Source organism: Tasmannia lanceolata, unplaced genomic scaffold (assembly GCF_043159265.1).
Source record: "Tasmannia lanceolata isolate RefF3 unplaced genomic scaffold, GAP_Taslan_0.1 ptg000008l, whole genome shotgun sequence".
NCBI classification, from domain to species: domain Eukaryota; kingdom Viridiplantae; phylum Streptophyta; class Magnoliopsida; order Canellales; family Winteraceae; genus Tasmannia; species Tasmannia lanceolata.
This window is the reverse complement of record NW_027518685.1, coordinates 61,712,986-61,785,074: the sequence shown is the minus strand read 5'-3', so window position 1 is coordinate 61,785,074 and position 72,089 is coordinate 61,712,986. Positions and strand designations below refer to the sequence as shown.

Below are 72,089 nucleotides of genomic sequence, written 5' to 3'. Positions count from 1 at the left end.
ATTTGAACCTTCACTTAGTGAGAACATATCAAAGTTGACAAGAACAACATAATAAACGTGTATTTGAACTAGCGATTCTATATAGCCAACCAGATACGTTTCACACATAAGAAATTCATTTCTTCAGATGATTCTAATCAGCCAACATATGAACTGGCCTTGTGTCTGTATCTCAGTTTCATGAGTGCTCTAGAGGCTACCCAGGTCTCATAGAAGGTTGCACCACCTTCACACTCACATAGGTAGGCTTAAGAGTGCCCCAATAACTATATCATCATAACATTTCTGTTACAAGCCTATTAAGATCCCAGTGCTCAATCTCCTCTGTTACACATTATAGGTAGCGAGCACTTTATCTTGCGATGATATTTATATAGTGCTTGCAACCACTCCATATGATGTACTTGGGCTCATTGAACTCAAGACTTGATATCTCTTCAAGCGTTGAGTCGAGTTTCCATCATTGGTGGTCATATGTTACTAGCTTTAGACCCATCCCTATTGATGTTTGAAACATCATATCTCGTACAAGACCTTTTGTTAATGGATCAACCAAATTTTGACTTGACTTCACAAAATCTATAGTTAATACTCCATCAGTAAGTAACAGCCTGACAACACTGTGCCTAAGTCCAATATGCCTAGACTTACCATTATAAACATGATTATATGCCCTTGATAGTGTGGCATGACTATCACAATGCACATAAAACGATGTCATAGGTTTTTGTATGCCCAAGGGTCTACTCTCCAATCTTGTTTTGATGATTCTAAACATAATTGATTGTGTTTTTGAATACTAATCAATTTGCTTTGAAGTGTTGTGTTTAAGATAGGATTGAACATTGAAGAAACCAACACACAACATGGTCATGCTTGAAGATGTACCAACACAAGAGTCAAAGGAGCTAAGTGGAGCTCACATTATCTCTCAAGCAAGCATACACAAGATGGAAGATCAATTGAAGACCTAGACTAAAGAGAAGTTGAAAGCTACATAGGTATCATTGTACATCCTGTCTCTTTAGATTTCCAAGTCAAGGCAAAGTGTTTTCAAATTGTTTTTCAAAGAACACTTAAGAACCTAAAATGGATTAGTGAATGGTTATGTGGTGGACCAACATGTTGGGACCCTCATAAGCATTCCAAAATAATCATAGGACTTGAGTTCCAAAAGCCAAAAATCAAACAAGAAATAAAATATCAAAATATACAGATTTTTAGGCTTCTCGGAACTCCGAGAGTTCCCTCGGAACTTCGAGAAAAGGTCCAGTAGCGTCTGGACATTTTCTCGGAACTCCGAGAAATGGTCCAGTAGAAATTTGATTTCTTCAGGCCATTGTCTCGGAACTCCGAGAACATTTCTCGGAACTCCGAGAACCTCGCAACGGACCAAAAACTAGCCGTTGGGATTTAAATTAACTTGTGATTTTTGATATCAACACCCCCAAACGGTCATATTCTTTGGTGAGGCTATATATACAACATCTAGAGGATTCATTTCCTCTGTTTTGATGATTTGAAAACCTCCTTAAGCATTGAAGAAAACTTGCAACCCATTTTGTGCTTAAGATTTGATTTTTCCCAAACTTGCCTTGCACTTGCAAATTTATTGAGTTGGGATTCTTAGAGCTTTCACTTGCAACTACCATCATTGAAGAGCAATAAAGGATCTACAAAGAGCATCAAGCTTTCAAGAAGAAGCCAACCTATTCAATCTTCACTTCTTGTATAGGTGGCTAGGGCATTCCTTATTTTAATTCCCTAGAGAGCAACCGCTTAGAACTCGGCGGAGAAGGAGAGTCTTTGTAAAGGTGTAAGGGCATCCTCATTTAATATCCCTTGGAAGTGTAACCGCCTCGGAGCCGGGCATCGTGGAGGTCTCCAATAGTGGAAATCCTTAAGGACGATCTTAAGAAGAGTGGAGTAGGGCTTTGCCCGAACCACTATACATCGGTGTGTTCTTTCTTGTCTTGCATTTCCATTATTAATTTTTGGTTTGGCATTTCATTTTGTTTCTAATTATTTGCACTAACCAAATATTTAATTAAGTGAAGAAAATTCCAATTAGGTTCACAAGTAATTTTCAAAAGGGATAATTTAGTGTTAAAATTCAATTCACCCCCCTCTTGTTTATTTCAATTGGTATCAAAGCCTCGTCTCTAATTTTTAGAAAACCCTAACCGGTCTAGAGTAAAGATTCTAAAATGGCAAACTACCCTCAACACCATGAAGGTTATTCAAACACTAGGCCACCCTATTTTGATGGAACAAACTATGGTTTTTGGAAAACTAAAATGAAAATCTTTTTAACCCAAGATTATCAAATGTGGAGAGCCATTAATAATGAATACATATTACCCACAAGAAACCTAAATGATTGGACCGAAGCCGAACAACAAGCTTCGAATTATAATGCCAAAGCCATGAATTCCCTTATTTGTGCTCTATCTCCCGGTGAATTCAATAGAGTATCAAATTTGAATTCGGCTAAGGAAATTTGGGACACTTTGGAAGTCACCCATGAGGGAACCAATCAAGTCAAAGAATCTAAAATGAACCATCTCTTTCGGCAATATGAACTCTTTCAAATGACACCCGATGAAATAATTGCCGACATGTACACTAGGTTCACCAATCTTGTAAATGGACTAAGGGGACTTGGAAAACAATTTTCAAATAGAGACTTAGTGACAAAGATTCTTAGGTGGACCTTTGTCATGGGAATCCAAAACCTCCGCAATCACCGAAGCCAAGGACATGAACACATTGAACCTAGATGAACTAATAGGGTCCTTGATCACTCATGAGATGATTTTCAAAACAAAAGCACCCGAAATTAAAACTAAAAGTGAAAAAGGAAAAGGTGTTGCTTTTGCTTGCAATGTAGGTGAAAATGAAGATACAAAGGAAGACATGGAAGATGAGATTGCCCTCCTAACAAGAAGGATCAAATTCTTACAAAGGAACATGGGAGGCATGAGAAATAGAAGGACAAATCCCTCATTCAAGAAATAAGAAGAACTTGGTGATGGATCTTCTCAACCCCGATGCTACGGTTGCAAGAAGCTTGGACACATTCGCCCGGATTGTCCACTCAACAATGAACCTACTTCAAACAACCGCTTCAAGAGAAGAGAAGGCAAGAAATGAATGACCGCCACGTGGGATGAGGAAATTGAAAGCGAAGGCGAACAAAATGATGGCGAAGATTGCTTGATGGCAAGGAATGTGTGCTTCATGGCCTTAACAAACGACAATAACGAGGTAAACACTTTAAATGATGTCATTGTTTTAAAAGAAGTTCTTGATTCCTTACAAAATGCAAATGATGAACTTGAAATTCAATTTGATAAAATTGCATCACTTAAAAATTCTCTTGCTAACATGACAAAAGAATTTGGTTGGTTAAAGAAAAATCATGAATTTTTAGATGATAAAAATGAAAAATACAAAGTAGAAATTCATGAGTTAAATGCTTCTATTAAAATCTTAAATGGAAACCGACAAGAACTTTGTAATGAAAACAACAAGCTAAAGCATGAAAATGGTAGACTATCATTTGAATATGATGAACTAAAGAAACTTTTTGAAAAATTTGAAAATAGTTCATTGAAATTGGATAAGCTTGTTAATCTTCAAAGAATGTCAAGTGACAAAAGTGGACTTGGACATAAATGGAATACCACAATATCTAACTATAAAAACAAACTTGAAAAGGTTTCTTCTAGCGGTACCAAAATTTATTTTTATTGTGGTCTAGAAGGTCATTATAAGGTAGCTTGCTTGCATGCTAAACAAGATAAGATCAAGTTGAACTCTAAAGTGAAAATAAATGAACATAGCAAGATTATGAAGATTTGGGTACCTAAGGGATCTCACTTACTTATTCATATGTAGGTATGCCTTAAAAGCCACAACAAGAGGAACACATGGTACCTTGATAGTGGATGCTCTAGACACATGACTGGAGACCTTACTCAATTCGCATCGCTATCACTCAAGGATGGTGGAGAAGTTACCTTTGGAGATGATAAGAAAGGAAAAGTCAAAGGTGAAGGCACCATAGGTAACTCTACCTCTCCCATACATGATGTACTCTTTGTTGATGGCTTGTCCCATAATCTTATTAGCATTAGTCAATTATGTGATAATGGTTTTGAAGTTGTCTTCAATCCCGATAAATGCTTTGTTAAAAATAAGATAGATGGAGAAGTAAAATTCATAGGTTCTAGAGACAATAACATTTACACAATTGGACTAGATGATCTTAGACTCCAAAATGTGACTTGTCTTAATGCCATTAGTGAGGATTCTTGGCTATGGCATAGGCGGTTGGGTCATGCCGGAATGGATCTCATTTCAACCCTCTCCTCAAAAGAAATTGTTAGAGGATTGCCTAAGTTCAAATACACCAAAGATCACATTTATAGAACTTGTCAATTAGGAAAATAATTGAAAAGCTCATTTGCACCTAAAAATATGATTTCAACTTCCTACCCCTTGGAGCTACTTCATATGGATCTTTTTGGACCAATGAAGACAAGTAGCCTAGGTGGAAAGAGGTACGTGTTCGTAGTTGTGGATGACTACTCACGATTCACTTGGGTCATATTTCTAGCACACAAAGATGAAACTTATGAAAACTTCCTTATATTGTGCAATCAAATACAAAATGAAAGAGGTATTGCTATCTCTTACATTAGAAGTGATCATGGAACGGAATTTGAAAATGTACATTTTGACACTTATTGTAATGAACATGGCATAAAACATAATTTTTCTGCACCTAGAACACCTCAACAAAATGGAGTAGTAGAAAGAAAGAATCAAACTCTCCAAGAAATTGCTAGAACAATGTTGCATGAAAATGATCTCCCTAGATATTTTTGGGCGGAAGCGGTTAGCACCGCTTGCTATATCATAAACAGGGTATATTTAAGGCAATTTCTAAGAAAACACCTTATGAGCTTTGGAAAAACTTGAAACCAAATATAAGCTATTTTAGAGTGTTTGGATGTAAATGCTTCATTTTGAACATTAAAGAAAATTTACACAAATTTGATAAGAAGTCGGATGATGGAGTATTCTTAGGGTATTCCTCACATAGCAAGGCATATAGAGTATTTAATCGAAGAACCCTAGTTGTAGAAGAATCCATGCATGTGACATTTGATGAAAGAGAGCCAACACCTCAAGAAATGCCACATGATGAGGATGAACCCATTGAACATCTTTTTCCAAAATTGAGTGCTCCTCCTCATGCATCTACAAGTCATACATTACCTAGTGAGGAAGTAGAAAATGAAAATGATGACTCATTGCCTAGGGATAGGAGAACATTGGTAGATCATCCTGAATCCCAAATTTTAGGTGATGCCACATCGCCAGTGAGAACTAGATCATACTATCGTAGTGTGAGTAACAATTTGGCGTTCCTATCCGAATTAGAACCTAAATCCATCAAAGAAGCTGAAAATGATGAATATTGGTTGATGGCTATGCAAGAAGAGTGAAGTCAATTCGAAAGGAACAAGGTGTGGAGGCTAGTGCCTAGACCTAGTGATCATCCAGTCATTGGCACGAGATGGGTGTATAGAAATAAATTGGATGAAAATGGAATTATCACTAGAAATAAAGCTAGGCTGGTAGCCCAAGGGTACAATCAGGAGGAGGGAATAGACTATGATGAGACATTTGCTCTTGTTGCCCGTATGGAGGCTATTAGGATACTCTTGGCATATGCATCCCATAAAGGATTTAAATTATATCAAATGGATGTCAAAAGTGCCTTCCTAAATGGCTATATCCAAGAGGAAGTGTATGTTGAGCAACCTCCAGGTTTTGAAGACTTCAAACATCCAAATCATGTCTTCAGGGTTGATAAAGCTTTATATGGATTAAAGCAAGCTCCTAGAGCTTGGTATGAGAAGCTTTGCACTTTCTTGGTTGAAAAAGGATTTGAGATGGGAAAGGTGGATAAAACATTGTTTATCAAAAGAGAAAATCAAGATATCCTCCTTGTTCAGATCTATGTGGATGATACCATCTGTGGCTCAACTAATCAAAAATTGTGTGATGAATTTGCAACCTTAATGAAAAATGAATTTGAAATGAGCATGATGGGTGAGTTAACCTATTTCTTAGGACTCCAAATTAAACAATACAAAAATGGAATATTTTTTAATCAAGAAAAATATACAAAGGAGTTATTAAAGAAGTATGGCATGGATAGCAGTAAGATATCAAGAATTCCCATGAGTACTACTGCTAAGCTTGAAAAGGATGAATTTGGAAAATCTGTGGATCAGAAATTGTATAGGGATATGATAGGTAGTTTGCTCTATTTGACAGCCAGCAGACCAGACATTATGTTTACTGTCTGTCTCTGTGCTCGATTTTAATCGGATCCTAAAGAGTCTCACCTATCAGCAGTTAAGAAGATCTTCAAGTACTTAAGAGGAACCCAAAGTCTAGGACTGTGGTATGAAAGATCATCTTCCTTCACTCTCATCGGATATTCAGATGCAGACTTTGCTGGATGTAGAGTAGATAGGAAAAGCACTAGTGGGACTTGCCAATTCTTGGGTAAATCACTTGTTTCATGGTTTAGCAAGAAGCAAAATTCAGTAGCTCTGTCCACAACAGAAGCAGAATATGTGGCAGCTGGAGCTTGCTGTGCTCAAGTCCTATGGATGAAAAGCACATTGATGGACTATGCAATCAAAATGGAAAATATTCTCATCCAATGTGACAATACTAGTGCTATAAGCTTAACAAAGAACCCCATACAACACTTAAGAACGAAACACATTGAGATTAGGCACCACTTCATCAGAGATCACTCACAAAAAGGGGATATTTGCTTAAAATATATCAACACTGAAGATCAATTAGTGGATATCTTTACAAAACCCCTTAGTGATGATAGAATTTGTTATATCCGAAGTGCCTTAAACATTTGGAGTGCGGATCAAGTCAAAGAAATTGCCAAATAAATACTTTGTGCCTTTCACCAGCTTATCTATATAGTATTTATACATATCATCTTTGTTTGGTAGTATCTGCATGAATGAGATGTCAAATATTAATCTTAAAAATCACTCAATTGATACTCTTAGCCTTCTTAGTTTTCTAAGTTGGAGAGGTATCTTCACTTTAATTAAAAATACCTAACAAATTTGACATTTGTCAACATCTTGATCATGAACAGGTATATGTGCATTACTTGGCTATATATTTCTATACCATAAGCATTGATTTAGGGGGAGTTATCTACTCCTAAAATTTTTTTTACACCCTTTCTGTCGATGACAAAAGGGGGAGAAGGTTTGAAATTGATTATCTATTCAATTGACTATATGCACCACATGCTTATAACTTGTATCATTTATCTGTGTGCATATATTGAGGGGGAGTTCCAGTATTCACTTGCCTACTATGTCACTCCACACACACCTCATAATCAATTTTGTTTGTTATCATCAAAAAGGGGGAGATTGTAAGCCCAATGGTCTACTCTCCAATCTTGTTTTGATGATTCTAAACATAATTGATTGTGTTTTTGAATACTAATCAATTTGTTTTGAAGTATTGTGTTTAAGATAGGATTGAACATTGAAGAAACCAACACACAACATGGTCATGCTTGAAGATGTACCAACACAAGAGTCAAATGAGCTAAGTGGAGCTCACATTATCTCTCAAGCAAGCATACACAAGATGGAAGATCAATTGAAGACCTAGACTAAAGAGAAATTGAAAGCTACATAGGTATCATTGTACATCCTGTCTCTTTAGATTTCCAAGTCAAGGCAAAGTGTTTTCAAATTATTTTTCAAAGAACACTTAAGAACCTAAAATGGATTAGTGAATGGTTATGTGGTGGACCAACATGTTGGGACCCTCATAAGCATTCCAAAATAATCATAGGGCTTGAGTTCCAAAAGCCAAAAATCAAACAAGAAATAAAATCTCAAAATATACAGATTTTTAGGCTTCTCGGAACTCCGAGAGTTCCCTCGGAACTTCGAGAAAAGGTCCAGTAGCGTCTGGACATTTTCTCGGAACTCCGAGAAATGGTCCAGTAGAAATTTGATTTCTTCAGGCCATTGTCTCGGAACTCCGAGAACATTTCTCGGAACTCCGAGAACCTCGCAACGGACCAAAAACTAGCCGTTGGGATTTAAATTAACTTGTGATTTTTGATATCAACACCCCCAAACGGTCATATTCTTTGGTGAGGCTATATATACAACATCTAGAGGATTCATTTCCTCTGTCTTGATGATTTGAAAACCTCCTTAAGCATTGAAGAAAACTTGCAACCCATTTTGTGCTTAAGATTTGATTTTTCCCAAACTTGCCTTGCACTTGCAAATTTATTGAGTTGGGATTCTTAGAGCTTTCACTTGCAACTACCATCATTGAAGAGCAATCAAGGATCTACAAAGAGCATCAAGCTTTCAAGAAGAAGCCAAGCTATTCAATCTTCACTTCTTGTATAGGTGGCTAGGGCATTCCTTATTTTAATTCCCTAGAGAGCAACTGCTTAGAACTCGGCGGAGAAGGAGAGTCTTTGTAAAGGTGTAAGGGCATCCTCATTTAATATCCCTTGGAAGTGTAACCGCCTCGGAGCCGGGCATCGTGGAGGTCTCCAATAGTGGAAATCCTTAAGGACGATCTTAAGAAGAGTGGAGTAGGGCTTTGCCCGAACCACAATACATCGGTGTGTTCTTTCTTGTCTTGCATTTCCATTATTAATTTTTGGTTTGGCATTTCATTTTGTTTCTAATTATTTGCACTAACCAAATATTTAATTAAGTGAAGAAAATTCCAATTAGGTTCACAACTAATTTTCAAAAGGGATAATTTAGTGTTAAAATTCAATTCACCCCCCTCTTGTTTATTTCAATTTTGGCCAAATATGAATTTCTAATAGCAAATTCATTAACTATTCCACCTCTTTACAACATGAAGCCAATGCAATAAACTCCGCTTCCATGGTGAAAGTAGTTATGCAAGTCTGTTTCCTAGAGGCCCAGAAGATAGCTCCCCCACCAAGAGTGAATATCCAACCACTAGTTGATGAATAATCAACATGCTCAGTTAACCAACTAGCATATGTGTATCCTTCTAATACCAAAGGATACAAACTATAGTTCAACCCATAGTCTAAAGTTCCTTTTAGATACTTTAGTATCTTATTTATAGCATTCCAGTGTATGTAACCAGGATTACTAGTAAATCTACTTAGTTTTCCAACTGAGAATGCAAAATCAGGTCTAGTACCTATTATAGCATACATCAAACTGCCTATGACACTAGCATACTTTAACTGAGAAATAGACCTACCAGTGTTAGGACATTTTTACATTTGAATCAAAAGGTGACGAAACTGGTGTACAATCAAAGTGATTAAACTTTCTAAAGACTTTCTCTATATAGTGTGATTGTGTAAGAATAAGGTTACTACCTTGTCTTACTATTCTAATACCCAAAATCACATCAGCTACACCCATATCCTTAATGTCAAAGTTAGATGACAAAAACCCTTTAGTAGTCTTACAATTTTAATACCCAAAATCACATTTGCTACACCTCCTTCATGTCAAAGTTGGATGACAAAAATCCTTTAGTAGTCTTACAATTCTAATACGCAAAATTACATCTGCTACACCCATATCCTTCATGTCAAAGGTAGATGACAAAAACCCTTTAGTACTGGTGATACTATCCATATCAGTACCAAAGATTACATGTCATCTACATATAGACAAATAATGACACATTTACCATTCTTATAGTTACTATATACACACTCATCCGATTCGTGTATTTTGAATCCATTTGGCACTAAGACCTTGTCAAATCTCTCATGCCATTGTTCAGGGGCTTGTTTAAGCCCATACAAAGACTTAATTAATTTACAAACTTTATGCTCTTGATGTGGAATGATAAAGACTTCAGGTTGTTCCATATATACTTCTTCATCAAGTTCACCATTCAAGAATGCTGCTTTAACATCCATTTGGTGAATGTGAAACATGTATATGGATGGAAGAGCAATTAGGACTCTAATGGTGGAGATCCTAGCAACTGGGCATAAGTATAAAAGTAGTCTATTCCGGCTTTTTGTGTAAAGCCTTTAGCAACTAATCTTGCCTCAAACTTTTTTATGGTTCCATCTACTTTCATCTTATTCTTGAAGATCCACTTATAGCCTATGGGTTTGGATCCAAGTGGTAAATCACCTAGTTTTCAAGTTTTATAACCCGTGATTGAATCCATTTCATCATTTATAGCAAAAGGCTGCATCTTGGGATTTAATTGCTTCTTCATATGTTTTAGGATCTGCCTCTATGTTTAGACTTAACATGTTTGATTCAAATATCTTGTCTTTTGATCCTTCAACTAAGTATATCACAAAGTAAGGACCAAAGTTTTTATCTTTTTCTTTCTCTTTTGCTTCTTCTTATTTCAATAGGTTCCTCATTACTTTCCTTTTGAGGTTCTAATGAAGATTCTAAAGGTGGGTTAGAATCCATTAGTTTAGGAATAGAAGAGAACCTATTCTAAAAAAAGGTTGCATTCCTAGACTCGATAATGATATTTATATTTACTAGGTCATTCGGTTATATTACAAGGAACCTATAAGCTTTACTATGATTTGCATATCTTAAGAATATGCACTCAATACCTATTTTTCCTAACTTCATTTTCTTAGGTTTGGGTACTTGAACAATGGCCTTACAACTCCAAACTTTAAGATATCATAAGTTAGTGTAGACACCTAATTTTGTCAAGGTGGTACTAATTATAGGTTGTCGCGAGGATGAGTCCTAAGACGAGCCCAAGGCCCCTGTTATATTTCTCTCGATCTCTCTTTGGCTTGTGAAACAGAGAATTTTTTTCAAAAACGAATTTGTCCCAAAATTAAAACTAAAAGCCTTTTTTTTACACGGCACCCGTCTTCTACGGCACAACCAAAAGCCTGTTTTTACACGGCATTTATCCAAAGGTTAACTTTGAGTAAAAAACGTATATTATTCCACAAAAATTATCCACACCAATTCAAATCACGAAATTAGGTTCATTGGATTCTCCTTTGCTGCAAGGAGTCCAACGGATCCAACCAACGTTATTTGGAGTCCAAACGAAGGAGTTAAGATCTGTCAAACTCCTGAAAACCCCTCTCGACCTGACATATGCCAAGGGGAAATCGTAAATTGTGATTTCTTAACATAATTCGTGATTTAAAATCGCAAATTGCGATTTTCCCCTGAAATTTCTATAAATAGAGTGGGTAGAAGTAAAAACCAGTTCAATTCGGATCAGAATCAGTAAAAAACCAGATTGGAATCAGATCAAAATAGACCAAAAACCCTTTGGACTTTCCTAGTTTTCGATTTTTCATAGAATACTTGAACGGCCTGCTATCTCTGGGTATCGGCATTTTGCCGAATTTCTAAGGACTCGGAGCAACACCACTTTTCAAGCGCCGCTGTTCTGCCGAATTTCAGAGAATTCAGAGCGACACCACTTTTCAAGCGCCATTGTTCCGCCGAATTTTCGAAAAATACAACATCCATCTTCTAGGTATATTTACATTAATTTTTCAGCTTTCTGTATTTCAATTATAAAACCCGGTAGTGGGTAGTTATAGGGTTTGGTGATCTTTTTGCCCTGAATCCTATAGCTTAAATCCCTACCTCCTTTTTGTAAATAGGGTTACGTTCCCTCTTCTTATCCCACCACTCTGTTTCTGGCCCTCTCATATACAAAAAAGATAGAGATGAGAGCTTAGTACTCCTACGGAGTTGGACAAACGGAGGGAACTATAAATCCACAATTTCTTTGTTTCAATTATTGTATTATCAAGATTGAGGTGGTCGCTACATTATTCGGGAGTAATTCCTTATGCTCTGTTTGGTTGGCAGGTTTTTTTTTTTGTTCCTGGGAGTTTTGTGGGAGAGTAAGTTAAATTTTGGTCCCATCCCATGTTTGATTGCCTTTTAGCACTAGGTTTATTTTAATCCCACTCTTGTAATGATTACTTGTGGGGTGAATTCTTTAATCCCACTTTTGTAATGATTGTCTTTTCATCCCATCCCAAGATAACCCCAGGAACAAAAATAAACTCAGGAACCAAAAATAAGCTTGAGAAGAATTTTTTTCTACCCAACAGTTCAAGCAACCAAACAAAGGTTTTTTTTTTCCCACCATATCTCCCAGGGTATTTTTTTCTCCCACATAACCAAACATGGGATTTTTATTTTACCAGGATACTTCTAGGACTTTTTTTTTCCCACCTATCTCCCAGGGTATTTTTTTCTCCCACATAACTCCCGGGAACAAAAAAACCCTGGCAACCATACAGAGCATTAAGGACCCAAATCATGCAGTAAAAACCCCTATTCCGAATAATATTGACCGATTTCTTGTATTAATTCATTTTTTCTTTTTAAACTCAAAAATAGGGACAAAATTTCTTTAAAATTGCAAGTCATGTCAAGATGCTGGGTTTACCCGGGGTGCCTAACACTTTCCTTGAATGTAATCATATATCTTACTAAGATCTTTGTAAAGACCATGCTTTAAAAAACAGAGTAAAATTATAGGATCTAGGCCCTAACCTAGATGGCGACTCTGAGATTCTCTTTTATGTGAAATTCTGATTCCGGTCCCAAGTTCAATGAAAACCGAGACAATCACAAACACCCCCTTTTGACACAACCCGGCCAACGCGCACTTCAGCGGTGCAGGGATGTGGCAGGCCTTGAACGGGCTCCCATGAAACTTTTTCATGAATTTTCTTCATAGCACGTAAGCCAACCTGGCATGACCCACCTTTTCTTTAAGAATTTTGTTTGATAAGTGATTAAATTGACTCCTTGAATATTTGAAGCACACACTCCAACATGTGGAAATGAATATCCGGGAAAATTTTCCCTTGTAGATTTAAAGAAAAAAAATTATGAAATTTTTTTCATGGTTGCCAAAATGTGCCCTCAATAATTATTTTTTCTTGCAAGAAAGAGAGATTGAGCTAAAAAGGGTGGGTCTGTCCATCTCTCATGGCTGCTTCTCTTCGGTTCTTAACCTCGGCCTCCACACTCGTACCCGCTGCAATCGCAATCGCTTCCCTCTCTTCCTCTTCTAACTCCCCAAAACCCTTCTTTTCCTCTCTACCTTTACCCCTTTCTTCCTTATCACCAAACCCTAAAGCCAATCGCTCGTGCGTTATAAGAAAATTCAGCCCTATTACACAATCCACTCTTCACATGGATTCCTTAACATCTGAACTCAAACCCTCCGATCAGGTTAACAACTTACACCAATACTAAATACCCATCTCCTCTTTTTTGATGATTTTTTTCTTAGCTCTACTTTTATGCTAATAAATTAATGTTTTGTCTTTTTTTCTTCTTCTTATTGTTAATCTGCAGAGAGATGGAGTTCTACCGGAGCTTCTGGTATGATCAATATTTTATTTACTTTCAGGCCCTGTTTAGATTGCTAGAGAAACATTTCTGGTGGAAATTCCTTTCTCAGGATATTTTTTACTTTCCACATTTTAGAGGTAATTAATATGATTATGGTTAGTTTAGAGGGATATCATCATAAATTAAAGGTCGTCCGCATGAAGATTGATTAGAATTGGTTTAACTTAACTTTTTTCGTGCTTAAATAAAGTAGAAAATTTTAGAAATATTTTTCTTTTCCAAACATTTCCAAACAATTTCTGCAATCCAAACAAGGTCTAAGGAGGTCCTGTTTGGATTGCTAGAATTTGTTAAGGACCCATTTGGATTGCTAGAATTTGTTACGAACCCAATTTGGTTCGCAACGGATTTGATCCTCTAAGATCTTCTTAGAGGGAAGATCAGCCTCTTGACCCACTTCGAGGGAAGGGTCGGTCCTCCTTTGTGCTCAAAACCAAGGTTACCTGAAACGCGGTTCGTTCCGGTATGCGGTACGGGAACGGGTACGGAATACGATGAGGGTAGGCTAAGTCGGTTTGCTATTTCGGCTCACGGGTCAATTTGGATTGCAAATATGGGTCTCTCTAGTACACTATATATATAATTTCATATTTTTTTACAAGAATATCATTCTATAGTCCGTATTACATACATTTAATAAACAAAATAAAAAACTTCATGTATGCCATTTATATATATTCAAAATGAAAATTTCAGGTTTTGGTTCGATTTTCCTGCTAATTGGTTTCAGTTTCAAGAATAAAACTTCATTTTTTTCTCACTATTTGGTATGCATCCAATATGGATTTCACTTTTACGGTTACAAGACAATGTGCTTGTGCGTGATTCGCAATAAATGTGATTAGGTCAGGGTAATTTAAACCATGCCATTGAAGAAAATTGCAACATTTTCCGCGACTTTTCCAATACATAATTACAGAATAGAGGACCCACCCTTTTCTTTCTAAGAATTTTTATCTGAATGAATCTCAAACCATCAAAAGTCAAAACATCAATACGGAATTGGTGCAAACCCGGAGGCTCGCGAATAACTGCCAGGATGTTAGGAGCTCAATGGGATCAAGTTTCCACATTTACATCACGATAAACAGATAAGCGAACACTTGTGATAAATTTCGGCGTAGGAAATCATGTCGAGTAGCCTTAAAGATAAACCACCAATGAGAAATGATTCTATCTTAAGCAAAAGATGAAAAGAGACAGTCAAACTTTATTGAAATAAACGCTGCCCAACTGCTGTTCATAAAAGAAAAGAAAGATCTAGGGCCAATAACTACACTAAAAATGACAAAATCCTAAAATAAACTATGGTAAATCAAAGGTCGGGTTCCTACGGGTTTTAAAAGGGGGTAAAGGCTAAAATAGGGGCTGAAATAATAGGAAAGTTCTCACCGGAAAGTAGGGCAGTCCTTTCACCTCAAATCCGTGCAAACGAGGACCCAAGAGAGCGGGGGAGAGACTCGTGGGCACGATCCGAAACTCCGGACAGCAGTGCTCCCACAAATAAATTTTAAAATAGGGTCGAGGAAAGAAAATAAGAGAAGGAAATCAAGAAGAGAGGAAGATAACAAGATAAGAGTCAAGAAAGTGTGAAATAGAGGGAGTAATAGAAATAGAGAGATCAAGAGGGAAGAGAAAGAAAGAGTGCAAGAGGGAGTTAGGAGTAACAAAAGAGAGAGATAGGAGAGAAATTAGAGAGAGGGATGAGAGACAGGTGGAGAAAGAGGGAGAAGAACAAGGGAAGGAAGAAGGAGAACTCACCTTGTAGAAGGGAAGAAGGAGAGAGATAGTGACGCCATAGGGCGTGTTGGAGAAGGGAGGCCGGCGGCTCCTTTTTTCTTCTTTTCTTTCACAATGTTTCAAAACTAGGGTTTTCTTCCCCTTGTGTTCTCTTTTAGAAGTTGTGCTCTTGTGGTGGGCCCGCTTTGTTATCACTTAAGTGACATAAGTGATGGTGAAATGACTTCAACGCCCTCACCTGTAATAAAGAACAAATAAAGCATCGAGGGTAAAATAGGCAAACTAAGGGGAAAAGAAATGTGGGCGGTGTGTGAATGAGTGGGACCTAGATGATGTGGACATCCCCCACATCTAGGATAATCCAATAATGTCAAATAAGTCCAAATAAACCAAAATAAATAAGTGCAAACATAAATGGTGATCCAACGGTCGGATCACATCAAGAATTGTTGGGCAATTATGAGCAAAGCCCAAACAATTCAATTTTTCTAAGAGTCAAAGTACCATCTTCCTTTCAAAGAAGATTTTCAAATGCCATATGCCCATAGTTGCAAGCATGTTGCCTGTTGCATTGTTGCCTGAATGCCTTTCAATTTATCCTTGTTGCCTGAATCCCTGTTGGCTTGCAACAACTGCCAAGCAAATAAACATGGATAAATAACAATCGGTACTCTCTGTGTTCGCCATGAGATCATTGAGATGAGGGATAAAGAATGTCCAAAACGCCAACCCTGCATGTGAAAAGCGATAAGAAAATATTAAGAATGGAATAGAAGGTCCTTTGTTAAGTCAACCAAAAATATTAAAGAATGGACCGAATCGTATACCCCACAAATTTCAAGATAGCAAGCCCAGTAGCCCACCATTCAAGAGTACAAACCTTCTTATACCGAAGATAGAAGTTCCATAAATCATGTATGAGCAAAGTGAAAACAGAGAGACGTAAGCATCCAACCAGATGATGGTCACTCCACATAGCACACGAAAATTTTGGACAGTGAGTCAATGGCACTATGGCAGGAACCAAATTATCCAAGAAAGGGTAATTCTCTAACCTTGTAACTTCTTCATTTGTTCCAATGCAGGAGTCAGGACTATGAAGAATATAAGAATGCCACTTAAATCCCAAGCAAATTTCAAAACCATATCAAAAGGTCTATCACAAGTAGCAAGTAGAACTAGAAAATTGGTGGCATTCATGATTGGTGGCATGCAACAGATGCAACAGATTGGTGGCATACGTGATTCATAATCCCAATCACATGCAACCGATGGGTGGCATTCATGATTCATGAACAACACATTATCTCTTCTAATAGTAGAAACTTCTAAATCTCTTAACAAACTAGAAATCGAGTTTGGTTCACAAAAGAACAAGTAAAGAAATCATACAAAGCAAAGAAGGAATCACAAGATATGAAGAGAACTCCACAATTACAAACCTGAAATTGTCTTCCACTCTTCCATGCTTAAAAGTTCAAAGTTCAAGATTTGAAGAAACATCCACATTATTTGAAAATTCTGAAAATAAGAATACAAATGGTTTTAGTTTAAGAAACATCATGTTCCAAGTCAAAAGCAATATATAGCAACACACTAAAAAAATTAACACTAAAATAAATACAACTATTACCTTTTTCAACATTTTCAAGATCCTCTAATGCTTCTTCGACATTAACCGGCATTGATGATGATCGAAGCAAATCTTGAGCACATATAAGAGCTTGCGCTATCTTAGGAGTCAAATAACTCCTAAAAGCATCAAGAATACGACCTCCCGTGCTAAACGTAGACTCCGAAGCAACGGTGGAGATGGGAACCGCCAACACAAACTGTGCCATTTCTGATAAGACAGGAAATCTAGCACTGTTAACTTTCCACTACCCTAAAATACCAAATTCATTGGGATCTTCTTCAGTGTCTTCACTTAAATACCCATCCAACTCTGATTTGTTATCCCCACCTCCATAATCAATCTTCTGCTTCTTAAACTTTTCCTTGATCATCTTCCTCACATGTTCTCTAGGTTCTTGCATTTGTGAGTGTTGAGAATGTTCTCTTGGAGTTGATAGCCTCAAGTGAACTTCATTGTCTTGAGGTGTTTTGCTTGTGTTCTTATTGTTTAACTCGTTAAACAATTCAAATGTGGCATTGAACACTTTCTCCCCCATCTCGTTGCCTTTTACCTCTCCATACATATTAATAAGAGCAAACTTCACAAAATATAGTTTGTGTCGAGGGTCAAGAACAACCGCGATATAAATTAATTTATTCATCTTCTCGATATCACCCCAATACTTGTCATACTTCTCTTTCATTCTCCTCGCCATCAATACCAAGTTAAAGTCTTCACTCTCAAGCCACTCTTGAAAAGGGCTTTAACCTCAACAATTTCAGGAAATAGAGTATTGGATGTAACATACAATGATCCTGAAACCCGTATGGTGAGCTCATAGAAGTTTTGAAGCAAGGTTGCCATCGTCCTAACTTTTTGCCAATCTTCACGATCGAGCTTCCTAATCCCATCCAAATCACCTGAATCAAGTTCACTACTGAAAAAAGGATCTTCAATGTCAAACTTATCAAATGCTTTTTCAAATTTTTCAGCTGCCTTTAACATCAAGTATATCGAGTTCCATCTAGTAGATACATCTAGGCACAACAAACTCTTGCTTTGAATCCTCTCGTTCTCAACACATTGTTTGAAGAGCTTCAACATAGCTGGAGAACTCCTTACATATCTGACCGCCGCCCGTACGCGATCAACCTCTACTTCTTTTAATCCATCACACACAACTAGATTAATTATGTGTGCTACACACCTCACATGAAGGTATTTTCCTTGTAGAATGCTATACTCCCAGTTGATAATTCTTCTCAAGTATCCAACCGCAACATCGTTTGAACTAGCATTGTCCACTGTAACAGTGAACACTCTATCGATCCCCCATTCAAGAAGACACTTCTCAACGGCCTTGCCAAGAGCCTCACCTTTATGACTAGAAATTGGACAAAAGTTTATAATTTTTTTCTGCAATTTCCAATCATTGTCAATATAACGAGCCGTGAAACACATGTAGTTAATTCTTTGCAGAGAGGACCATGTGTCCGTAGTGAGACAAACCCTTTGAGCTGAGTGTTTAAAAACCTTCTTCAACTTCGACCTCTCTTGCAAGAAGAATTGAAAGCAATCTCTCGCAACCGTCGAGCGTGACGGAATATGAAATCGAGGACATGCAACTAACATCAAATGTCTAAACCCTTCCTTCTCCACAGACTTAAATGGAAGCTCATCCAAAATGATCATACGGGCTAAGGCATATCTAATGGCCTCTTGGTCAAACTTCCAAATAGAAAGGGTGCCACTACCATCCCCCTCTTGACCCTTGATCGGTTGGTAATTTAACTGTCTGCGTTGTGTTCATATTGGCAGGGAACTTTTTGCATGCGGTGATGTGATTCCTAAGTGAGGTAGTTCTATTTTTCGTCGGATCACAACAAAACTCCTTCTCACAATACATACAACTAGCCTTATGTTCACCCGCCTTATTAACAAATTTTGTAAAATGGTCCCACACATCTGACCTTGACCTCATTGTCTTTCTCTTCCGTGAGGCTCCAAACGTTTCGTTGGAGTCTATGGGGTTTGATGATTGTTCGCTAGAAATAACATTATGAGCTTGTCCTTCTTGGGACATCTACGGAGAATCAGAGATATTAGAAACAACACAATAAGAATATAAGACACACAGACATTACCCAACACAAAATAAGCTACCCAATAGGATAAAAGAAAAGATATGCAGCAAAAGCAAGATACGGTACCCAACAGAAATATCATTATCCTAAGAATAAAGAATGAGATGAGTCATAAGTGATTGAGTGTTACCTTCGTACCCAATAGGCCAATAGCTAAGCAAAGTGCCAAAGAAGATAGAATGATGCTATCACTAACAGCCCCTTCAGTGGTGCTCGAGGTCGCGGTTGGGTTGGGCTATTGCTAAAAATGAATAGGAATCACATTAATACATAATATACATTATACAATTGCTGGAAGAAAATGTAGATTCAAAGAATCACAACTTCACAAGGCCATAAACTGGAAAGAAGGAGGGTAAAATCAATAGATAAAACTAATTACCCATAAACTGAAAAGAAAGAGGGTAAAATCAATAGATAAAACTAATTACTCATAAACTGAAAAGAAAGAGGGTAAAATCATTAATCTTTGCAAATGGTACATCAATAACTCTTTGTAAGCCTCTAACTACATCATTTCTAAAATTATTATAATCATTACTTGCAAATGATCATATTTAGGCCCTGTTCGCTTAAGATTATGACAACCGATTGTGAGTGCTAAACCGATTAATGGACTCAAATTTAAAGGTGATTTTGAGTCGATTAATCAGATTGGAACTCGCAATCGATTGTCATAATCTTAAATGAACAGAGCCTTAACTTCAAAACAATCTGTGCATAAGATTATTCAAAACCAATTGCATAGAAGATTATATTCAAATAATTTTTAGATGTATCCAAATAGGTCCATAAGGAAGAGAAGAGTTACAAACCAGCAAAAATGTCTCTGACTGAGAGTGTTTCCCCTCGGGCCAAGACGAACACAAAATTCTAGGCTTTTTGCAGTAAGTAAGCTACCAAAAAGAAGAAACCCCTATTAGTAGAAAAAACCCTAATTTATTTTTGTAGGATTAATTGGTGGAACCATGAAAATGAACCTGATGGTAGAGAAGAAGGGGGTTTTGGGGGAAATCAGAACAAAGATGCATGTGAAGCCCTAGAAAAATCAGATTCCAAAGAAAAGAAAGAGAGAGCAAAAGAGAATAATACATGGATGGAAAAAAATGAGAGAAGGGGTTTAGCGTTACCTCCTTTTGCAGATCCGTGCTCCTTCCTCTTCTTCTTCTATTAACCGAAGCAAATCTCAGATTTCATATGAAAAGGGGGTTTGGAATTGGATTTCATATGAAAAAGGGGTTTGTATTTCAAATCTTTTGTAGGCAGATGAAGGAGATGGGGATCTGAGTGGTGGTAGAAGGTTGGGGTGGTTAGAGATGGGGTCGCCACTCGCCGGAGTTGGACAGGCGGCAGATGAGTAGAGAGTAGAGAGGAGTAGAGAAGAGAAAACTTTTAATGTTTTCTGCCCTTTTGGGTTTTGAAAAACCTAAAAACGAAAGAAAAAAAGTTAAAATGGGGGGGGGGGGGGTGTGTGGATATATCAATTTAGTGACTTACGTTACTTTTGGGAAACCGAAACCGAACCGAACCGAACCACTCAGGAACCGAACCGAATTGACCGACCGAATTCGGTTCGTTCGGTTAATTCGGTTTTAACCGATTAATGTGCACCCCTAATTCCAAACAATTACAAAGCAATTCCTACAAGAGATAAATTAAACTAATTTATTCGACCCCAAGTGGGACCCATCTTGGCACGTAACAGAATCTTATGGAAAAGTTTGGAAAGGAAAAATGTTTCTAAAAGTTCCTAATTTTTTACACATGAACGAAGATAACTTGAACCAGCCTGTGTCAATTTTTACTTGGAGGGACCTTCAATTTATGATAATATTCCTCTAAATTAATCATAATCATATCATTTCCTCTAAATTGTGGGGAGAACAAATTTTCCCAAGAGAAATTTCCGTCAAAAATATTTTTCTTGCAATCCAAACAGGGCCTAAGAGTTTCCTTATTAGTTATATTCTATTCGGTCTGTTAATTTGTTAATTTGAATTAATCTACTTGTACTAATGGAATTTTGGGGTTTCTGTAAACTTAAATATGCTAGTTTTCATTTTGAAATTTTTGGGTGTGGTCTGATTTCAGACAGAATTCATGGTGGACATGAAGTGTGATGGTTGTGTTTCGGCTGTCAAGAATAAATTGATGACACTTGATGGTAATCTGATAACTGAACTGTTATGTGTTTGTATCATGTTTTTTTCGGTCTAAAATGTGACCGATTTCAAATTTAAAACTGGTGTAAACATGTTCTTTTATGGTTTTTATTATAAACAAATTTCCGTTTCAGGAGTTAAAGGGGTTGATGTGGACTTGAGTGATCAAGTTGTAAGGGTGCTTGGTTCTTTACCCGTGAAGAAGATGGTTGATGCACTCGAGCAGACGGGTCGAAAAAGTCGGCTGATTGGTCAAGGGGTCCCTGAAGGTTGGTCATTTGATTTTTCTTTCCATTTTGCTTCGCTTTGTGTTCTTTTTGTCTGTGAATCCACCAGCATGAATTGCAGGGCTTGTAGGAATGTGTCTCTGTGTAGGGATGTGGTTGTGGTGCTCATACCTTGAAGCATAGCTTTGATTTGTATTACACGTGCTGTAGTGTCTAATTACTGATTTCCATGCTGGTAAAACTACTTTACAATGAGAAGTTAGTATTCGAAATACATTTTCTTCATGATCAGTTGGCGCGGACGCACGAGAAAGCGAAGGGAGATCAACGTCTCACCCACCAAGCCTTGAATCCACAAGGATAAATTGAAGACAAATGACTGTAAATTTCAATTCAATTGAAGATGATTCATACACCTCTCATGTCTTATATTTATAGGCACCAAACCCTACCCAAATTAGAAGTCCTAATAGCTAACAAAATAGAAACTGCTAATAGCCTAGAAACTGCTAACACAAAATAGAAACTCAAGAATAGCCTAGAAACTACTAATACAAAATAGAAAATAGAAAGAAAATCGAAACTACAGCCTAGAAACTACTAACACAAAATAGAAACTAGAAGGAGAATAGAAACTGCTAAACAGTTCTACAGCACCCGTCATCATAGGATATTGAACCCATGAAGCCTTGGATTGATAAAAAGTTTGATCTAACTGATAGTTGTATCATTTATTTGGAATACTAACATAATCTTTATTAATACCAAAAAAGCAAAGAAAACATGTTTGGCGGAGATGATCAGAGCAAGGCACAAAACAAAACGGCAACATACATAAAAGCTACTAGCTACAAGACCTGTTAAGATCTATGAAAGCAAGGCATATGACATCTAATTTCAAGATTTGTATTTGATACTCAATTTGTTTGCTAGTCTATCTGCCTCCACATCAGATTCCCTCCTCACATCCCTCCTCACATGGCAGAAATGGATATGGTGATCTTCAAGTCTTTCTAGGACTTCTTAAAATACTTCGGCAAATTTCCAGTGGGAATCTAGACCCATCTAAAATCCCTCGCCTGATTTAGAGACTCACCTTCATTATATGATACATCACTCATTAACCCCTTGATGAAGTACCGAAGCTTCCGCTTTGCTACAGTTTTATCTTCCATCTGGCCAGCAAAGGTAAGACAAACCTCACCATTTCCATCTCTAATGCTGCTCGCCCCGTATTCACCCAACTTGATCCATCAAAATTCAACTTTATACAACCCATCGGTGCATGTTCCCATCTGGGAACAATCTTTCTTTTTGGAGCAGAAGTATGAGAGAAGTAATTCTTGTTTTCTCCAAATCTCTGACGCATGCGCACCTATGAATATGTTTGCGGACTAGATTAGCCAATAACCCTTTTCTGTAACATATCTGAGTTGTAAACTCTTTTTTTTTGTTTTTTTGCAAGATGACAATTTCCATTAACCAAAGCATAAGTACATAGATTGGGGACCAGTAGTCCCTCGTACACTATATTGTAATCCAATAGCCATAGACCAACCAAAATCATCGTAAGACTTTTTCTTGAAATTCCTTCAGTACAGAAACCTAAACCATTGCACCCCAAGCCTTTTCAAAACATCCAAACTTCAGAACCAAAAAACCCCCAAAGACCTAATAGTATCTACACTGACTCACTAGCACTCCCTTTTCTATGAACATTTTCTTAGATCCCTCGTAAGAAAGTCAACCTCGACTTCCAATTCCTCTTTAGAAAAGAGAACAATGGCAAATTCAGGGACGGGGACCTCTTCCATCGGGTCCGATTTGACAGCGATAAGTTCCTCTAACTTTCTAATGCACAGTAGTTGATTAGCTTCCCAACTGAATCGTCGCACCCTTTTCTCATCCTCCAATCGGTCCTTAAAGAAGGGAAGCTTGTAAACCGGTATACAAATATTCATAACGTTGCGGGTGCCTGTCAAGGGGAAGAGCTCCTCAACATTTTGCATGTAATCCTCCCTGAATTGATCCCATTGTCTTTTGATGAATCATTTGACAATATTTCTAGGAGTAGGTGATTCAATGGAGGCTTTGTTTTCATCATACCTCAAAGCTTTGATTCCTTTTAGATTCTCTATCCACATCGAACAATCTATTGTCTCCATCCTTCTTCGTTTAAAGGTGCAAGCTTCCGAGGGGATGGATACGCTTGAGTTCATTTTACTAAACTCTGCAGGTATGATTTCCTTTCCTCTTCCTAAAGGAACCCAAAAGACTACTTTTTAATGAGAGTGAAACCGCCCATAACCGCCTATCAATGGGCCCCATGATTTATGCACAAATGTGTGAAGCAAGTATTGCTACCAGAGTACATCCTTTTATATTTCTCACTATCGAGGAGGCCGCCGCCTCCCTTTTAAAGTAGGCAGTGACAAAGAGCCAGCTGTCACTTGTCAAGAAAATACTTAGTTCCGTCCAAGAAGGACACGTCCCCAGACAAGATCTAGAATATTCTAATTCCATCTAATTTCCATCCTGAAGGACCACCATTTCCAAAAATTCTCCTCTTACCCAAAAGTTTATAACAAATGAGAAGAATTAAGAACTCTCCTCCAGATTTGTTGCCCAAGAACTTGCTCTAAGAGTTTACACTTCTTGATCATTCCACGATTCATGATTGGGGCCTGGGTAACCGTTCCTATTGTTGTGTGCCAAAAATACCCCTCATGAGGGTTCCAAACACCTTTGTTGCTTTTGTGCTTAAATGGGATTTTTCGTGCATCAAATGAGCCGAGGTTCGGCGCCAAACTTTGTTCCTGCAAGGTTGACCCATCTGGCCAAAGGACACCTCTGTATGAGGTGGTACATGTTTCTTTGGTGTAAATCCATCTTCCGTCAGACGAGAAATTATCAGCGGAGATTTTGAAGATGATGGGTCAACATCACCCGAAATCTTGCCTGTTTCTATTGAAGTAACTTTGGGATACCCATTTCGATTAGACTGTTGAGTTTGAAATTTGAATTTTGAATTCGTCCCGTGTGAGCCCCACGAGGCTACCACACCAGGGCGGTCCAGGTGGATTAGGGACGGCCTAAAAGCACTATGCTGACCGGAACTCCCACCTCTGATTGACTTCTCGTTAGTCTGCTCGACCTAGTCCCAACTCATCCTCCGCTGTCCCGAGAGGGCAGCCCGAAGTCTATTAGGAACGGCCAACGGCCGATTCAAAAATCCCGGGCGCGGCTCCATGGGATGATCCGCCAGGATAGAGGAGACGTTGATGGGTGATTCCTTGCAAATATATGTAGGTTCTTGAATCATCCTTCGATTCGGGGGTAGAGATGCCTGAATTTCTACACCTATTTTGAAGCAAATATTCTGAATCCGGATATGGACAAAAGGTTTAATCAAATGCCAATCTGATGTAAGGATATGTGCCAATGCATAGGTCATACACTGACCATGGCTTCCATCCATTCTCACTTCGAGGACCTTTCCAAAGAACCTTCCCAAAGCCTCCACCGTTGATGTTGCCCATACGTGGAGGGGGATCTCGATGAAGTTGACTCAGATTGCCCTTTCCTCTTGTTTGTGTTCCGGGCTCCACTCACAGAGAATGGAGGAAGGTGCTGCAAGCCTTTCCTTCCATCTTCAAAATCCTGGACGCCATCTCCTCACTTTCAAACATAAAAATAATCTCATTTGGGCCAAGAATGCCTGGCATAGTAAGGGACGGAATTTTAAAAGTTGTCTACGATCTTCCACTTCCTTCCTAGATGTGGTTAAGGTTGGGATTCCTTCGTCCAAACCGGCTGAGATGTCCCCAGAATCTGGCCAAGCCCCCTCAATCCCCTCATCTGATGATTTGGGAATTTGATCTTCTAACGACGGGGACTGCTTTGATGTACCTTTCACTTTCCCGTACTTACAACGCCGACAATCTCTTCGCCATCTGATATGGTATCTGCATTTAGAGCAAAACCAGTCTCCCCATCTGACCAGACGTCGACATTTGTGTGACTGACCGCAATTCCTTGTGAACTTTTCTTTGAAAATCTGCTTAACTCTCTCCTTCCATATCGTCCAGAAAGCTACTGGATCGAACTCAATATCAATCTGCCTCGAACTAATATTTAATTATCATTAGATACGCTGTTATAAATAACGGGATTAAAATTAGTAATAAATTGGTAATGTGAATTCAATGTCAAAACAAGACATTCCTGCATTGGGAATTGACACCAAAATCGTGGTAAATCAGTATAAGACTGCACGGAACTTATAGCAAGCCTAGAATGACATAAGGTAAGGGAACTCGGGAGTTGTGAAATTTGTCATGTTTGAAATTTGTGCTCATATTAATACCGGGACTCCTTAGAACCAATCAGTATTTGTGTTTTATCTTATTTTTTATTGTTGTTTATGCAAAACCAGAACCTCTGAGAAACAACCCACATCTACCTACATAAATTATCTTGCTTGATGCATTTTTGTACTAAGAACTGGAAAACAAGTTTTTTTTATAATCTCTGCATGCATCTTAACACCGACATCAGCAGCCAAAAGTTTGGCTAAGGATAGCTATTTTTTTTGAATGGCAGGCTAAGTATAGCTCTGGAATTGTATATTTTCACAATTTTCCTCATTTTATTAATTAAAATTTAATATTGTATTGTAGATTTTTTAGTTTCAGCTGCCGTTGCCGAGTTCAAAGGTCCAGTCATTTTTGGCGTTGTTCGCTTGGCCCAAGTGAATATGGAATTGGCTAGAATTGAAGCCAGCTTCAGTGGTCTGCCACCTGGTAAACACGGTTGGTCTATAAATGAATATGGAGATCTGACCAGAGGAGCAGCAAGCACCGGCAAAGTGTTTAATCTGACAAGTCCAGCAAATTCTGAAGAGGTTTACTCCTATATTGTTCTTTTGTCTGGATTTTTATGATTATATAGTTTCGCAATAAGCCTTCCTCGCCTGCTTTTTTTTTCTTATCAAATAGCAGAGATAATCAGAGCCTTCAATCATAATTTTATGTTTGTAAGTTCTGCAATAAGCCTTCTGTTGCAGTTACATCAAAATATTACTCATACAATTAAATGCAGTGCTTATGGCATGTTGGTACTCATAGCATATGTTCATATCGAGGAAACTACAGTTGGAACTCTCATAATTAATGCTCCATAAATTTTTAATCTCTTATATCCTATGCTCATAATCGGCATTGTTCCATTGTTGGTAATTTATAGTCTCTTATTTCTAATACTTTATAGAAAAATCTTGTGATATAAGATATAAGAGAGTACCTTCTTAGAAAATGTTATTAAATTTACATATAGGTGTCAAGATTCACAAATCTTTGTCGCATTTCATACCTCTAACAGTGTGGCAGGATTGGAGGGTGTATATACAATATGTTTCTAACCAAAAGTCTCAGATGTCCCTTTGCATCAATTTCATTTCATACTGCTAACATGACTTTGTTCATCGCATATCTCAGTAGCCTTCTGCACAACATAGTTTGCAAACTGATCTTTCATCATGGCGTGAAACAGTTCATTTTCATTGCAATTAAAAAAATGCTCATTTGTAGAACCTAGCATCTCATTTATTAAAAGTTGACGTTCACACAGTTAAAGGTATATATCAGCCTTACGACTGGGGTATGAACTTTTAGAAATAGTATCAGTTTTGCTCATCATTATCATATATCCAAGCCTGGTTGAGTACAAATTATCTCCTTTCCGAGTCAAGCTGATGCAGGACGATCGAAGAAAGGACTGATACTTCGCTTTGATACCAAACTGATGTAGGATGAATCTATAGAAGTGACATTTGGGTGATAAAGATGGGTAAAAATTAGGGGTTTACTGATGCACGACGATCGAAGGCTGAATTAATATTTAGCTCTGATGCCAAATCTGATGTAAGACCAATGCGTATGAGAAAGATTCCCGACGTCAAAGTGGACTTTTGGGTAGGTTTAGAGATATACAGATACAAGTCGGGAAATTGTCAAGGATGCCGAAATGGTGTAGACTATGGTGGTAGGGAATACGAGTGAAGCAGATGTGTGAAATTCAAGGGTTTTAGTTATAAAATAGGTGATTAGGTTGGGAAAAATATTCCTACGAGGTTTATGATGGGTTTGGAGGGTTGAAACATATAATAGGAAGGTGCACACATATACTAGGAAGGTTTGAACAAGGTTTTTTTTTACGAGAGTAAGAAGTGCAAGAATCAAAGAATAATATGTAGAGATCAATGACTGAAAATAAAGGGGGGTTAAATTAAGAAATTTAAAGAGAAAGATTAAGGTTTTACATGTAAATGGTCCCACTTGGTCCAAATTGGGAGTCCACTAAGAGGTAGCCTAAGGGCCACCAATTCAGGTACAACTCATTACCACCAAACTCAAAAAAAGAAAGGTAATTGAACCCACAACCGCTTATTCTACCACCAAATTCATACATCTTCACAGCCGATAAAACGCGAAGCCTGGAGTGAAACTCACACATCTTTAAACACTGAGTAATGAGAAATATGCTGCGAAAGCCCTCGTCTTCACCAAATTAATCGTTAATCAGAAGATTACAGAAAGTTGTACCCCTTTAGTATTTACAACTTCTTTATAATTTTTTCGAGTTTTGTGATTTTGATTTCGCAGAATTTGTGTCGACAATTTTTTAGCACGCTCAGTGGGACACCTTTCTGCTCTCATCTTTCAATCAACGAAACTTTTACCTATTCTCAACAATACGCAAATGGCCGGAAGGAATGGAGTCGCTTCTACACCAGTTGCTATTACCTGGGGTAGGAAGATTAACACATCCAGTCTGTCTTCCTCCACCAATGCTCCTACTGTTACTCTCACTAAGACGATGACGGGACTCTCACAACTCATGGACTACGTCAAAGGGCGACTGATGATGAAAGTTGTTTCTAGGCCAATGACTGAATCAGATCTCTCTGGATCCTCTACAAGTTTGAGGTCAAGTACCGGGTTGAGAATTATATCTACATATGCGTTCTCCTCATCTCAAGGAAGCTCTCCCATTTCTGTTCGACATGCGATGATGGTTGATGCCACCACACTCGAGGAGCTCGTCATCCGCATAGCTGAGCAACTTGAACTGTTTCACCATCTAATCACCAAACGTACCAGCATTTTTGCACGTCTCTACAAAGTGGGCAACTTGCTTTGGGTTACCCTTCCCTTCAAACTGTTGGAACTTGGGAGGTTGCCGGGTAGACATGCGCAACTCCTCGATGCGCTGCGAGTAAGGCTTTGTGTAAACCAATGAAGATTGAGGAGCTCCTCTGTATTTGGCACGGATGGTGTTTGTTGTCATGTTCTGGAGGTTTTGAATCGACAGCGAGGCCACGGGGGCATGAGGAACATTCAATGCAAGAATGTTCAAAGCAGGGTGGCGTGTACTCTCTTGCTGTTGGCGTTGTTGTTGTCTGGCACTAGAGGCCTCCACTTGCGGGGTTATTCTCGGCGGGTGGGGTGAATCTATTCTCGATCCCAGGTGGTGGCTCAACTCGAGCTTGTTCATGAGTTCGGCGATTTGAAGATCCTTTTCCTCGATCGCATTGTTGAGTTGTTCGAGTTGCTCGGCCATGCGGAGGACCTGCTCCTTGAGGGCATGGTTTTAAATTTCGGTTTCGGTGGAAAACGAAACGAAATTCACAGTGAGTCGGAAAAGTACCAAATTTCGCCGAAACGTTTCGGAAATTTCGGCCGAAACGTTTCGTTTCGGTAAAATTTCGGTGAAATTTCGGAAATCTCGGTGAAATTTCGGAAATTTCGGTGAAACGTTTCGGAAATTTCGGTGAAACGTTTCGGTGAAGTACAAAATTTCACCCGAAATTTCGGAAATTTCGGTGAAACGTTTCGGAAATTTCCTGAAATTTCGGTGAAATTTTTACAAGATTTCGTCCGAAATTTCGTACCGAAACCGAAACGTTTCGGTTTCGGTGATGACCGAAACCGAAACCGAAACCGAGATTTAAAACCTTGCTTGAGGGTGGTGGCGTCGACCATCATCTCATGTCGAATGGAGATGTGAGAGCTTCCTTGAGATGGGGAAAACACAGATGTAGATCATGTCCTCGATCCAGTACTTGACCTCGAACTTGTAGAGGATTCAAAGAGATCCGATTTGGTCCTTGGGCTAGAGACAACTTTCTTGATCGGTCTCCCTTTGACGTAGTTGACGGGCTCCATGTGTTTTGAGAGTCCTGCACTCCCGCTATCATCTTAGCACGCGTTTAGGGTCCAGTAGGAGCATTGTTGGAGGAAGATAGGCTGGATGCATTAATCTTCTTGCCCCTGGTCATAGCAACTGGTGTAGAAGCGGCTCCAATCCTTTCAGCCATTTGCTTATTGTTGAGAGTAGGTGAATGTTGCGTTAATCGAAAGATTAAAGGAGGAAGGTGTTCCACTAGGCGTGCCAGAAATTTTTCGACACAAATTCTGCGAAATCAAGATCACAGAACTCAGGGACAAATTACAAATAAGTTGGAATTAATAAAAGTGGTACAACTTTATGTAATCTTCTGATTAACGATCAATGTGGTGAAGGCAAGGACTTTCGCAGCGTATTTCTCGTTCCTCGGTGTTTGAAGATGCGTGAGTTTCACTTCGAACTTTGCGCTTTATCGGGTGTGAAGATGTGTGAATTCCCTCCGATGAAGGGCCTTATGTGTTGGCTTGATCTTCGTGGAAGATTTCATGTTCCTGATTGTTTTCTTGAATGTAGAGCTTTTCTTCTCTTGAGAGCTTCTCTGGATCCTTCTTCTTTGCCTTGCTTTTTTTTTTCTATCCCCTTGGTTTGGAAGAGAGACGAAATGACTATATATACAATCCTCCTCAAGCAATAACTACCCCCAACCGCTTTGCATAGTGGTGGAAGTGGTTGTGGGTCCCATTACTTTTCTTTTTTGAGTTTGGTGGTGGTGGGTTGTACCTGAATTGGTGGCCCTTAGGTTGCCTCTTAGTGGGCCTCTCATTTGGGCCAAAGTGGGACCATTTACATGTAAAACCCTTTTTATGGGTATAGGGCCCACTTAAGGAAATGTGGGTAATTTTGTTATGTAGCGTGGGCAATTTTTTTTTGATGTCCACAAATCCCCCCAAGGATGTGATGGTAGCCCACATATGTGGCGGGTTATGCTATCGCATCCTTGTGTTTTTTTGCGTAGAGAAAATTTAATTTTCTTTTTATTCACTTTCGAAAGTGTCCTATTCAAACTCAAATACTAGTCTTTGAGTTACTGTAGGAGTTAAAAAGGTAAGTCCTGTTTAAGAACCCAATGACCTCATTTCTTTCACCTTTATTCCTTTTTTGCCGAAATGGGTATTCTCGTGTGGAGAGAAGACTTCGACATATGTTCATGTGATCGAAGAACCATCCTGCCCAACATAAAAGAAATAAAAATGGTTAGTATCATTTTTTTTTGGTTTGATTTTCAAATTAGGAAGAGATTGTGAAATCTCTATGAGGGAAAACCGTGGACTCTTGACATGCCTTTTTTGACCCTTGTTTTGATCGCTGATCTCCCTCTCTCTCTCTCTCCCTCTCCCTCTCCCTCTCCTCTCTCTCCCTCTTATTATCTCTTGGGAGAGAGCAACAGAGAAGTCGTAGAAAACGAAAGAGTTGAGAGAGAAAGAAGGGTGGGGCAGAGAGAGGATGTACGAGAGTCTCCACCCCATTTCCACCTTTTTTCAAGTTCTTTTTTTACGAGTGAGAAGCTAGAGATGTGGGGAAGAGAGAGAGAGAGAGAGAGAGAGAGAGAGAGAGAGAGAAGACGGTTATAGAGAGTGGAATTTGTTGTTTTTTTTTCTTTTTTTGCCTCTTAATATTTTTGAAAACCAAGGACTCCATGCTAAAAGAGAGGAGAGGGAGTGGGAGGTATGAGTGCCCCGTGGGCACTCTACGGCTTCTTTCATCCCCCCTTTTGTTTTGTCTTGTCCTTCTCTTTTATTTTATTTGATGTGTGGAGAGAGAAGAGCAGAGAAAGGTGGAGAGTTAGTGAAAGAAGGGAGGAGATAATGATAATGATGTGAGAGGGAGACTTTTAGAGAGAGAAAGGGAGAGATGGGGAAGAGAGAGATGTGAGAGGGAGACTTTTAGAGAGAGAAAGGGAGAGATGGGGAAGAGAGAGATGTGAGAGGGTGAAAAGGTGAAAGGGAGAAAACGGGAGAGAGAAGGTGGTAGGAAGAGAAAGGAAGAGAGAGGGAGAAAATGTACATAATACATATGTGCGGCCTATTTAAAACACAATAACTCAATGAACTATAGTGATTTTGATGGGAAAAGACTCAAATACCCCCTATTACTTAAAAAGACTTAAAATAACAGTCTAAAAATTAAATAAAACTTTTTTAAAATGGACAATGAAATCGATTTTCTTAACTCCTAGATTATTCATTGCATTTTTGATGGCCCTCTTTAGACGATTCGACCGTGTAATTCAAGGACTCCAATCAGAGGCAATCAATCGAATGCGTTATTATCGGGAATAGGCCACTCCAGATCGAAGTACTACGGCGTCGTCATCACCTGAGGTCTTTTGGTACTGGGCAGATTTAGTCCTGAGAGTTCATCAGCTTTGATCTTTGCGTGCGTCAAAGACGGTTGTCCTTCCCAAGAGACTAAGAATTTCGGTATTTCAAACGATCATATCCTCTTATGAGCACAATCTGGATGTTAAAGTTAGGTTCAAAAAAAATAAAAATAAAAATAAAATCTTCAACGTTAAAAACAGTTGGTAGAGCAAACAATATCGTGTTTGATTTTGCATCTCCATCGGCTTCCTTCTATTCTGATCAAAGCTATTGTAAACTCTTTCTAACAACTCTTCTTTTCCAGGCAGGCTGATTAAAGATTGTCACCATCTTTTTCTTCATGTATGAGCTAAGTATCACCGGAACCAACTTTGTATGACGATAGTGGCTCCGGTCCATTGCTCTAATTTCGTGCTCTCCATAGAAGATACCAACATAGATTATTTTGGCACGAACTCCTGACTCTGTGCAATTTGTGGAGTCTCCAAGGCTAGAAGAGGAGTATGGAAATCTTGGTAAGTACGATTCATGCGATCTAATTGGTTGCAACTGGTTAAATTTGGCGTTTAAGCCTTCCAACAACTCATCTATTCAATCTTCATTGCATCTACACGACATGTCTCCCACTCTGAGCTCTGATTTCAAACTGATGTAGGGTGAGATCTATGGGATATCAGGGGTGAAAAAGATGGGTAAAAATTAGGGGTTTGGGTGATGCAAGACGATAAAAGGTTGGACGAATATTTCGCTCTGATACCAAATCTGATGTAGGACCATGGTTTTAAATTTCGCCGTTTCGGCCCAAATATTTCGTTTTGGCCGAAATATTTCGGTTTCGGTGGAAAACGAAACGAAATCCACATTGAGTCGGAAAAGTACCAAACTTCACCGAAACGTTTCGGAAATTTCGGCCGAAACGAAACGTTTCGGTGAAGTACAAAATTTCACCCGAAATTTCGGTGAAATGTTTTGGAAATTTTGGTGAAATTTTGGTTAGGTGAAATTTTTACAAGATTTCGTCTGAAATTTCATACCGAAACCGAAACGTTTCGGTTTCGCTGATGATCGAAACCGAAACCGAGATTTAAAACCTTGTGTAGGACCATTGCCTATGAGAAAGATTATGGACCCCAAATAGGACTTTTGGGTTGCTGTAGAGATATGCAGACACAATCTGAGAAGTTGTTGAAGGATGCCAGATGGTGTAGACTATGATGGTAGGGAATACGAGTGAAACAAATGTGTGAAAATGAAGGGTTTGGGCTCTAAAATAGGTGATTAGGTTGGGAAAATATTCATGCAATGTTTATGATAGGTTTGGAGGAGTGCATACATATGTCGGGAATGTTCGAACGGTTTTTTACGAGAATAAATGGCGCAAGAATCAAAGAATAATATGTAGAGATCAGGAAGGACAGAAAATAGAGAGGATTAAAGTAAGAAATTTAAAGAGAAAGATAAGATCTCAAATCACTCCAGATTTTTCCTAGGTGTCACCCGAGTTTTCAAAGCTTCGCACCTTGAAGAAGGTTGCTCTAGAATCCCACTAGCAATCTCGAGGCATCGCACCGAGGGAACCACATGCATTACACCAAGGGGTCAAGGCCTCACACATTGGAAAAATAGACTTCACATCCATGATTTGCAAGAAAGCAAGAAAAACTGATTTTCATTCATTCATCAATCCATCCTATTTTCTTCATAGCTAAAAGAAATGTGAATTGAGGATTACAATATATAATAAAAAGAAGAGAACTAGAAATTTCTAAAACCCGGAAACAAAAATCTAACATTTTTGGACAAAAATATCCTCTAATGACTTACCATGTGGTCCCTACTTAAAATTAATGTAATACATATGTGAGGCCTATTTAAAACACACTTAACCCAAAGAACTTAAGTGATTTTGGTGGGAAAAGACTCTAATACCCCCTATGATTTAAAAAGACTTAAATATCACTCTTAAAATTAAATAAAACTTTTTTAACATGAACAATGAAACTGGCTTTCTTAACTCATTGCCCATCATACTCCCTACTTCAGATGACTCGACGCTGTCGATTGTACCAGGCAGATTCAATCCTGAGAGTTCATCAGCTTTGATCTTTGCATGCATCGAATACAGTTGTCCTTTCCAACAGACTAAGTATTTCCATCGTTGTAAGTATTTCAATCGATCATATCCTCCGAGGAGCACAATCTGGATGTCTAAGTCAGGTTCAAAAAAAATCTTCAACCTTAAAAACAGTTGGTAGAGCAAACATCATCGTTTCTGATTTTTCATCACCATCTTCTTCCTTTGGCACTAATTGAAGCTCCTGCAAACTCTATCTAACAACTCTTCTTTTCCAGGCATGTTGATTAAAGATTTTCGCCATCTTTTTCCTCATGTGACATGTATGAGCTAATTATCGTCAAAACCAACTTAGTATGACGATAGTGGCTCCGGTCCGTTGCTCTAATTTCGTGCGCTCCATAGAAGGTATCAACAAAGATTGTTATGGCATGAACTCATGATTCTGTGCAATTTGTGTAGTCTCCAAGGCTAGAAGAGTGGCTTGAAAATCTTGGTAAGTACGATTCATCCGATCTAATTGGAACTGCAGCTGGTTAAATTTGGCGTTTAAGCCTTACAACAACTCATCTATTCTATCGGCGCTGCATCTACATGACATGTTTCCACTTTGAGCTATGATACCAAACTGATGTAGGATGGATCTATGGAAGGGACATTAGGGGTGAAAAAGATGAGTAAAAATTAGGGGTTTGGGTGATGTAGGGCGATCAAAGGCTGAATTAATATTTTGCTCTATAGGACCAATGATTATGGGAAAGATTTTAGACCTCGAAGAGGACTTTTAGGTTGGTTTATATATATGCAGACACAAGCCAGGAAGTTGTCAACGGATGTCAGAATGGTGTAGACTATGGTGGTAGTGAATATGAGTGAAACCGACGTGTGAAAATTAAGAGTTTGGGTTCTGAAATAGGTGATCAGGTTGTGGAAATATTCATACGATGTTTATGATAGGTTTGGAGGATTGCTGACATATACTGGGAAGGTTCAAATAAATGTTTTTATACAAGGATAAGCGGCGCAAGAATCAAAGAATAATATGTAGAGATCAATGATTGAAAATAAGAGGATTAAAGCAAGAAATATAAAGAGAAAGATCAGATCTCGAATCAGTCCAGAATTTTCCTAGGCATCACACCCAAGTTTTCAAAGCTTTGTACCTTGAAGAAGAAGGCTGTGCTAGAATCCGACAGCAATCTCGAGGCATCAAATCAAGGGAGGGGTCAAGGCCTTGCACATTGAAAATGTAGACTTCATGTCCATGATTTGCAAGAAGCAAGAAAAACTGATTTTCAGTCATTCATCAATCCATCCTATCTTCTTCATGGCTAAAAGAAAAGTGACTTGAGGTTTGCAATATATAATAAAAAAGAAGAGAACTAGAAAGTTCTAAAACCCTGAAACAAAAACCTAACGTCCATCTAAAAAAAAAACACTTATTGGACAAAAAATTTCTCCTACTACTTGCTCCTTACTTAAAATTCTCGTAATACATTTGTCTGGCCTATTTAAAACAAACATAACCCAAAAAACTTAAGGCTCTGTTCAGTTGTTCAGTTGCGTAGCAGAAATGGAAAAGAAACGGAAATGACGTGGCAGTAGGAAAAGGAAAGGAAAAGAAACAGCTAAGAAAGCAGCAGGAGTGTGCAGTCAGCTGTCAGAAAATGGAAAAGAAACAACTAAGGAAGCGCAGGAATGTACATTCAATTGCCAGGAAATGGAAAAGAAAATGCAGAGACTATAATATTTAGCACATTTAAAGTAACAGTTAAGCCATCATAGGCCCTACCTACGAGTCCACTAACACATAGACACTCAATAACTAAAGAAGCAAATTTTAAAAGTAGTAAAATGAACCCAACAACAGCCAATTAGACTCATGGTTGCACCGATGCCCCCGCTCGCGGCACTTCGTCTACCCTTTCCATTGCCACTTCCTCAACCCTTTCATTTCGAACAGGAGCAACCGTTTCTTATATTTGGCTCTCTATAAATATGCGTCGAGCTGTGATCGAGCCTCCGCCAATGTCGGATACGAACGAAAGGCTGCTCCTCTAAATCCGTTAACCTGCTCATGGCACTTTGACCAAGTATAGAATATCCCTTGCCTTCTGCCATTAAAGGCGACATAATAATTTTGTTTCCCCATACTCACTTGACAAAACGATAAGATATCACATCCAAAAATAATAATATAAAAAAGATGTCACATTAAACAATACTATAAAGTTAACAACTACCATCAAGAGTTATCTACTACCATCCAACAAGAAGTATCATTACATTTAGTACTAGAAACTAAAGCTGCCATCTAGGAAGCATGGGTACTCTCCTGGGGCTCCCGTACCCGTACCCGACACGTATGGGGTGCGGGTACGTTCGGGTACGTCCTGGGTACGTACCCCTATTTAAAAAGAAAAAAACCCAATTTTGGTCGTCAGGTGCATGTCGAGTGCGTTTAGGGTGCGTACCCACGCGTACCGGACACATCCTGCTTCTCTTATCTGGTTTAAATTCTCCCTGCTGCTTCTCTCCTCTTTTGTACTTAGTATTTACATGTAAACCATTCAAGTAAATGTCCATTTACTTAGGATTTACATGTAAATAATGGAATACCCCCCATTTGGATCTATTAAAAATAGTTTCAAGACCTAAATCTAAAAGGAAAAAAGTCAACTCTCCTGTTCTAGTACAAAATTCGAAGAAAAAGGGTCGGGTCAAAATTTTAACTTTCTTTATACTTCCAAATGGTGGGGTATTTTTCAAATTTTAAAAATTCATAAAATCTTTCATGTCCAAACATTATTAAATCCCAAAAGTTCAGTATAAAATATCTCATAATTTGGTCTCTAAAAATTATTCATCTTGTCAGGCACTGGTCAACACACTGGCGACATAATTTTTTCCAATGAATGATGTATTGATGCCTCATGTTATGAAATATGGAACTTAATCACTTATGAAATGAATAGTAATATTAGAATTTTCCATTTTGGTGATGTTATTGTTATTTGATTGCTCTCCAATTATTTTTTTTAATTTTTATAAATATATAATAAAATATTAAAATATATTATTATATTCGGCGTACCTGAACGTACCCGTACCCGGTTTTTTGGAAAATCACGTACCCATGTCGTGTCGTACCCACACCCCGTACCCATACCTGTGCTTCATAGGCTGCCATAAGAAGTTTAACTACTACCCTCTACCATCAGAATATAAGGATCATACCACCAAAAGTTTTTAGAACCATAACCCCCATGTTAAAAGTGCTTATAAAAACTAAAGTTCAGTGCAATTAAAAGATGGAAGAAAAGTTCAGTGCAACCATAACCCCCTTCGCCATCTTCTCCCTTCTCTCCATAGCCTCATGTACCCAACCCCTCCCTTATGAAACTCGCCATCTTTCTCTTCCTACGGATGTACGACCTCCTATCATCATCGTTAGATGAACAGATGCTCTTCAGAAGGATTCTTGGTAAGATACTCCGTGGTCCTCAGCAAGATCTCCTGGTTAAAGCCACCAACCCCTCTAACAGCCTCGCGAAGCTGCACGAGATAACCAGGGACACTCGTACCTGTAAGCGCATTGGCAACCTTGTCCATGCTTGCTGAAAGTCGCGACATGCTGTCCACTACTTCCCAGTCTGTCGACTTCTCTGTCGTCTGCTACCAACCCGCCTTAGTGGAGATGTCTCACTACCACCATTAATGGGATCTTCTATCAGAGATGGTGGTTGTTGAGACGTGGGGGTTTGCTCATCCATGAAGTTCTCCCCAATATCATCAAGACGTGGGGGTTGCTCATCCATGAAGTTTTCCCCAATATCATCATGATAGGAGGGTTGATGATCCATCAAGACGATCGTTCATCAATTGGTTCGTTAGTACCTGTTCTCTTCCCTCGGTAATACAACCAAAATAAGGCAGGAAACCCATCCCAATAACGGGAAGAATCTACATATGAGACATGCTTCAAATCATTTCCATACTAATTGGAATTGAACCTTACTCCATAAAGAAAATTTCAAGCAAAAGACACTTAATGTCTGGGTTTGCTCATCCACGAAGTTCTTCCCAATATCATCAAGACGTGGGGTTTGATGATCCATCTTCTCCCAACACTCACTATTTCTGATAGAAGATCCCATTAATGGTGGTAGTGAAACATCTCCACTAAGGCGGGTTGGTAGCAGACGACAGAGAAGTCGCCAGACTGGGGTAGTAGTGGACAGCATGTCGCGACTTTCAGCGAGCATGGACAAGGTTGCCTATGCGCTTACAGGGACGAGTGTCCCTGGTTATCTCGTGCAGCTTCGCGAGGCTGTTAGAGGGGTTGGTGGTTTAACCAGGAGATCTTACTGAGGACCACGGTGCATCTTACAAAAAATCCTTCCGAAGCGCATCTGTTCATCTTGTACGACGATGATGAGAGGAGGTCGTACATCCGTAGGAAGATGCCGTGTTTCATAAGGGAGGGGATGGGTACATGAGGCTATGGAGAGAAGGGAGAAGATGGCGATGTGGGTTATGGGTAGATGGTAGTAGTTAAACTTATTATAGTAGCTTTAGTTTCTAGTTCTAAATATAATGATACTTATCGTTGGATAGTGGTAGATAACTCTTGATGGTAGTAGTTTACTTTATAATATTATTTAATGTGACATCTTTGTTATCTTATTATTTTTAGATGTGATATCTTATCGTTTTGTCAGGTGAGCATGGGGAAATAAAAATATTATGTCGTCTGTAATGGCATAAGGCAGTGGATATTCTATACTTGGCCAGAGTGCCATGAGCAGGTTAACAGATTTAGCGGAGCAACCTTTCGTTCGTATCCGACGTTGGCGGAAGCTCAATCAGAGTTCGACGCATATTTGGAGAGAGCCAAATATAAGAAAACAGTTGCTTCTGTTCGAAGCAAAAGGGTTTTGGAAGTGCCAATGGAAAGGGTAGAGGAAGTGCTACGGGCGGAAGCATCGGTGCTACCATGGTCTCATTGGCTGTTGTTGGGTCCATTTTACTAGTTTTAAAATTTGCTTCTTAAGTTATTGAGTGTCTGTGGTAGTGGACTCGTAGGTAGGGCGTATGATGGCTTAACTGTTACTTTAAATGTGCTAAATACTATAGTCTAGTGCATTTTCTTTTCCATTTCCTGGCAACTGAATGCACATTCCTGCGCTTTCTTAGTTGTTTCTTTTCGGTTTCCTGGCAATTGAATGCGCACTCCTGCTTCGTTCTTAGCTGTTTCTTTTCCTTTCCTTTTTTTTACTGTCATGTCACTCCAGTTTCTTTTCCATTTCCGCTGCGCAACTAAATAGAGCCGAAAAAAGTCGGGGTTTTTTTTTTCGTAACACGCGTTATCGAGGAAAATATGTTGAATCCGATACTTTTGGTAGGATTTTGATTGGCGGAAATGGGGTCGACACGCGAGATTAAAAGGATTCTTCGTCTAGCTGACCGCACCATGGGGCTGGCCCATACACCCACTGCACGAGTTGAATACTACTTAGTAAAGTAGAAGGGCCAACCTGAGAGCGAGGCAAGCTGGGAACGGGCTGAGACATACGATTCGAAGACCAAGTCAGAGACTACTGGATGTCTCGCAGAGTGACTCTCAACAAGGACGTTGAGACTTTTCGATAAACAAAAAAAATGTTTTTAGGCTTCATCCGCCTTTACTAAAGATCAAGGGGTACACTTTGACTCCGGCTAAAAAGGGAAAGGTTTATTTCTTACGCTTTCCGCACGCTTTCGTTATCCCAGCAACAGAGCGACCATTTTGTGGCGTTTCCACGGAAAACACACCCCTTTTGCTTTCCGTCTCCGTCTCAGCGGCGCAACTGAACAGACCCTAAGTGATTTTGATAGGAAAAGACTCCAAGACTCCTTATGGCTTAAAAAGACTTGAATAACACTCTAAAAATTAAATAAAACTCTTTTAACATGAACAATGAACCCGATTTTCTTAACTCCTTGATTCGTCATTGCATTTTGGATGGCCCTCGCCACAAGCCTTCCCCATTGTCATGACCACAAACATGGAGGCGAATGAACTTCTGCTTCCATATTTTTAGAGAATTTTAGATGATGGATGTTGAGAGTAGAGAAAGAAGAGAAAGTGTGAGTTAGGGTAGAGCTCCTCCTCACTTATGTATTTATATATAAAGAGAAAAGTGTACAATGACTATAGTACCCTTAGGCACATATACAATTCTAACACTCCCCCTCAAGCTGGGATGTATATATCATACAATCCCAGCTTTGCTTTACTCAATGACCTGGTAAACACATCAGCTAGCTAATCCACTGATCGAGTGAAGGTAAGGCATATCTCGCCCTTTTGTATTCTCTAACGCATGAAATGACGGTCCACCTCTATATGCTTGGTTCTCTCATGAAAAACATAATTGGTAGCATTGTGAATAATAGCCTTATTGTCACAATAAAGCTGAGTTGGGGATGACGAAGAGAAACCAATCTTAGATAGGAGAGAGCGCAACCAGATCAGCTCTCCACTCGTATGTGACATGGCTTGATGTTTTGCTTCTACACTTGACTTGGTTACTATTTCTTGTTTCTTACTTCGCCATGACACTAAGTTACCCTCAACAAAGGTACAATATCCAGTGGTGGATCTCCTATCTGCCGGTGATCCTGCCCAATCTGCATTACAAAATATTTCCAACTTCTCATGCCCATGTCTCTTGAACAACAAGCCTCTCCCTAGAGCACCTTTCAAATACTTGATAATCTGAAGTACTGCTGCCCAGTGAGAGGTACGTGGTGAGCTCATAAACTGGCTGACTACCCGTACAACAAATGAGATGTCTAGACGAGTGACTGTGAGATATGTAAGTTTGCCAATCAACCTCCTCACCCGCCAGGATCCCTATTCTGGAAGAAGTTTGACATTCGGGTCCATAGGCACGGCAACAGATTTCAGCCTAAGAGAACCTGTCTCATCTACTAAGTCCAATACATACTTTCTTTGTGAAGGAGAAAGACCACTGCGAGAATAGGCCACCTCAATCCATCCATGGTGGAAAGCTCTTTCTGCTGGAAAATCTTCAACTTCTGTATGCCCACTGAATCACTCCCGGTAATGATAATATCATCCACATAAACCATGAGAAGAACATATTCGGCATTGGATTGATAGCTAAAGACGGAGTGATCAACCACACATTGTGTCATGCCAAAGCGCATAATAGCATCACTGAATCTCCCAAATCATGCTCTAGGAGATTGCTTTAGGCCACAGAGATTTTCGCAATCGGAAAACTGAGGAGGACATATCTCCCTAAGCAACATACCTAGGAGGTTGCTCCATATAAACCTCCTCAGCTAGGTCTCCATGCAGAAAGGCATTCTTGACATCAAACTGATAGAAGAGTCATCCTCGATTGACGACTAGGGAGATCAACACTCGAACAGAGGAAATTTTGGTGACCGAGGAGAATGTCTTGGTGTAGTCAACCCCAAATGTCTGTGTATATCCCTTGGCAACGAAGTGCGTCTGACGGCGCTCAACAACCCAACGACAGCGCACTGACTGAGCACCATGAGGTAGAGGGATCAAATCCCAAGTCTGATTGGGCTGAAGAGCGGCCATTTCAAGATCCATAGCAACGCATCAACTAGGATGAGCAAGGGCCTTGGACACAAACTCCGGCAAAGAAATAGAAGACAAGGAAGATACAAAGCTACAAACTAGAGGGGTGAGATGATCATAAGAAATGACAGAGGAAATGGGATGCTACGTGAACGAGTACGTGAAGCAGAGTCTATAGAAACATCATGAGTGGGAAGAATAAGTACCTTAGAGAGAGGGGCTGGTATCTCCTGCTGAGAAAACGATACCTCGGGCGGAGGGTGATGGACATCTGGCCTCGGACGTTGCTAATAGATCTTCGTAGTAGCTGGAGGAGAAGCCGCCAACACCGGCAAAGGTGTGGAAGGGGACGCAATAGAGTTAGGAAGACCGGGAAGGGGAAGAGGGATCGACGAATCAGGCACAACGTTTGATCGTTGTCATCTGTGTGAAGGAAGTCTCCACAGAAAGAGGAGAACTAAAGAAGGGAGTCGAAGGTGGAGTTGTCACGCTGACAGCAGGGACTGTGCTGACAGGAGGATCCATGATGACAGGAGGATCCGTGAATAGAGAGCTAGAAGGGGACTCTCAACCACAAGAACAACAGAGGAATAATAGGAGAAGGATCACTAGATGGGATAGCATACCGCGGCTCCGAGGGCGACCAATAGCCGAAGTAGACATAATCAAGAAGGAAGAGAAAGACCATCAAGAGGATCAGAGCCGTGGGGAGCAATAAAAAGAGGATCAAGATGATTTAGGTCATGAAGGGTTTAAAACTAAAAAAAAGTTAAGTGTGGGAAGAATGTAGGGATTTAGGAGGAAGGGTTGCGTCAAGGGCGAAAGAGCATGGGTGGAAAGAGGGTGGAGGTGGAGGATGGGTGGGGATGGAGGGAATACATCAATGGTTTAGGGGTTTAGGGGAGAGGCATGAGGGAGGGGGTTCCGGCGTCGGGAGTGGGTGAAGGGAGGGGGTGGCTTCCGGTGAGGGAGAATTGGCGTGGGGTGGAGGCGTCGGGAGAGGGGTTCTGGTGAGGTGGAGGCATCGGGAGAGGTGCTGGTGGAGGCGTGGGGTTTTGTTTAGGGCGTCGAGTCATGGGTGGAGGAAGAGGGTTAGGTTTAGGTTTTGGTTGGTGGAGAAGAAGGGTGTAGGAAGATTGGTCTTCCAATGATGGTCCCTAGGGCACCATAATCCTAGGGCTCTGATACCATGCTGAGAGTAGAGAAAGAAGAGAAGGTGTGAGTTAGGGTAGAGCTCCCCCCTACTTATGTATTTATATATAAAGAGAACAGAGTACAATGAGTCTAGGGCCCTTAGGCACATATACACTTCTAACAATGGAAAATTTCATAACTATTATAGTCAAGAAAACTCTGGTTAAATCCATCTATCTCTTGGCCTATGTTACTCAATACATTGAGAAAAATCATTTGTTAGAAACAATCCAAAGGAAATACCCATTTATACGTAATCAAAAGGGAAATTAAGTGTTTTACGGACTAAAAAGGAAGGGCGGTGGTGATATACTTATTTTCTAAAAAAGGGTGGCCCAGTGCACGAGTCTCCCACCATTGCGGGGTCTGGCGAGGGCTAGATGTACACAGGCTCACAGCCTTACCCCTACTCTGCAGAGAGGCTGTTTCCATGACTCGAACCCTGGACCACCAGGTCACAATGGAGCAACCTTACCGTTGCGCCAAGGCTCACCCTCGGATATACTTATTTTCTAATACTTAATTTTCTCTAATATTTTTATAAAAATATGCCCTCGACAATATAAAATATAAGAGCGCCTACTGTATAGTTATGTATTGATTAACTCTAGTTGCTTCTATTTATTATAATACCTGACTATTAGTCATTCTCTCCCTCTCTCTCTCTCTCTCTCTCTCTCTCTCTCTCTTGCATTTACATATCTTAGGTTAGTGCCCCTTAACATTACCCAAGATTTTTGAAATAATATGCCCCTGCACTTTGCATGGACATGAGACAGAGTGTGATCATTTTGTGTTCATGTCAATTAGTTAAACTTTCCCTCTTCATCTCTTTACATGTCTAAATCCTCCTCCTCTTTCTTGTTCGATGAACCGCCTTTCTCCCTTCCTAACCATGTTCTCTTGTCTTCCAACCGAAACCTTTTCCTTCCGGTGGCAAAGGATCTTTAGGGATTTCTTCACCATTGCAAATCATTATATCCAGGGGATTTTAGGGATTCTATGTTGAGATCATGGAGATTATTATTGGGGCGCTAGAGGATCAACAGCCCCTTGTCAGCTAGAAATGTGCAAGTTTGGAAATTTCGACTCCTAAGTTAGTGATTTTCAATCTAAATCAACATAGCTCCCTTTTTTATTAATAAATATTTTCCATGCAAAAAATCTAATGATGATCATTGTTTAAGTTACTAGAATTGTGCAAGTTTGGAAATTTCAACTCCCAAGTTAGGGATTTTTCAATCTAAATCAACAAGCTGTCCCCCGATCTTTGCCCTTTTTTATTAATAAATGTTTTCCATACAAAAAATATCGAAACCAACGTAGCATATGTATCAAATAGTCTCCTAATCACATTTTGCATAGTGGCATACCAATGTAGCATTATTGTCATGCTGACCAAACAAATTATTTCCATCTCTGACGAATCAACTATAAAAATTCTGAAAGGTAGAACTTGGTATCCTACCTATAAAAAGTTTTTTTTCTACGAAAGAACTTGGTATTCTGAAAGGCCAAAAAGAACACTTGGTATCCTAGCATATGTGTTCTTTGTTTTGTTAGCTGACTTTTTTCTGATTGTGAGTGTTCCTCATTCAATGCCCGTCCTGGTTGATGAGCTTTGAACGTGAATCTTTGAATTATTTTTGGCCTCCCATCTTCATAATTACATGATTATCTTCGATTGCCTTGTATTGTTTTTACATCGGTCACACTTAACTGAAGTGGTTATTATCAATGAAGTCCATGAAAATATGCTCGCATGATTTGGTGATAGTATTTTATTTAGAAGATAGGCTGAAGTTGATAGAAGTTTTTGGGTAACTAGATTATGTTCATTAAAATCTAATTAGATTGTATCCGTTAAAATCCAAAAGGAAAAATGTGCTTGGATTACGAGGAGCAATAAGATTTTAAGGAAGCAGGTCTTGTCATTCTTCTAAAACTTTTGCAGGTCTCAGATGTTACGAACCCATCTATGACCAACGTATTAACTTCGCTCAGTTTATTCCTTTCTTTTTTTTGTTGTTTCTGTGTGGGCTGAGACCTGAGTGTTGTAATTCCCTTTGCTCTTCTATATATTTTTTTACCATTCAAAAGAAAAAAAAAAAAAAGTTTAATGCCACCAGTAGCTCATTCTATTTCATGCTTAGTATGCAATGGTGTAATGGAAACGTAAGTCAATTCCACTAAACAAACAAACAGGCATGCACGCACTATTTACAAGAAAACATGTCTGATTGAGGTGACCCTTACTAGTTTATATGTTCCTTGTTTTCTATAACCGGTTTAGTGTTATTCTGTCTTTTCTCATGTGACTCGTGGTAAGTATCATAGTTAGCAAAACTCATGTTTTATTTGTTTGCCGTTTAATACTTTGTTTAAACCTTTTACGGTTACAAAAACTATGTTTTTTTTAGGAAAAGGATTTAAACATGTTTTAAATGTTTTAAATGCATTTTTTTGGCAAACTTTCCAACTTTACCCCCACTGTGTTTTTTAAATGACAATTTTAAATGCATTTTTTTGTTTTTCCTTTTTTTTTGTACGTTTTTTTTTGAACCAATACCATATTAAACTCGAATTCTTCGCGTCCCCTTTTTTTGCCAAATCACGTTCTGCTAACTATGGTAAGTACCAGTTAAGGAAAGTATTACAGAGATGTTTCCTGAGTGGAATTTTGTGATTTTGTTTAGCCACTTGGCGACCTGGGAACATTATCTGTCCAAGAGACTGGTGAAGCCTCCTTCAATGGCGTCAAACAGATGCTCAGAGTTTCTGATCTCATTGGCCGATCCATCGTGGTGTATGCAACTGAAGATAAATCGGACTCGGGCATTGCGGCTGCAGTCATAGCTAGAAGTGCAGGAGTTGGTGAAAACTACAAAAAGATCTGTACGTGCGATGGCACAACCATTTGGGAATCCAGTAACACCAACTTTGCCAAGAGCTAGGTCCAACCATCATATGTATAACCAGTACAAATGAGTGTTTGTGTGGGTTTTTATATTGCTTTTCCTTTCTTCAATACCACTGGTTATGTAAGAAACAACTGTAACAGCAACATTCCATCTAATAAAAGAGAAAGACGTTCAGTACCAAGATTTTCCAGGAAGCATTGTTTATTGTTGTTGAAACATCTGAACTGAAATATCTTTCCAAAACATCTGAATCTCATCGAAACACCGAAGAAATGGTTTATATTGATGGAAGCCATGTGATTGCTACATCACTCCATATCAAAGCTCTGAAATCCGGTGATGATTGTTGAAGGTCACCATTTTTTGCTTGTGAAGTGAGGCATGTTTGGCTCAACTGCAACAGTGGCACCTTTGAATGGAGAAACTGTAGCATGATATGTCGAAGTGGGAGGGCTGACATTTGTGACAGTCCTTTGTATGAACAACATAGTAAGTAGAGGGTCGGTCTTGAAATACATCTGAGATATCCGGCAAGTTAAGATACCCTGGAGATCTGTGTACCTTTTGCCAGGATTGATTTGAAGATTTTGTATTGATCTTCAACTGCAATGGTGTTAGTTTTTGTGAGCAGAGTAAATTGAGTTAACCTTTCACCACCATGTCTTAAACCAAGCCAGAGTCCAAAGCTTTTGATGGCGTTGGATCAAAACTGCTCGAATTCCTGCCCATATAAATCAGTGGTTAATGCTCGTGTTGGTTTGACCGGTGCCTCCTGCCTTTGTAGAGTAATACATCTGTTAGAATTTGTCGACTGCCTAGTTTCATGGCAGAAGGGAAATCCCCATTGATGGGGCTGTCACCTACTGTGGCTGCTAGTGAGAAACTATCCATGGGGCTCTCACTGATAGTCCCAGTAAAAAGCTTTATAGCCACAGTAGAAGATCTTGGGCACCGATGATCTTTCTATTTCAGTTGTCTCTAGTGATCTCTTGGCCAGTCTCACAGGTGCCTTTCCGAAGAGTTGGAGGCAGTGTCATGCCCCCTATCTTTAAAGCTCAGGCATTCCTGCCATATGCCATAACATCATGGTCAGATAGTGCATTAGACTAGACACCAGTGACTTCAGGTTCAAGACGAAGGGGCTCGGGGCTCCCTGTCGTGTGGAGATTGTAATGTCTGGATATATGGCCAGAACACCATGGCTGTTCTCCAAACTCTCAGCTTCTTCTTCGCTGAACTTCGAGCCGAAACCATGGAAAGTGGTTTCACAGCTACAAAGTTGTCATTGGTTTCAGGTTCGTTTGTTACTGAATTTATGGACTCTAGTATCTCTGATTTGGCCATATGGATGATGTATGTCTTCCTTGGAGGTGGGATTGTAGAGATGCAAAAGGCCACTGTTAAACAATATATTATGAAGGAGAAGGAAATGGTTGGAGGAGGAGATGAAGGGTGGTCGGAGGAGTGGCAGTGCTACTACTTCTCCTACCACAATTTTAGATGGAGGCAAAAATGAAGAAGGTTCTCGCAGGTTAAAGCAGAACCGAAACCATCCTCTGTAACGTTTTCTGGGAAGGGGAAGAGTTCCAATAGGAATATTAAACTACGGAATAGTCCTGGTGGTTGGTTTTGTTCCCCCTGTAAATCTTTTAATTTTAGGTGGCGGGATTAGTGCCGTTGGTGTCAACGGTATGAAAATCCCTCAAAATGGGTTGCCCGTGTTAGTTTAGAGCCTAGCATGGAGGCTAACTGTGAGGTAGACGGTCGATGGCCTAATTCGGGTAAAATCCACCTTCTTGAGGGTAAAGATAGCCCAACTCTTTCCATTTCCGGCAAGGAAGTGCTTACTCGTAATGACACCCTAAAAGCTTGTCTTATAGGAAAAAAGAAAGACAGATGCATGTCTCTGGAGGACCTCTGGATTTGGGCACAAAAATTTTGGGAGTTTTCATCCTTACATTGCCCTTGTACCTTAGCGGAGGACGAGATCCTCTTTATGTTTGAATCTGAAGCCCAGGCATCAAAAATTTCTTTCTATGGGATCTGAAGCCCTAGGTAATCATTTGGTTTCTCTCTCACCATGGAATAGGGAGTTCCTTCTAGGTGAGGAAGCTCTTTGGGTTAATTTTTATGGCATCCCTTTGCATGCATGGGTTGTTTAAACGGTGGAAGCTATAGGGAGTATTTAGTAAAGTATTGGAAACCAAAATGGAAGGTAACCACTAGCATTGTATGAGTTTTGTCTCCGCCAAAATTCTGGCCCTCGGTGGCTTTTCCATGGTTCTTGTGTTAGAATTAGAATCCTTGATAAGGTTTACTCCATTGGGATTGATCTTCAAAAACAACACAATAATAAAAGTGGTGTTTCGGAGTACTCTAGTTCCTTGGGATGTGCCGGTATGGGCATTATACCGCCGTCTGGGGGTTCCCCGCCGATTGAGGACTGGCCTCTTGGTGAGCCGTTGGTTCCCCTGTTTAATTCAAATTTCAAATCCAAGGATGGTGCTGAGAAAAAGCTTGAGAAAGGTGTAAAGAGGCCTGCAGTTAGGAGCGTTGGTCAGTCTTGTCTGCCCCTGGTGGGGCTAGAGAAGAGTAAGCCTTTTGACTCTGTTACCCCTAGAAAGAAAGTTGCTTGGTCGGACCTTCCCAATAAGGATAGAAATAAAGGTTCCCTCCAAAAGTAAGGAATACCTTCGTTCCCCGAGCCTCTTGCCGCTTTAATCATTGCCTAAATCTTAATGCTAGGCGACAAGATCAGGAAATAACCTCCTCGATCGCATTGTTGAGAAACTCTTGGATGCATCTTTGGTAGGGTGAAGAAAGAAAAATAGTAGACTTTCAAATCCCCTCAAATTTTATTCCCGGTCGCCCAGGGTAGGTTTTGTTTCTGGCTGGATTATTATTACTAGTTTTTCCAGTTAGTAGTTAGTAGCCTTTGGGTTTGGGGGGCCTCCTTTTTCTTTTGTAGTCATGAGGCCTTGGAAGCTAAGATTTTAGCCGAAATGGATATTCAGGGTGAGTTTTGCGAATTTTCCTCCTATTCTGGTGATCGAAATATTGGTTTTCCCTTGGGGTCTTTGGTGCTACGGAAGGTCATGTAGCAGTTGAGAAAGATGAATGTTGAGGAAGAGATGGCCTTGTTGGGAGAACACCTTCGGTAGCAATGGACGGATTTCTTGAACTAGGAATCTTACATGGCTTAGCCTCTGTGGGGCATTAGGGTGGTGGGTATCCAGAGTCGGAGGAATTGCTCATAATCATGCTGGGTTTCTTGATCCTTCATGATTATAGCGAAAGGGAGTGTGCATTTTAGGTTTGTCATCCAAAGATACAAATTGAATGACTATGACCATTGGGTAATGTAAAGGAAAGGAAGGAGTTTAGTGAAGGTTTATTTTGGATGCAGTAGGAGATGAAGATCTCGAAAGGGAAGTGATATAGCGATTTTGCATGGTGGGAGTGCATGGAAGTATTCACCTATCTGCAGCGGTTTGACACGGAAGATTTTGTTTGGTTTTACTAGCCAAGGAGTATGCTCATGGCCACCCTTAATTGATTCTATGCAGTGCAAGTTGGGAGCTCTGGTTCGCAAGGTTTCCTTCACCACAGCTTGTAGATAAGGGAGACGAGCTATATCCGATTCTTCCACCTGCTGCTCTAAGCTGATGGTTTGTAAGAGCTCGCACCGAGCCTTTGCCATGGCATGTGGGTTACGGAGCAACTCGGCCATCACAAATTCTATGGTGCTTGAGCTAGTTTCAGTCCCCGCGCCAAATATATCCTGCTGAATAAATCTGTGGTTAGGGAGTGTTCTTAGGGTGCTTAAATTGGCCAGCAATGGAATGAAAAACGTACCACAAGTAGAGCTTTGATATCAAACTTGCCATCATCATTTTCCTTGTGGTCGAGAAGTGCGTCAAGAAAATCATTCATCCTCGGAGAGTTAGATGAGGCTCTATATAGTAGACGCTCTTCAATCAATCCATTGAAAAACGCATGGAGTTTCTTAAGATGACCCGTCATTCGTCGCTTTATCCCTTGCAAATCCATCGGCCTAATTAACGGGAAGTAGTCAGAAAAATTAGGCCTTCCCTGTTCCATAATTTTCCAAACTAGATCCTTGAATTCTTGTGCAGATTCTGAGTCCGGATCAACCAAATCAACAGAGAAGGTTGTGTTGGATAACAAATTAAGCGTACAATTGAAAGCTGCTTGACCGATATCCACCACTCGTCCTGTCATGCAATTCTTGCGTATGCGAGCTACGAGCTGTTGCACCAGAGCGTCTAAGCCCTTGGTTTGAATCCAGCCTTTGGGTGTTGAAAATCTGCATGTCGCTCTTCATCCGCAGCTTTCTCCAATGAGAATTTGGCTGTAGCCATACCATTGATGCCTCGTTGTAGTGAAGTGCTTGGACTGCATCTAAGACAGTTCGACCCGCACATGCCTTGTCGTTCTTCTGGAGGATCTCTTTGGCCATGGTGGAAGAGGAAACAACAATCGTGGTTATATGACCAAGCCGGAGAGTCATTAGAGGACCATATGTCTTGGCCAGCTCGGCGAGTGACTCGTTGGGTTTGTCACCGAGTTTGAAGAGGTTCCCAACGATAGGGAGAGGAGCAGGGCCTGGTGGGAGCTTCCCTTTACCAGACTGCTTTTTTGCAAGAAGAAGATGGAGAACATGGATGAATGAAAACAGAAATGAGATCCATAACAGTAAACCTGAGTAATCCATTCTCTCTTTTTGTCTCTCCTCTCTCTCCCCTAGATGAGTCTTCTATTCCTCCTAGTAGACAATCTCTCTTTCTCTTCCTTTTTCAATGATGCCTTCCATTGAAATATGGACCTCGAACATCATTCATATAGGAAACGAGACGCAGCCATGTTAGGTTGGCTTATTTGATTCGCTGATTCATGCTGAAAAGACAGGAACGAAGACTTGTGGTTGCCGTTCCATGAACCAACCTAATTGCTTACATTAGTCCCCATCATAGTTAGTTAATCGAAAAACATGCCAAAGACGTATCTCGTTGAGAAAGACAAATATCAATTGTTAGTTTCCCATTGCACCATTGCACCACGACCACGACTCTTGCTAAATTAGGACTCTTGATTATGAGTCATCTTTAGTTAGCCTTGAACTCCTTTTTGGAAAAGTTGTCTTAACACCCCCAAACGACTGGGTGAGTCAATATGGGCCACCCTGCCTTGTATGGATTGGAAGAAAAACATTTCTGATAGAAATTTTTTTCTTGGGACAATTTTTTCTTTCTATAATTTAGAGGAGAATGATATAATTATGATTAATATAGAGGGATATAATCATAAATTGAAGTTTCCTCTAAATATGTGAACAGGGCTAGTTCAAATTATCTAATTTTTTTGTGTAAAAAATGTAGGAAATTTTATCAATATTTTTCCTTTCCATACTCTTCTAACAAATTCTTGCAATCCAAAGAGGGCCTAATGGAAACAAAGTTTGAAGAGGAGGAAAAAGAGATTTTAAGCGGAAGCGTGAGAGGCAGATGATATGCAGATGATATTTAGGCATGTTGACGCAGGGAGCGTGAGAGGCAACATCAAGATGGAGATCAACACAAGAAGCGACTAAAATAATCTCGTGGGGCCTTGAAAACCCATGCCATGCCACGGTTTTGGAGGAAAACTCCAATATAACACGTGAAAAAGCCAATGCTCTCTTCACAAGATGTCCCAAAAATAAACTTTATTCAGATCTTCTTTTCTTTCATCATGCCATTACATTATATAAAAAAGCCAAAACCTAAGAATAGCAACCCTAAATACTTGCCTACCATTATTCTCCATCTTTTATCTAAGGTAAAAAAAAATAAAAGGAAGAAATATCTCATCCTAAAACAATAATCCCATATTAGACACTTATCATATCCTAAAACTGCCTATAACTTAGCCAAATCAAGTCCAAATAGCATAATTTTGGGCTCTTTAGATAGGTAATCGAAAAACCTTTCTAAAAACACCAAAATCAAGCTAAATAGACAAGTTTTGACGCCGCAAAAAATACCAAAAATAAAGTGACGGAAATAGGAAATAAAAGATAAAAGATTTGATCCACGCCGTGCATTCTACATCATTCACCCCCGCTTGAAGAAAACTCGACCTCCAGTTTAGATCATCGTCCTCCAAATCTGATTTTGGTATTGCACCATCCTTTTATCCTTCCTTTCTTTTTTCATCTTTTCTTGGTAAACTACATGAAGTTTTTTTTTTTTTTTTTTTTTGATAATGATCCCTTACATGAAGCATAGTGCCATGAAAAGGGGTGTCGAAGGCACTTTCAGATCCTAGCCGTCTTCTCATGGATGCGGGCTTCAAGTAGTGCTAACTGTGTGAAAGTCTTCACCAGTTGTTGGAGTTGTTCATTCTCCGCGGACTGGATCAGGCTGGGCGATGTTAGGTGCATCGACTTCTTCATCCCATCGTGTATTCGTCGGAGATCCCTTGTGCTATGATACCAACTGACGCAAGGAGCGTGAGAGGCAACACCAAGATGGAGATCAACACAAGAAGCGACTAAAATAATCTCGTGGGGGTTTGAAAACCCATGTCACGGTTTTGGAGGAAAACTCCAATAGAACACGTGAAAGGAGCGAAACTCCTTCACCCACGTGAAAGAGCCAATGCTCTCTTCACAAGATGTCCCAAAAATAAACTTTATTCAGATCTTCTTTTCTTTCCTCATGCCATTACATTATATAAAAAAGCCAAAACCTAAGAATTGCAACCCTAAATACTTGCCTACCGTTATTCTCCATCTTTTATCTAAAGTAACAAAAATAAAAGGAAGAAATATTTCTAAGATAATCCTAAAACAATAATCCCATATTAGACACTTACCATATCCTAAAATTGCCTATAACTTAGCCAAATCAAGTCCAAATAGCATAATTTTGGGCTCTTTAGATAGGTAATCGAAAAACCTTTCTAAAAACACCAAAATCAAGCTAAATAGACAAGTTTTGACGCCGCAAAAAATACCACAAATAAAGTGACGGAAATAGGAAATAAAAGATAAAAGATTTGATCCACGCCGTGCATTCTACATCATTCACCCCCGCTTGAAGAAAACTCGACCTCCAGTTTAGGTCATCGTCCTCCAAATCTGATTTTGGTATTGCACTATCCTTTTATCCTTCCTTTCTTTTTTCATCTTTTCTTGATAAACTACATGAAGTTTTTTTTTTTTTTTTGATAATGATCCCTTACATGAAGCATAGCGCCATGAAAAGGGGTGTCGAAGGCACTTTCAGATCCTAGCCGTCTTCTCATGGATGCGGGCTTCGAGTAGTGCTAACTGTGTGAAAGTCTTCACCCGTTGTTGGAGTTGTTCATTCTCCGCGGGCTGGATCAGGCTGGGCGATGCTAGGTGCATCGACTTCTTCATCCCATCGTGTATTCGTCGGAGATCCCTTATGCTATGATACCAACTGACGCAAGGAGCGTGAGAGGCAACACCAAGATGGAGATCAACACAAGAAGCGACTAAAATAATCTCGTGGGGGTTTGAAAACCCATGTCACGGTTTTGGAGGAAAACTCCAATAGAACACGTGAAAGGAGCGAAACTCCTTCACCCACGTGAAAGAGCCAATGCTCTCTTCACAAGATGTCCCAAAAATAAACTTTATTCAGATCTTCTTTTCTTTCCTCATGCCATTACATTATATAAGAAAGCCAAACCTAAGAATAGCAACCCTAAGTACTTGCCTACCAATTATTCTCCATCTTCTATCTAAAGCAACAAAAATAAAAGGAAGAAATATCTCTAAGATAATCCTAAAATAGTAATCCCGTATTAGACACTTACCATATCTTAAAATTGCCTATAACTTAGCAAAATCAAGTCCAAATAGCGTAATCTTGGGCTCTTTGGATAGGTAATTGAAAAACTTTTCTAAAAACACCAAAATCAAGCTAAATAGATAAGTTTTGACGCCCCAAAAGAATACCACAAATAAAGTGACGAAAATAGGAAATAAAAAATAAAAGATTTGATCCACGCCGTGCGTTCTTCATCATTCACCCCCGCTTGAAGAAAACTCGACCTTGAGATTAGGCCATCGTCCTCCAAATCTGATTTTCGGCATTGCACTAACCTTTTATTCTTTCTTTCTTTTTTCATCTTTTCTTGATACCCTACGTGAAGCTTATATATATATATATATATATATATATATATATATATATATATAATGATCCCTTACATGAAGCATAGTCCCATGAAAAGGGTTCTTGAAGGCACTCTCAGATCCATGGCTGTCTTCTCATGGATACGAGCTTCCAGTAGTGATAACTGTGTGAAAGTCTTCACCCATTGTTGGAGTCTTCATTCTTTGCGAGCTGGATCAGGCTGGCTGACCTTAGGTGCAATGACTTCTTCATCCCATCGTGCATTCATCGGAGATCCCTTGTGCTCTGATACCAACTGACGCAGGGAGCGTGAGAGGCAACACCAAGATGTAGATCAACACAAGAAGCGACTAAAATAATCTCGTGGGTTTTTTTTGAAAACCCATGCCACGGTTTTGGAGGAAAACTTCAATATAACACGTGAAAGGAGCGAAGCTCCTTCACCCACGTGAAAGAGCCAATACTCTCTTCACAAGATGTCCCAAAAATAAACTTTATTCAGATCTTCTTTTCTTTCCTCATGCCATTGCATTATATAAAAAAGCCAAAACCTAAGATAGCAACCCTAAATACTTGCCTACCAATTTTTCTCCATCTTCTATCTAAAGCAACAAAAATGAAAGGAAGAAATATCTCTAAGATAATCCTAAAATAGTAATCCCGTATTAGACACTTACCTTATCCTAAAACTGCTTATAACTTAGCCAAATCAAGTCCAAATAGCATAATCTTGGGCTCTTTAGATAGGTAATCGAAAAACCTTTCTAAAAAACAAAATCAAGCTAAATAGACAGGTTTTGACACCCAAAAAAAAATACCACAAATAAAGTGACAAAAATAGGAAATAAAAAATAAAAGATTTAATCAAAGCTGTGCATTTTGCATCATTTGTCACCTCCTCTTGAAAGAAACTCGACCTCGAGTTTTGTTTAGTGTTGTTTATTATTTGAGGAGTAAGGATCAAGGTAGGCACAACAGGGGTACTTTTTACGCCTACCTCAAATTGAAGTCCTTTCCAGCGAATCAGATATTTCCATCGTGCTATTAATCTGAACCTTTTGGGTGGGTGGTGAAACTTGATTCAACAAGAAAACGTGCTCTCGATATGCTCATCCAACCAGGATAGCGGAGGAAAAAAGAAGCCTTCACTATAAAAATTATGACCCGGATAATCATCGAGGTTGGGCCAATCTTCGTCCTTTATGTGATAGATTTGTACGTCTATGTAGCTCTTCGAATCATGCAAGCTTCTGTAAAGGCCTCGAACTTACACTTAAGGTCTTGCAAAGCTCGCTCCATTTCGAGGCACAACTCCTGTTTTTCATTTAATTGGCGTGTCAAAATTTCTACTTGACATTCCAATTTTCTATTGGTGATCTTTAGATCTTCTATTGGTGGATTTTGATGCTCGCGAAAACGATGCCGAGTGATTCGATTCCTCCAGGCTTGTTGAGTGACATATGTAGCCAATTTGATTCTCAAGTAGTTGTCACGAGCAATTTTCCGATGAACCCAACTTTGAATAATAATGGCGGAAGTAGCATAATTTCGGTATTCATTCTTAGTTCGATACATTCGCCATGTCTTTTGAATGGTAAGGCATGCAGCTTTCCTTCTAGCAATGTCCTTGGCCTTTTAGGCTTTTTGCTTACGCATTTTTCTAACCTGAAAATCTATGGCATGTTGATACGTTACCGGTGCAAACATTTTCAAGAAACGACCACGTACCTCCTCCCAATTATCGAATGGTGGTTTTCTCAATCTGCGTCGCTCTTGTTCCATTAGTATCCATAAAGATTTGGCGCGATTGACTACAGTCTCCCTGGCATACAAATCAAATATTTCTGGCATGCCTCGATAGCCTTGATCCAAGTAGTGCACCTGAACTCACCATCGCCATAGAAGATAAGAATTTCACCCAGTTGCAATTGCTCCATAGGTTAGAGAATCATCGACTTCCTGGATCCGCAGTAGATAGAACTCCCATAGAGCCTAGCTCTGATGCCAACTGACGCTGGATAGGCACGCGATCAATAACGGCGATGACGATCAGATAAAAATAACAAAAGATAATTATGGTGCTCAAAAGCTAACCAATGTTGGAAGGAAACTCCAAGAAAGAAGTGTAAAAAAACACATTTTCTCCACAAGAAGAAACACTTTCATTCAATATTTCAATTGTAAAAAACTAACTCACTTCCTCCTATGGTTACAATTTATGTAAGAAACTAAGTAAAGTAGAAACTTTAAAGATTGACAATAGAAATTACCAAAACATGAGCAATAATAGATACAAGGGAGCCCTTGCATAAAGAGCGGTAAAAAGGCTCTTCATTGGATCCACGCAATTTTCAGTTGCATTTTAAAATCGGTTGAAAAAGAAAAATCAGTTACATTTGATGATGTGGATATTAACATGAGCCCTTTTGGGGCTCTTTATGCAAGGGCTCCCTTGTATCTATCATTCCTCGCAAGACATAGAAAAATCAGCAACTAAATATTAACTTGCCATCCGCACAGTAAGCTTCATATCTAGTATTCTTCCAAAATCAGCAAATGGAGAAAGTACTCATGTGAATAGAGTAATTGCCAATTAAATAGCTTCACAAAATGGAAAGAAAACCAACATAACTAAATTTAGCTCTATGTAATCTTAGACATCAACATGTCCATATTGAATTGACCTCAACCAATTTTATATCTCTTTATTTGGTATCAACCGGCTACTCGCTATTTTCAGCAAAGTCCCATACGGTAATTATTAAGTAGAGAAATAAGGCAAAGTTGCTAATATTATTAAAGGAAGCATGGGAGGATAAAATGGGATTATTTGTGGGCCCTCTTTGGATGGTCCATCCATGCCATGTAGACATGAATGAGATGATCATAGTCTCCGGCATCACTTGTTCCTTTAAGATTATGACAACCGATTGTGAGTGTCAAACCGATTAATTGGACTCAAAACTATGTTCAAATTTGAGTCCAATAATAGGTTTTGCAGTCGCAATCGGTTGTAATAGTTTTAAACTAATAGGGCCTTAGGTGGTTTTCAATGATTCAATCAGAAAGATTCCAGATTCTTTCTTTCCAAGTTTTGGGCGTCCGATTTGAGTCCAAAGGCACAAAGCTTCCCTAATAATATCCCACCACATTTTTTTTCACAGCCCTTACTCAATATTTATATTGTAGAAGCTCCCAAGTCCGTAGTACAAACTATGAAACTGTGATATGCAAAGTCCTCGTCATTCTTCTGGAGGATCTCTCGGCCATGTTGGAAGAGGAAACAACAATCATGGTTATACGGCCAAGCCAGAGAGTCATCAGGGGGCCATAGGTCTTGGCTAGCCTGGCGAGTGACTCGTTGGATTTGTCACCGAGTTTGAAGAGGTTTACAGCGATGTGGGAGCTTCACTTTACACCCGACTGCTTTTTTGCAAGAAGAAGATGGAGAACATGGACCTTTCTCTCACTTTCTATTCCTCCTAGTAGACAATCTCGCTTTTTCTACGATGCCTTTCATTGAAATATGGACCTCGAACATCATTCATGTGGACCTAAACATATTCATAGAGGAAACGAGACACAGCCATGCTAGTTTGTCTTATTTGATTTGCTGCTTAATGCTGAAAAGACAGGAAGGCAGACTACTGGTTGGAACCAAACAAATTGCGTGGAGAAAGATAAATACCAATTGTTAGTTTCCCATTGCACCACGACTCTTGCTAAATTAGGATTCTTGATTGAGAGTCATCTTTAGTTACCCTGGAACACGTTTTTGGAAAAGTTCTCTAAGACCTCAAATTTCTTGGGTGTGTCAATATTGGCCACCCTGCCTTCCATGATTAATATAGAGGGATATTATCATAAATGGAAGTTCCCTCTAAATATGTGAACAGGGCTAGTTCAAATTATCATTTTTGTGTGTAAAAAAAGGTAATATTTTTCCTTTCTAAACTTTTCTAGAAAATTCTTGCAATCCAAATAGGGCCTAATGGAAACAAAGTTTGAACATAAGGAAATAGAGATTCTAAGCGGAAGAGAAAGTACAAAAAGGAGTGAGAAACATGGAGGCAAGAGAACATCCGGTCAGTTGCATAGTCGCACGTCTATAAACTCAACTCAACTCAACTCAACTATGCCTTTGTCCCGAACTAGTTGGGGTTAGCTAATGAATCCTTCAGAAAATTTTCATGAAGAAGGTGAAAGGATCTACCAGGCTCAAAATGACTAAGGCTAATTCTGACACTAGTTGGTTCGTCCACATGGATAATTTTCTTCAATTCTCTCCTATCCAAGGTCATGTTCTCTGTTATGTTCCTAGCCATTAAGTCTTTCCTCACTGTTTCTACCCACATTATTTTTGGTCTGCCCCTAGCTCTTTTTACTCTATCAACTTGGCACGAGTAGCTTCTTCTCACTAGAGCATCCAAAGGCCTACGTTGGATATGCCCAAGCCATCTTAAGTGGTGCTCTCTCATCTTCTCCTCAATTGGTGCCACTCCCACCTTTTAACAGATGTCTTCATTTTTAATTTTATCTAACCTTGTGTGGCCGGACATCCATCTAAGCATTCGCATCTCCGCTATACTCATCTTATGCACATGTTGCTTCTTGATGGCCCAACATTCTGAGCCGTACAATATGGCTGGCCCCACAACTGTCTTATAAAACTTTCCTTTTAACGTGATAGGTATTTTACGGTTGCACAGAACTCCTGAAGCATGCTTCTACTTCAACCAACATGCTCTTATTGTGTGGTTAATAGCCTATTCAATCTCTCATTCCTTATTATGTAGATGATTTTTAGGCCCGTCCCTTTACTTTAAGATTATGACAACAGATTGTGTGTGCCAATCCGATTAATTGGGCTCAAAATTATGTTAAAATTTGAGCCTAATAAAAGGTTTTGCAGTCACAATCGGTGGTAATAATTTTAAACTAACAGGGCATTAGGTGGTTGTAAGCCCAATGGTTTCCACCTTGGTATTCCCATCTTATTTTGATGATTCCAATACACAAGTGATTTATGATCACTAATGTGTTTGATTGTCTAAGTTGTAGATCACATTGGTGCTAAGACAACATTGCTTGGATTGAGGCCAAGAAGATCTCATCGGACCACATCATGAAGGCCAAAGACATAGAAGTCCAAGACAAATGAAGACTTGAAGAATCCATTGAAGACCAAGTCATATTTAGATTGTAAAAGATCCAATCTTAGTTTTAGATTTAAGAGGCATAATTAAGCAAATAAACAAACACCCTAAATATATAAGTGATTGTCTTTGTGGTGTTCCAACTATGTGGAACCCTCATAACAATCCCAAGTTGGTGTAAAATTGGAAGCCCAAAAACAGAAGTGAAAATTAGCATGAAATAGGCTTCTCGGAACTCCGAGAAATATTCTCGGAACTCCGAGAAATGGTCCAGTAGACTTTTTTTCATCTTCTGTGTGTATTCCCGGAACTCCGAGATTTTTTCTCGGAACTCCGAGAACACTACAACGGTCGGATTTTTAGCCGTTGCGATTTTTCCTGGAATTACAACAATGCCATTGAACGGTCATATTTGGTTTTTCCTATATATATGGGCATTCTAAACTTCCAAACCATCAATCCTAACACTCTAAAACTTCATTTGAACATCCAAAGAGTGAACCAAACTTGATTATGCCTCTCATCCTCCAAAGATTAGGATTCGGATCATAGGCTCAATTTGTACATCTTCTGCAATTTGTAAACCCTTGTGAGGGATTTTTTTGTTATTTCTTTCTTAAGTCAAGAACTTGTATCGGGCGAGTGTTCGGAGAAGCGTAGCCCACTCTCCGTGGTGAAGATTGCCACCAAGGTTAAAGGTAATCGGAATTTGTAATCGGCACCGATCTTCGCCGAAGTTAAGAAGATCACATAGTGAAGCCATAAACGGGTTCGGTTGGTGGAGTGGAGTAGGCCTCGCGTTTGGAGGACCGAACCACTTTAAATCTCGGGTGCAATCTCTCTTACTCTTGCTCTTTATTTTGCATTTGCACTTTAGATTTAACTTGTGTGCTTGAACTTTATTGTTGATCTCTTAATTTTCAAAATTGGGTTTGAGTTTTCAAAAGAGTTAAAACTTGTTAGCAACCTAATTTCTCACTCCTCATAAGTTGCCGTACTCGGGACCACCCTTGGAATTTCAGTGGTTTTCAATGATTTGAAAGATTCCATATTCTTTCTTTCCAAGTCACCACATTTAAGGAAAGGCGAAAGCATCGATCGCTCATTGAAGAGTGAAAGAGACAGTCCCGCCTTGGGAAGTGCTCAAAGATATTTAATATAGTAAAATATGGAGATTTTATATGGTGTAAGGGCTGACAACAATACGGTAGGGGCACCGCCCTTGATATTTGATCCAACAACAGCTCACTTTTTGAGGAGCTGCTATTGGATCAGATATCAAGGATGGTACTTCCACCTACAAATGCCTTATTGTTGTGAGCCTTTACACCATATAATTTCTCATATAATATGTTATATTACTAGAGAAATGATATGGTGGCCGATTGTCAAACAAACAAGGGTAGAGAGAGAAAATATCAACTCCTTGATTTTTTAGCAAGGGAAAGTCAAAAAAGAGGGTTTGACCTGGATCAAAAATCAAGAGAGAGAGTTTTTTCTCTCTGCCCCAGTTTGTTTGATGGTCGGGCACCATGTAAATTCTCATATTACTATATGGTAAAGTCAAGCTTTCTTTAAAACTAACTAGCAAGAGAAGTTGCCTTTTTAGTCTCTCCTCTCCATCTTTTGCTTTCAGACAAAAAATAACGAGAAGAAATCCCAGTTATAAAATTAGTAAGGAATTAACAGGGTATAATAAACTAATTAATATAAAAGGCAATTGTCTGTCAAACACTATTATTATCTCTGTGACATGTGTGACTTGCTAAAAAAACAAAGCAGAAGCTGTCGTAAACCTGCCTTATGAAGGGTTTAAAGATACCAATAGATTAAAATATGATATAATATTACATCAGTACATGTGTAAAGGGAAAGTCTACTAGACTCATCACTCTGTGCATACATATTTTTCAAAATATCATCTCCCTAGAAATAAACTCTCACAAGTAATATCATCTCCCTAGAAATGATCCCACATTTTTTACATGTTAAAAATGACAACTTCAATCAAATACCTATAAACTAATCATAATCATATCATTTTCGTGGAAAGAATAATTTTTTCCGAGAGAAACAATTTTCCATCAAAAATACTTATCTGCCAAACGAAACAGGGCCTAGGATAAAAAAAAAAATCATGTTTTGACCTCAAAAGAGCGCCATTATGAGGCCAAATCAGCGAGTCAGATCACTTGCCGCGTTTACGCACGAAGAAATGGGCTGAGCCTCTCCGAAATCAACACCACTAAGCTATTTCTGTATTTGACACTCGCCATGATGAGTGAAATGACGTCTAGATGCCTTGTTTTGGTAATGGCACCCAACCGTCTTTTTGTGGCTATTCTCCCCTCTTAGGCCGTTTAAGTTTAGAAATCACGGACCTGAGCTACTCAAGCTTTGGCATCGCCCACTCCCATATTTTGCCCTATCCAAGTCAAAACAAGAAACTGAAACCCATTTTGCTCACCGCTTTTCAGCGATGAGGTTTCGGTATAAAAATCCTACCCGTCATTATTGAAACCAACACCCCCTCCTTGTTTACTCTTTCCTTTTTTGGACGGTTATAGCCCATTATACATGGTCACAACTGTTGATTTTAAAAAATTCCATATTTTGACCCAGAAGAGAGCGCCATTAAAACTATATGAGGCCAGATCAACGGACCAGATCACTCGCCGTGCTGAAGTGGGCCAAGCCTCTCCAAATTAACGCCCGTGTTCCCCGCTGTGTGGAATGAAATTACATCCAAACACTTTGTTTTGATAAGAGCACTCCATACTACTTATCAGTTGTTGAAAAGTTGATTGGAGAGATGCAAAATAAAGAGCACTCCATACACTTTGTTTTGATAAGAGCACTCCATACTACATCCAAACACTTTGTTTTTGATAAGAGCACTCCATACTACTTATCCGCAGGCATGCCTACGATTGCGCCAATGCCCACCAACATGCTCTGCCATAGACGATCTAAAAAGAATAACATGGTGGGGCAGATCATCAACTTCAACTGAAGCATCACCGGTATCTCCACCGCTCCTTCCTTCGACGCCACTCTCTGGCCGAGCTTTTCCAAATAAGATCCGACCAATGTCCTCTCCGGAAATCGATCTTCGCCGACAAGCTCTAGACTGACCCTCGCCAAGGATCTCTCCTTGAAGGCTGAGCTTTAAACGAAGGACAAGTTGACAGGCTCTAGACCGACCCTCGCCAAGGATCTCCTTCAAGGTCGACCTTTAAAGCTCTACCATGGACAAGTTGACAAGCTCTAGGCCGACTCTCACCAAGGATCTCTTTCAAGGCTGAGCTTCAAAGCTCCGCCAAGGACACATTGACAAGCTCTAGACTGACCCTCGCCAAGGATCTCCTTCAAGGCCGAGCTACAAAGCAATGACAAGGACAAGTTGACAAGCTCTAGACCAACCCTCGCCAAGGATCTCCTTCAGGGCCGAGCTTCAAAACTTTGCCAATGACAAATTGAGAAGCTCTAGACCGAACCTCGCCAAGGATCTCCTTCAAAGCTGAGCTTCAAAACTCCGCCAAGGACAAATTGAAAAGCTCTAGACATACCATCGCCAAGGGTCTCCTTCAAGGCCGAGCTTCAAAACTCTAGCAAGGACAAATTGAAAAGCTCTAGACCGACTCTCGCCAAGGATCTCCTTCAAGGCCGAGCTTTAAAACGCCGCCAAGGACAAATTGAAAAGCTCTAGACCGACCCTCGCCAAGGATCTCCTTCAAGGCCGAGCTTTAAAACTCCGTCAAGAACAAATTGAAAAGCTCTAGACCGACCCTTGCCAAGGATCTCCTTCAAGGCTGAGTTTCATAACTCCGCCAAGGACAAATTGAAAAGCTCTAGACCGACCCTCACCAATGATCTCCTTCAAAGCCGAGCTTTTCCAACAAGATCCGACTAATGTCCTCTCCGGAAATCGAGCTTCGCCGACAAGTTCTAGACCGACCCTCGCCAAGGATCCCCTTCAAGGCGAGCTTCCCTTACAAGGTACGACCGAGCCAATGTTCTCCCCTAAAACCGAGCTTCGCCGATATGATCCGGCCGAGCTAAAGAAAATCCCTTCCGAGGATGAAGCTTCACCCATCAAAAGTAGTAAAATTATTGAGGACTGCGGTATCACTTTCCCTTTAATTTCATTGACTTTTCCTTTTCCAGGAAACTAATATTTACACACCCTCTCATTCTAATAGAAACATTTCTCTTTTATTTTATTAAAAGCTCGATATTTAATTTGGATGTGAAGCTTAATCCATTTAAAATGTTTTTTGTATGAAAGATTTTTCAGCTTGCAGATCCATATTCACCAAATGAGGGAAATGATATCTCCATCTATTAAGGTGTGCTAAAAATCTCCACAGATAAACTCCGCCGCCAAGCAAAAAAGCATTGGCCAAATATCTACAAGGGCGAACCGACCTTACACCCAAGAGGTAAAAGGTCGTCGACCCCATCTCCAATATTTCTCTGGGTATCTACAAGGGCGGATCGAGCATACACCCAAGGGTAAAAGGTCACCGACCCCATCTCCAATATTTCTCCGGGTATCTACAAGGGCGGACTGACCATACACCCAAGGGGTAAAAGGTCACCGACCCCATCTCCAATATTTCTTCGGGTATCTACGAGGGCGGATCGACCATACACCCAAGGGGTAAAAGGTCACTGACCAAATCTCCAATATTTTTCCGGGTATCTACGATGGCGGATAGACCATACACCCAAGGGGTAAAACGTCACTGACCCCATCTCAATATTTCTCCGGGTATCTACGAGGGCGGATCGACCATACACCCAAGGGGTAAAAGGTCACCGACCCATCTCCAATATTTCTCCGGGTATCTACGAGGGCGGACCGACCATACCGCAAGGGGTAAAAGGTTACCGACCCCATCTCCAATATTTCTACGGGTAGCTACTAGGGCGGATCGACCATATACCCAAGGGGTAAAAGGTCACCAACCCCATCTCCTATATTTCTCTGGGTACCTACAAGGGCAAATCGACCATACACCCAAGGGGTAAAAGGTCACCGACCCCATCTCCAATGTTTCTCAGGGCATCTCCAAGGGCGGTTCGATCATAAACCCAAAAGGTAAAAGGTCACCGACCCTCGTTAGCCTCTTAAGGTTGACACCCATCTGACGAGCTCTTAGCGTCTCCAGTGTTTACTCGCCAAATTATAAATCTCCAGGCCAGAGGAACCGACAGTTAACTTATATAAAGAAGTTAACGCCCATCGGATGGGCCTCCGGTCCGCCCAAATAAAAGCCCTGAGTCTGATCCCTCTGAGATCACCACAAAACATCATGGGTAAAAGTCCCGATCTAAGTCAAGACGGGCGGGTCAGTTACCTCTGAGCTGATCACTTGAGAGAACAACGACCAACGTGCCGAAGCACAAAAGGTACACCCAATAAACCGTAGTCACGAGAGGGCTCGGTAGAGCATCTACCTTCTCCAACCAAAGGTACACCAAAAAACCGTAGCCCCGAGAGGGCTAAGTAGAACGTCTACCTTATCCATTGGCGGTTTGTCCAACAAAAGGTACACCTAAAAATCGTACCCCGAGAAGGCTCAGTAGAGCGTCTACCTTCTCCACTGACGGTTTCTCCAACAAAAGGTACACCAAAAAACTGTAGCCCCGAGAGGGCTCGGTAGAGTGTCTACCTTTTCCATCGACGGTTTCTCCATCAAAAGGTACACCTAAAAACCGTAGCCCCGAGAAGGCTCGGTAGAGCGTCTACCTTCTCCATCGACGGTTTCTCCAACAAAAGGTACACCAAAAAACTGTAGCCCCAACAAGGCTCGGTACAACGTCTACCTTCTCCAGCGACGGTTTCTCCAACAAAAGGTACACCCAAAATACTGTAGCCTCGAGAGGGCTCGGTAGAGCGTCGACCTTCTCCTCCATCGATTACCCCTCCTCAAGGCCATTCAACCTGCATAGGTCGAAGGAGACATAACTTGGATTCCAACAAAGGATCTCTGCTAGGCTTCTCAAAGCTTGGACACGCCAAGGATAGACTCCACACTTCCGAACTTTATATTGCCGAACTTCAGTAAACTCGACTGAGCATCTAAAAACACCTCATTAAAGGTCGGTACCGAATGGTCTTAAAAGATCTCCAAAGCCAAGTGCCACTTCCTCGACCCGAAAATGGCTCAATGAAGTGTGAGCGATACGACGCTTTAAATTTATTTCAAGTTCTCGCCAAGGATGCTTTAATTCCATTGTCACCAAGCAGTTAATGACAAGTAGGTCAGTGCCGGGCAACCTCTTAAAAGCTCAACTACTTCCTTGACCCTCATAACAGGACAAGAAAGTAGGGGGCAATATGTTGGGGGTAAAATCGGTGCCCCTAGAGTCCCACTCCGAGGGCCCTTCTAACGTTGTTTTTTGTGAGCGCAGGCATCCACAGATCAGAGCTCTACCAACCCAAACAGCCGGATTCGTCTACAACACTCATCCGATTCTCAGGTACGAATTTTGGCGTCATCACTTATCTTCTTTATCTTCCTATGAATAATGCTAAAAATAAAGCAAAGCAAACTTAGGGGGTTTTAGTCGCGACGCATTTTCGCGACCTTTGGTGGATTTGAAGAATCCACCGTTAGTCGTAGGTTCCTTTTTTCGAGTTCTCTGAAATCCACCGTTAGTCGTAGGTTCCTCTTTTCGAGTTCTCTGAAATCCACCGTTAGTGGGAATGAAATACCAAAGGGCAACGCAAGAGGGGGGTGAATTGGGTGTTTTTTTAAAACATTTCTCTTCAACTACAAGTCGATATGAAATTAATCTAATTGGTTTCAACCCTTGTTCAAAATATACTCAAGTAAAGGAAAGAGATTACCAATTCACCATGAGAGAGAAGAGGGAGAGTAAGGAGATTACAAAACGATGTATAGAGGTTCGGTCACAACTTGACCTACTTCACTACGCAAGTACTTGGTCATTCCTTATGATTTTCTCCACTATTGTGAGACTTCAATATGTCGTCTCTCCAAGCGTTATAAACAACACCACCTCCAAAAGGGGACAAACCCTTGTTGTACAATCCGCCTCTGAGGACGTTCTCCTTCGTTGCACACCGCCTTGAAGGATGAAACTCCTCTTTGCTATACAATAACGACAAGGAAGAAAAGAAAAAACTATCAAGCCTCTTAAAGGCAAATACAACTCTCAAAGCTCAATAAATCTCCTAACGATTGAAACTAAATGCTCTTAGAGATCCTCTTGATAAGAAGTAAATGCACAAGTTAATGCTCAAGAGGTTGAAAAAGAATCCTTTTGATTTTTGAAGGTTGGAAGCTCTCGGGTTTCAAAAATGATGTTTTGAAAGGTTATAATGAAGGTCTTTATGAGGTATATATAGCCCTAGTAAGTTTAAGACCGTTTGGGGGCAAAACCGTGATAAACGGGTCAAATGAAAAGTAAGTCGCGCAAGCCCCAACGACTAGTTTTTCAGACCGAGGTGGTCGACCAGGGTATGGCGGTCGCCCTCCCTTATCGGACGCTCTTTTTATTTTTCAAAATTCAAACCGCCGTGGTTGACCGGGGTAGCCGAGGTCGCCTGCAGAGGGCTTTCTGTCCGACTAAAAGTTTTGCTCAAAAACTCTGAGCGGTCGACCGAGGAATCCGCGGTCGCCCGCTAAGACCTTCTTGGATGACTTCTGAATTTCCAGAAGCCTATCCGCGGTCGACCGAGGTAGCCTCGGTTGACCAGCCCGCTTTTGTTGGGTGGGTGCTAGGATTCCAGCAGACATCCCGCGGTCGACCGGCCCTGCTTTGAAATTTTGATTTTTAAAGATTTTTTATAGGGCTTTGGGCCTTGGTCTTTGGGCTTTGGACTTGTGTTTTCAAAAATATTTTGGAGTTTATCAAAATGATTTTCAAGGAGTTTTGAAAACACTAAATCATGCAAATACTAAATGCCTAGAGGACTAATGCATTCTAAAAACATAGGGACCTTGAGTCATCTCGAACTTCAATCTTCTTGAGCACTTGCATGAGCCGTTCGTTGTCTTGAGATAATCTTCAATCTTGCTCTCTGTGGACCCCGATCCGAGGACGAGTGCCGAGGGACGCGAGATCCCTCCTGCAATCCTCAAAGATCTCCACAAAGTGAAGGAGAGCTCTACCAAGGAACTCTCGAAACGGATGCCACCCTCACAGCATAGAATGAGTGGCGATATAAAAAAGAAAGAGATACATCCTGATTCGGAGCCAGGGCTCGAAACCGAGATATATCTAGAAATAACTCAGAGTCGCCATCCATGGATGCGCCATGGAACCAAAACAAATGCTCTGTTTGTAATGGATAACCAGAGATACAAAAGGTCCGTGCTTGATGACGAATGGAGAAGGTCCGAAGAGCGCCCCCAATTCGCCCGAGTGCGAACACTTGGTCTCTTATGCCATTTATTATTAACCTGGAAGAGTTTCAAGCAAAAATCATGTGAAATGGGAACACGCATCTCCGAGAAAACGTCTATCTAATCATGCATGTCTCGGAGATGAAAATAAGCACACACAAAAGAACCTAAAAGATGTGTCACCTAATGACAACTAGGTTATGAGTGACATGCCTAACATGTGTCTAAGTTCTGGTGGACGAACACATGCATGCTACAGCTAAAGGTATAGGTCTGCACAAGAAAGTAAGAAAACACAACAAAATATACAATATAACACAACACAACAAATCCTAAGACTCTAAATGATTAGCCCGAGTCCTCGGATGGTCTGGTATTCATCCAAAGAAGCCTACGTATCCCCGCCTCCACGAGAATCAAGGCAACGTAGTTCTTCGCGCCTATTCTAAGCTAGGATGCCTAAGACACCTAGACCTCTATCTTAGACTCGATCTAAAAGACCAGACTAATTATTAAAGCTTCTTGAACAATTATTTAAATTCCAGTGAATTGTAGATTTTAGGACACCCTATACGCCCTAACTAAATGCAGGTTAGCCCTAAGCTAATGCAGGTGGTTCCTACAACCTATGTGTAACTAGACTGTGCGTCCTAAGGAAAACAAATGGGATCACTAACGCATCTTAGACCTAGTCACCAGTCGACGATGTGAATCGCCAACTGACCGGACGGAGGCGCTCCTAGCTAGGACAAACTCCTAACTCTAACACAAACACACAACAAAAGACAAACTCCTAACTCTAAAACTCTCTATCTAGAACAAACTCCTAACTCTAGAGGAAGATCTTTGGAAAACAAGGTTTTCAAAGGTTTTTGAAAGATTTTCAAAGTTTATTTACAAAAGTTTGGCTGGACTTGGGATGAAGATCCCAAACTGCACTACGTACCTCGTGGAAGAGGATCAAGCCTACGTAGTTCGAAAATCGAACTCTCCTAACTAAAACATAACACTCAAAATGATTTAAAGGTTTTTTAATATTTTTCAAATGTTTTTGATATTTTTAAAGTTTTCAAATGTTTTTGAGTTTCAAATTTCTAATGTTTTTGGATTTTAAAGCTTTTCCAATGCTCTGGACCTTTAAATGTTTTCAATTTTAAAGGGAACACGCAAATAATACCACAAACTAGGGCAAAGCCCTAAATCTAAAGGGAAAACCCCGAACAAACAACAAGCAATTAGCGTCTCAAAGAGACGGACCACAACAAGAAAGATAGTGCCCCAAGAACAGAGAAAACAATCTAAGATCCCAAGCAGGGAAGGCTCCAATAAGACTGAGTTAGTCTTGAATGGAAATACCCCTAACTAATGACACCAGGGAGGGAGTACAAATGAGTCGGAGACTCTCTAATAATACTACCAAAGCAAAGACTTGCTCTAAAAGAGGAGGCCACTCTAACATGAGGCTAGGTAAGCCTCCTAAAGGGGAAACTCTCTATACGAGACAAGGCTTGTCTCTGAGACACAGATGACGTAAACAAGGGCTCTGATGGAGGAAAAAGAGGATGGGAGATGATGGCTTGGGTCGGATTTTGGGGGTGGGTTTGAGAGGGTTTGGAGATTTTCCACCAGAGAAGATGGTGGTTGGTGGTGGCTTGGAGTGATGGTTAGAGGGGGAATGAGGTGGTGGAGAAGAAGAGAGGGTTTGGTATATATGGATCTAGTGGAGGTGGAAGATGGGGTTTCGGATTTTGGGTGGGGTCGGAGATGGTGGAGGAGAAGAGTATGGGTGGTGGTCTTCAATGGTTGTGATGGTCGGATTCCCGATTGGAGGTGGAGGTAGAGGAGGATGGTAAAAAAAAATGGCCGGAGCTCCGGCAGGAATGAAGTCGGAGGTGGGGGAGGAAGAAGAAGAAGAAAAGATTGCCGGCCAAAGATGATCGTCGGTGATGGCCTCTCCTCTCCCTCTATATATTCTCCAAAAATGAAGAGGGAGCTCCCTGCAACTCTCTCTCTCTCGTTCTCTTCTCCCTTGCGGCTGCGGAAAAAAAAAATCCCTCCTCCCGAAAACCCTAACTCGATGGGCTTTTTAGAAGAAAAAGGTGATATTTTCTACCCCCCATTTCTTCCCTAGACAGCCACTTGCAAGTGTACAATAACTTTTATACTAGTAGGGGGGGCCAAGTAGGAAATGAGGGCAAGAAACTTCTCTTCTCTCTCTTAATCTAAACCCTTTGATTTGATCTAATGGCCATAAAATATTGCTTGTGAAGGAAGCAACATAAAATTGCCAAGAGTGCCCTCCTTCAGATGGGAAATGACATATTTCACCCCCTCCCCCTCTGAACTTGTACCACGACACTGTCTTCACTCGTTTGCTAAGAAAATGTACTTGGATCTTAACGAAAATTCACAGGGACCTTGGTGGGACCCTAAGCTAGCCTAGGGTGTAATTTGGGGTCCTAACGCACTGATTTGGAAAAGTTAAGCACAAAACATGGAGTTGCAGGGCACGGTCAAAATGGGGTGTCTACAGATGCCCCTATTTGGCAGAGCGTGTACAACACGCGAATGGCAAAGCTGAACAGACAACACATTTTGATCGACCCGAAAACAAAGCAAAGCAAATATTTTTTGGGTTTCGATTTTGAGACACAAAGGTAAAATGGCAAAAAGACTCTTAACAAAACTCTAAAACTGCAAGCAATAGGGAGATAGTCTCTCTCTGACCCTTAACTCTGCAATTGGTACATCTCAATGAGATGGCCTCTCTTGAAACTCTTAACTCGACAAAACATATCATATTGGTGAAACTACTTTCCACCTCAACCATTCAAACAAAAGGGGAAACTGCTTTCAAACAAGCACTCAAAATTAAAAAGGAAACTACTTTTCCCACACACAATCAAAACCAAAAGGAAACTACTTTTCCGACAAACATCATAATCACGAGAAACTACTTTTCTCCAAAAAACCTATCTTTGAGAAACTACCTTTCTCTCACAATCTTCATAATCACGGGGAAACTACTTCTCGCCCGATCTTTCAATTAAAAGGGGAAACTACTTTTCGCCCAAAACTTCCAATTAAAAGGGGAAACTACTTTTCGCCCAATCTTCCAAACACGGGGAAACTACTTTTCGCCCAATTTTTCAATCAACGGGGAAACTACTTTTCACCCAATCTTCAAAATCATGGGGAAACTACTTCTCGCTCAATCTTCCAAATAAAAGGGGAAACTACTTTTTGCCCAATCCTCCAAACAATGGGGAAACTACTTCTCGCCCAATCTTAAAATCAACGGGGAAACTACTTTTCACCCAATCTTCCAATTCAAAGGGGAAACTACTTTTCACCCAATCTTCAAAATCATGGAGAAACTACTTCTCGCTCAATCTTCCAAATAAAAGGGGAAACTACTTTTCGCCCAATCCTCCAAACAATGGGGAAACTACTTCTCGCCCAATCTTAAAATCAACGGGGAAACTACTTTTCACCCAATCTTCCAATTCAAAGGAGAAACTTCTTCTCGTCCAATCTTAAAATGAACGGGGAAACTACTTTTCGCCCAATCTTAAAATGAACGGGGAAACTACTTCTCGTCCAATCTTTCAAACAACGGGGAAACTACTTTTCACCAAAAACTTTCAATTAAAAGGGAAAACTACTTCTCGCCCAATTTTTCAAATCAAATGGGAAACTACTTTTCACCCAAACTTCCAATCAACGGGGAAACTACTTTTCGCCCAAACTTTAAATTAAAGGGGAAACTACTTTTCGCCCAAACTTTCAAATCATGGGGAAACTACTTCTCGCCCAATCTTCCAAACAAAAGGGGAAACTACTTTTCGCCCAATCCTCCAAACAATGGGGAAACTACTTCTCGCCCGATCTTTCAAACAACAGGGAAACTACTTCTCGCCCGATCTTTCAAATAACGGGGAAACTACTTCTCTCCCGAACTTTCAATCAACGGGGAAACTACTTCTCGCCCGATCTTCCAAAGAACGGGGAAACTACTTCTCGCCCGATTTTTCAATCAACGGGGAAACTACTTCTCGCCCGATCTTCCAATCAAAGGGGAAACTACTTTTTGCCCAAAAAAACACGGTGAAACTACTTTTCACCAGACGATAGCTATACAGACCATTGCTGAAAATCCGTCTGTTTAGCTATCCGGGTAACTCTGACTCCTCTCTTTCAAGGTAGCGAATCACCCAAGATTTATATGTTCCTGCCAAACAGTTCCACATAAATCCACGCAGATATACCTGACTCCTAACTCGTTAGGTAGCGGTACATTGCGAAGCGATGATTAAGCAAGTCACTACTTGACATTTCATTGCTAATCATCTGGGTATTCAAATATTTGAGGAAACTACTTCTCGCCCAAACATTCAATACCAAGGTGAAACTACTTTTCACCAAGCAACAATTAAACAGGCCACTACTCGGCACCTCACTGATTAATAATCAAAAGATTTTTTTTCTTATTAAAAAAATGCCCCTTGTTTGGGTTTAACAAAGAAAAAGATTTTTTTGGCCCAAAGGGCTTGCAAACATGATTGATGGGTTTATCGATCTTATATCGAGTTCATTATAGCATAGCTATCTCC

At 40.0% G+C, this 72,089-nt stretch overlaps 1 protein-coding gene and 1 pseudogene across 2 annotated transcripts; one reads left to right on the top strand and one right to left on the bottom strand.

Annotated features, from left to right (window-relative positions):
• The first annotated feature begins 12,908 nt into the window (after positions 1 to 12,908).
• Positions 12,909 to 45,952, top strand: CCS (copper chaperone for SOD1). Its single transcript, XM_077389596.1, has 6 exons — positions 12,909 to 13,322; positions 13,449 to 13,475; positions 21,096 to 21,168; positions 21,301 to 21,435; positions 26,073 to 26,296; positions 45,547 to 45,952. Exons 1-6 carry the CDS (start codon positions 13,077 to 13,079, stop codon positions 45,802 to 45,804), a joined length of 963 nt encoding a protein of 320 aa, XP_077245711.1. The 5' UTR covers positions 12,909 to 13,076; the 3' UTR covers positions 45,805 to 45,952.
• On the bottom strand, positions 45,021 to 50,665 carry LOC143885428 (geraniol 8-hydroxylase-like; annotated as a pseudogene). Its single transcript, XR_013253269.1, has 2 exons — positions 49,627 to 50,665; positions 45,021 to 49,552 (listed from the first exon to the last, which is right to left on the bottom strand). The product of XR_013253269.1 is annotated as a geraniol 8-hydroxylase-like (transcript).
• Between the last annotated feature and the right edge of the window lie 21,424 nt (positions 50,666 to 72,089).

What these genes read in the sequence shown, in the direction of transcription:
- CCS (XM_077389596.1), top strand. Translation starts at nt 13,077, where the DNA reads ATGGCTGCTTCTCTTCGGTTCTTAACCTCGGCCTCCACACTCGTACCC. An exon ending in AACTCAAACCCTCCGATCAG is followed by an intron (nt 13,323 to 13,448) that starts GTTAACAACTTA and finishes GTTAATCTGCAG; the next exon opens with AGAGATGGAGTTCTACCGGA. An exon ending in TAAATTGATGACACTTGATG is followed by an intron (nt 21,169 to 21,300) that starts GTAATCTGATAA and finishes TTTCCGTTTCAG; the next exon opens with GAGTTAAAGGGGTTGATGTG.